This window comes from Schistocerca nitens, chromosome 5 (genome assembly GCF_023898315.1).
Source record: "Schistocerca nitens isolate TAMUIC-IGC-003100 chromosome 5, iqSchNite1.1, whole genome shotgun sequence".
NCBI lineage: Eukaryota > Metazoa > Arthropoda > Insecta > Orthoptera > Acrididae > Schistocerca > Schistocerca nitens.
This window is the reverse complement of record NC_064618.1, coordinates 32,367,540-32,425,498: the sequence shown is the minus strand read 5'-3', so window position 1 is coordinate 32,425,498 and position 57,959 is coordinate 32,367,540. Positions and strand designations below refer to the sequence as shown.

Genomic DNA, 57,959 nt, shown 5'->3' with positions numbered 1-57,959 from the left:
AATGTTCATGTTTATATCATATGCTTTCTCCATTTTACATACTCTTTTGTCTACCGCAAATATTTCTGAAGCCATTGCCTTGAATCTTTCCTCCCAAATATTTAAATTTATAAACCCTCTTTATCTGTTCATTATCTGTTACTAGGATTTCTGGGTCATTTTTTTATGTTTGTCCTAAAAAATTTTTCTACAGAAACTTTTAAAGCTGCTTTGTTAGGTATTCCTTCTAAGAGGTTGATTTGTATTTCTGAATTTGTTATATTTTTATAAAGAATGGCATAATCATTTGCAAATACTAGACACTGAATTTCAGTATCTCTTTTTCCTGAAGTCTCCAGTCTCATTGTGACAGCTTATGTTCTTTGCCTTTTGTTTCAATTATCTTACTATTTCCTCTAAGATGCAGTTGAGGTGGTGTGGAAACATGTTGTCACCCTGCATTTCACCTGTTATTTTGAGTGGCTTAGGTGTTTCACACCAAAACTTTACTTATGCTTCAGTGTGTGGGTGTTTCACGAATAAGGTTTGCTAGTTTAGTGTAATGCCAAGTTCTCGAGTCACTTTACCCACTGTTTACCTGTCAATCAAATGATTTTCTAAAACCTGTAAATGTTAAAACTATGTCTTAAAATTCGTATGGACATAAAGTTGAAATTCTGTTCTGAGCCAGATTTGATCTTTCTAAATCCACTCTGATATTCTCCCAAATGGCTGTCAAGTGTTACTTCTACCTTGTTTAGTAATATTGTTAAAAATATAATACAGCCCACTGGCAACAGATATATACCTTTGCAATTATTTAGATAATGCCTATGACTTTTTTGTGCACAGGATGGATAGGAGCCATTTTCCAGTCTTCTGGAATCTTTTCAGTTTCCCATATTTCTTCAGACATAATCTGAAGGTTAGTTGTCATTTCTGCTTGACACCAGTTATGGTTGAGATGATTTTATTTCTTCTCCACTGACTTTGTAGTTTTTCAGGGGTTTTTTTTGTTTGTTTGCTGTAGGTGGTAGATCTGCTTCCATGTTTTCATCAAATATCTGGAAATACTAGCTAACAATTCAGTTATCTACAGTTCAAGAGTTGATCAAAGTACTTTCTTAGTAAATATATCTAAAAACAAAGATGATGTGACTTACCAAATGAAAGTGCTGGCAGGTTGACAGACACACAAACGAACACAAACATACACACAAAATTCAAGCTTTCGCAACAAACTGTTGCCTCATCAGGAAAGAGGGAAGGAGAGGGAAAGACGAAAGGATGTGGGTTTTAAGGGAGGAAGAGGCTGTATTAATTACGATTGCCCTCTCCTGTAATTAGCCGTGGCTCCACAAGATGCTACCGTCTTCAACAACAGCAGCAGTTCCAGCAACACCCTTTCGTCGTCGGCTCAGAGTTTCGTCGTATGCACAGCACTGAAGTGAGACTGTTCGTTGGTAGAAAGTATTAACATCTGCTTGTGTCTGTATATGTGTGGATGGATGTGTGTGTGTGTGTGTGTGTGTGTGTGTGTGTGTGTGTGTGTGTGTGTGTGTGTGCGCGCGCGAGTGTATACCTGTCCTTTTTTCCCCCCTAAGGTAAGTCTTTCCGCTCCCGGGATTGGAATGACTCCTTACCCTCTCCCTTAAAACCCACATCCTTTCGTCTTTCCCTCTCCTTCCCTCTTTCCTGATGAGGCAACAGTTTGTTGCGAAAGCTTGAATTTTGTGTGTATGTTTGTGTTTGTTTGTGTGTCTGTCGACCTGCCAGCACTTTCATTTGGTAAGTCACATCATCTTTGTTTTTAGATATATTTTTCCCACGTGGAATGTTTCCCTCTATTATAACCATATCATTACTTTCTTAGTAATTTACATGTGTGGTTATTGCTTAGACCTATTTTACCATTTTCGCCTCTGATGTAAATGCATTGGAGCATGATAGCCCTTTTTGAATAAAACCATGACTGTATGTATGAGAGCATTTTTTCTGCTGTAGTACACAGTGATTCTTTTTTATCACTAATTATGATACTCGTGTCATCTGCAAATAGTAGAATTTTGGCTGAGCTGTCTGGAGCCTGTATGTCATTGATATAAACTAGAAATAACAATGGGCCCAGAATGCTGCCCTGAGAAACAACTATTTAAATTTGTTTTGGTTCAGATATGGGTTTAAAATTGTGAAGATTCTTGGATGACCTTAGCTCAACAACTTGTGACCTGTTTTGCAGATAGGATTCAAACCAATTTTTAACGGTACCCCTGATGCATATTGCTTCAAGTTTCCCTAGTAATATTACATTGTTCACAGTATTGAAGGCTTTAGCTAAATCTAGATTAATTCCAACAACCTGTTTATTTGACTCAAAATTTCCTACTATTTCTGTTCAATATGGCTGTTTCTGTACTGTGCCATGTTGACTGTTATTTATTAGTTTATGTTTTTCTAGATATTTTGTAACCCTGATTTTCATTAATTCCTCAAGTATTTTGGAGAAGAATGGGAGGAGAGATATAGGTTGGTAATTTTATATTTTATGTCTGTCACAATTTTTGTATAGAGGTATCACTTTAGAGATTTTAAGTTTATCCGGAAATATCTCTTCACTAAGGGACAAGTTTGCTATGTGCACTATAGGTTTGACAACACATGGAGCAATTTTCTTAATTATTGATACAGGTACATCATCCAAACCAGAGGACAATTTGAATTTAAAGCATTTAATGACTTTTAGAACTTAATGCTCGTCTGATGGGATTGCCATCATGCTGGTATTTACCATTGGAGACATCACTGTTAATTGTTGCTTAAATCTATTGCTTAAAGTAAGGGGAATATTAACAAAATAATTGTTTACATTGTTTGCCATGGCATTTTTTCTGTGGGGATATTTTCATTATTTTTAAGATGGATTTCCTGTTCTTTAGTTTGACCCAATTTTTTTTCTTTTTTTTTTTTTTACCACATCATTCTGGACTTGTTACTAGCCTGCCTTATTAATCTATCATTACTTAATAATTTTGCTTTTGATATTACTTTGCAGTAAGTCTGTTTGTATGTTCTCACATACTCAACAAACTGCTGATCATGACATGTTTTTAACTTTAAACTTAGTAATTTCATGGTTTCACTTGACGTTTTAATTCCGGGTGTACTCCAGGTCCCTTTGGATCCAGATGATCTGTAACTCAAAAGCTTTTTTGGGAAGTACATTTCAAAGTATGCCATAAAAGTGGAAGCAAATGTATTGTAAGCATCATTTTTGTTTGTTTGTGCCAAGACCTCTGGCCAAACTGCATTTTTAACATTATTTTTGAACTGATTACAATTTTCAGTAGAGAAAAATCGTTTGTACACCTTTTTATTTTCCCTTCCTTGGGAGTTGCAGTGAGATTAAAGGTTAGTGCATTATGAGCTGATAATCCTATATTCACATTTGTAACTGCAACTTCATGTGTGACCACATTTGAGAAGATGTTATTTATTAGGATTTCACTGGAATCTGTTGTTCTAGTGGGAGCTGATACGTGGGGAAACAAGTTGAAGCTTTTAGTATGTCTAAAAACTTGTATTTTACTGAACTCTGGACCAATAGGTTAATATTAAAGTCACCACAAAGAATTATGGTAGAGTTCTCATTTGAGAAAAATGTCGAGCATTTCTTCCAAATTCTTAAGAGAGACTTCAGTATCTCCAGATGGTGATCTGTAAATTGCTGCAACAATTACTTTCTTTTCTATGATTAATGGTTTAGCCTCGTATCTTAACTTAAATTTAAGCTTGGGATTTAGATAAATGCATACACCAACACCTTTGACATTTTGCCTATATTACTGACTGGCAAGTTTGTAATATGTGTGACCAAAAGGACTTAAACTATATCTGTACATTGCATAAGGCTCAGTCACAACTTCTGTGCATGGCTATGACAGGTGGTGTGGGCAGCCTATCAAGTTAGGCTGTGGTCTCCTGATCTCACATTTTGTGCTCACTTACTCAGTTGTGCAGGACTCTGACACTTGTCTCACTCCTCTGTCAACACAGCTTCCCTTTCATGTCGTTTGTCTCCTAACACTGCAGTCAGGTGTCATGTGGTGTAACTATTTAATACAATGATGTATTATATTCTGTACCATATCTTCTATACTTCTTCTCAAACTCTGTTATAATTACTTTAAAATTCAAAATTGATGCCTTTGACGCATCACATTTTTATAAATAACTTACTATGTCACTTTTGACTTAACAAATAAGTAAATTTACATGTAATTGCAGCCTTAACTAATGCAGTACATAAAGTACTTAAAAGACGTTTTACTCTCTGTGTGTACAATAGTAGGCAGTGCAGAACAACAGCGGCTATGGTCACCAGAGGCTGGACCCAGTACTGCAGGTGCAGCAAAGTCACCTGGTGAGTAAGAGTAAGATCCCACTGTGGGAGGCTTACATTCCTGCTCTGTACACTAGAGAATCAAATGTATCTGGACACCTATTAGTGGACATTAAGATTTTGTGTTCTCCTTTATGAGGACTTGAACTCTTCTGGGGACACTTTGACATTTTGAAATCTCTGTGGGTGGATGCCAGCCCATTCTTCCTTGATAGCTGATACCAGACAAGGTAGAAATATTGGACACAGGGTATGGAGTGAAAATGCCATTTATAACTAATCCCTAAGACGATCCATTGCTTTCAGGTTGGAACATCGGCAGGCAAGCCTTCTTCAGGAATGCCACTGGTTATAAGCCTTTGCCTAACAATGCTGATCCATGAGAGGTACAAGTGTTGAGCTGATCAAATCGGTCGTTGTCTGTGAACTGTTCCTCTGCCGTGTATAGTACACAATACTGTCAAATATGTACTTACCCTTCTGCATTTATCCTATCCTGAAGTACAATAAGGGGAGAACAAGTTAAAGAGGAGAAATTGCATATTGTTACACTGCCTGCTCTGCACTGCATTGTTGGCAGTAGCGGTAATGGCAGATAATGTTCACTTAGTAGTCACCACATCCAAATTCTTCCGTCAGATACCCACGGAGTATAGCACTGTTTGTCACTCCAAATCTCGTTTCCACTCATCCACTCACCAGCAGTCATAGGTATTTATGCTACAGTCAGTGTGACTTTATGTTGAACAGAAATATGTTGTTTCCAGAAGCTGCTCAGCCATTGTAACCAGTTTTTCTAACTCCCTGTACACAGCCATTTCCTTAGCGGGCTCCTAGCTGCACTTCAAAACTGAAGAGTGACTGCAGCAGCTAACTGCAAGCTGGTTTTTACTATTTCCTACCACAATGATAGAAGCACTTGTCCATCAGCATACTGTGTGTGCCTGGACTTCATGTAGCATTGGTTGTTCCTTCACATTTTCACTTAACTGTCATATCACTGACAGCTGACTTGGGAAAGTTTGGAAGGGCTGAAATGCATCCCTGTGTTAATTATTCAGGTGTAATGCAATGAAAAGTCAATGTTCAGTGTACTCAGATCCCTGACTGATGAATTCTGCTTACAAAACAGTATTACCTGCCACTTCCTATAATATATATGACGGCAGTATCTGTTCCCGAAAGAACAATTACCATGGATGACCATGCAGCTTTGCTAGAAATGAAATGATAATTAAATGGACACCCTAGCTGCAAACAGGCAGTGATGTACTTCATTGGGGACATGTTGAAAATGTGTGGCCCGACCGGGACTCGTTCCCGGGATCGTCTGTTTACATGGCAGACGCTCTATCCATCTGAGCCACCGCGGGCACAGAGGATAGTGCGTCTGCAGGGACTTAACCCTTGCACACTCCCCGTGAGATCCACATTCCCAACATGTCCACACCACTACATTCGTAGTGTGCCTAACAGATGTTTGCCGATCATACTCATTACTCGTGGCAGATTAATCTACCAAGTCCCGTACGAGTTTGGGCATAGCGTGTGCGTTCGCACAAGAAGGTCAATGGCCGGGAAGCCGTATTTTAACTATATATGACGGTAGTATCTGTTCCCGAAAAACAATTACCGTGGATGACCATGCAGCTTTGCTAGAAATGAAATGATAATTAAATGGATGGAGCGTATGCCATGTAAGCAGGAGATCCCAGGTTTGAGTCCCGGTCGGGGCACACATTTTCAACATTTCCCCAATGAAGTACATCACCGCCTGTTTGCAGCTAGGGTCTCCATTTAATTATCATTTCACTTCCTATAATAGTAGCTCCACCTCTCATTGAATTAAAGTGCTCAGTTGCCCGTTACATAAGGGTGCCCAGGTATTTTGATTGGATAGTGTGTTTATAGTTCTTATCTATGTGATTTCTGCAACCCCTTAGTCAGTCCACCATAGACAATTGAATTAGAATCCAGAAATCACAATATATTTTATTATATTTATGTTTTTGAATATTGAGGACTTTGATTTGCGGCGAGTATTTACTGACTTACAGAAATACAAAGTTTGCCTATATAGCTGTGGAAATATGTGTGCTGAGAATTACTGGGAGGGAAAAGGGAACAGAAAAATGGACAGGGAACAGGCAGGAGTTGGAGACGTAGTGGGGAGGTAGTGGAGATGAGTGATACATGTAGTGATGGAGTGAGTGACAGATAGGATAAGACAATTACATGCTCCTATCCTAGAGAGGTGAGTGGGGGGAACATTGAGGTGACAGTCTGGTGAGAGGCATTGAGTGGATATCAGGCTACATGGACTACAAGCTGCAATGCCTGTAGCTTGAGACCAGAATACCAGGAGAAGCCAGGGAAGAGGCTTAATCAAACAGTGGGACTCCAATGAATGAATGAATGAATGAATGAATGATGTGAGTAGAAGAAACTGAGGATGATTTGTATTTCAAAACTGAACGTTTTTGTACAACCTATTAGGGTAGTAACTTAAATGGAAATATTGGGGTGTGAATCTAGTTTATAAATGGTTATAGCTGATGCGTTCAGCACTACCATAAGTTATTTGATACTAACATTTTCAGGGGCTCCCTTAACCTTTCTGTGGTCAATCAGACATAAAGGTCCTGCCAAAATGTTTGTTTCAGAATCTGCACAACCATAGGAATGTCCCATTTCATTGTGTACTGTGATCTGTTGTTCAGTTTATGTACAATTAGAACCCAGAAGCTGACAGGTGATGCTAGAATGTGTTTGTTTCTTTGTTGGTACAGAAGTGAGTACAGTATGTTTTGTAGAAGGAGCTTCCTATCTTTGGCTTAATTGTGGATGGCAAAGACAGTGTAGATATTATTTATCTTTGTTACATTATTTGCTAGGTATATACTATTTGACATATATTTTCACTGATAACTCATTCTTGAAGAAAACTGATGTCTGTGTCTTGTAATTAAAATTAATGCATGTCTTTATTAATGAAAATCATATCAAAATCGTGACTGTAGTTGGAAATCTACCACCACAAATGTACAGATACTGTTCTTTTGAGGTACTGTTTTTCTTCTTTCTCGTGAGATAGTGTACTGGAGACATTTGTTTTCTTTTCCTTATTTTGTCTTGAATGTCTCAGTAGTTTCTTGGAATAATTGTTTACAATTATTTATGGAGCTGTCTTTTGAATTATGGGTAGGGTGGTTATGAAGAATACAGTCAGCAGAAATAAGGTTTCTATGATCTACTTTATAACATATGAAAGCTGATCACCTCTGAAATGAAGGTGCTGGGAGTGTATAGTAGAGTGGAAACAACTGAAGCATGTGGGATGAATGTGTCAATGCTTTTGGAGAGAATGGCTGATAATACAGTATCACTTCCTGTTCACTAGATTTGTCTCTGGTGCCAGTACCTTTGTTCATAAAATATTTCCCATCAAGACTTTCACTACAGTTTGATCCCAGACCAATCTGTTCGTCTTTCTGCCTCACCTCTCTACAGGGAGTCCAGCAGGGAGCTGCCTTGCCCCATCTGCCACCCACACTCGTGGTCATATGCCCCACCTAATGTGGATGATCCATGCACAAGGAGAGAGATGTGCTCAGGTAGCCATGAACATTAGAACTTCATTGCAACACCGAAGGCACATGATAATGTTGGGCAAGTGAAACAGCTTCCTAGTGCAAGCAACATAAAAATACTCCTGATATGCTGTAAGGTTGTCATTAATATGAGCTAAGCTGAGCACTGCAAGCTGCACTGATGATGTCCTAGATTCCAATGTTGCTGTGCTCAGAGGAAAAGTTTTGACTGTAACAGCAGCCAAAAGTATGAACTGTCATCCCCATGGAGGAGATGGCAGTGCCATCCATGAGGCACACACCTGGAAGAAAAATACAGAAATTGGGCCAAGACATCAGTAAGGAGGGATGATGATGTGGAATGGTGCAGGCAGAAAGATACCAGGATGAAAGAAAAGTGTGGCACAAGGCATTTGAACACGGAGCAAAACCATTCAAACACTATGCAGAAGCACTTGAACACAGAGATGAAGGCTACCTAATGGATCACAAGACACTGGTAAAAAGCTTACAGAGACAAAAAGGAATTATAAAAGCACAAGAAGAGAGATATTCCTGAGTGGACAAGAGGAAGAGTGTTTCATTGCGGCACAGATGGTACATGCCAACATGAAGCAAATGAAACAACTTTCAGATGAAGGCAAGGTAGAGAATGCCCTGAGGCATGAAAAGATTGCCACTAATATGAAAACTATTCTTGAAGCTTCCAGTTGAGCACTCTGTCTGTAACAACTGACAAACACTGCTGTAGGATGCACTGGCAATGCCAATATTGTGGGCTGCATTCTTATTAATATAGTCATGCATTCCAAAGTAGATAGTTGATGTCGAGTCTGGAACTTGGGTTGGCTGGTGAGCCACTGTACATTCCCCTACAAAGGCTATGTAGTGGAGAAATACTGTTAAGTTGACCAGTGTCGCATGGCTCCAGGGTGGAAACCATGCAGTGGCTGTCATTGGCAAGATCCGCTGCACTGAGGGTGAGTTTCAGTTTCAAGCCCGTAAAGATGCCAGCAACTGACATACCTCTGTTGTGTGGCATAAGGCAGGATTGTAAAGCACCAGCCAGATGCTACACCACCCACTTCCACCTCATTCCTATTATGTCTCCTAATCCATCCTGTTCCCATACGCATCAGATTTTCTTTCTGTCTCACCTCTACAAAAAATCCACCTGAGAAATAATCTGCCTCACCTGCCACTCATTCTCCTCACCCATCTGTAAGTAAAGAAAGGAGTGTTACATTGAATGTGATAAACATTTTTGCTATTACTTTCTGTGGGGTATCTGTGAGAGAAATTCATGATAATTTAAAATTATTGGTGAAGTTTTCTGCAAAACACTAAGTGCTCTCATTGCCAAATACTGGATGAATATAATGTCGGTAAATGAATGCAATTAGTGAAGGTGCATAAACAAGCTTACACACAGTTCCTAAATGTTAAACGTGACACAGTGTGTTAACTGTGTAACATAAGATTGTATGTTTTATTAAGCAGATAAGTACAGGATTTTAAATTTTAAAATTTGAGCAATAATTATGTGAAATGATGACAAAAAACATTTATTTGTCCCTGCCAGTCTTCAGATAGCAAGCGTGCAACTGGAATAAAGTTCAGGCTTTCTGGAACTCGGTAATATTGATGGTTATTTATAATTGAGTAGATTAGATGCTCAATTATACACTGATCCGTAGGTTTTCTAAAAGATAGAAACAATTGATTCTGTTCTTTATCAGGTCATGTTGAAACACACTTAGTTTATCACTAGTTTGTTTTACTTGTGCAGATAAAGTATTCTTTATATTAACACGCAAATTCTTTTTTTGTCAATCAGGCCCTGCTGAGGAGGAAGGCACGCGTCCCATCGTTCAGGTGAGTGAAAGTAGTGGATGCACGTATGAGACTGGCAGAGCAAGTGTGATTTTCACCAGTAGCATATAGTTTGGTTCTGTGGCATGTAATGAACCCCACACTGCTTCCTGTCCTCCTCCCTGGGTGAGGACATATTTCATCAGCTCACGGCATTGAACCGTTAAAATACTTCCTCCTATTCTGAGCTACTCTGCACACTACCCACTTGCTTAATCAAATAAACTCCTTTATTAATATCCTATTCATCTCCATTTCAGTCTCATTGCGTCTCCCGTGGCAGTCTGTTTCCTGACATCGCAAACTTTGCAACTTCTTTAGCACTGTTAACTGAAATGCTATCTCAAGTCTAAATTACCTGCTAAATGACCCAAAAATATCTCAAAGACCACTCATATACTGGCTCTTAATTTAAAACAAGTAACTCTCTTTAATTATTAATGTCAAGTCATGTGTCATTGGTTAGTGTACAGAATCTTACTGACAGCTCAACTTCATCTCCATTCTCCTGATGTAATGGCAGTTGTCATGATGCTGACTGTTCTAGGGGGAAGGCACATTGCTGAACAAGAATGAGACAGCAAGGAATAAACCCATGGACTGGTTGTTTGTGTTGCCATCATCATTTGTGAAAGTGGCATGGCTGGACCATGTAAAACTTGGGAATTCGTGTGGATGCTGATAACCACGCCATTGAGTGCCCCCTAACCAGGTATCATCATCATGATGATAGAATAAAACACTGAAATCATCATGAACTGTGAAGAACGATAAACTAATTATCGTTATCCCACCCTGCAGATATGCTGCATCAATCTCCACTAGATTTTGTGTGTTGTGGTTGGCAGGTGTTACTAGAGGAGGCCAAAATGCATGCGTTTTAACTCACGCAGGCTGCTGTGAGGTCTGGAACAGGACAAGGAAATTAGAATTTAGAAAAACGGACATAGCTGGTGGAATACTTAACTTTAATCCATTAATGATGAACATCTGTCTTGATGGAACATGATTCACAATATCAATAGTAACTGATATGGGCGCCTTGCTAGGTCATAGCAAATGAAGTAGCTGAAGGCTATGCTAAACTATCGTCTCGGCAAATGAGAGCGTATTTTGTCAGTGAATCATCACTACAAAGACGGTTGTACAGCTGGGGCGAGTGCTAGGAAGTCTCTCTAGACCTGCCGTGTGGTGGCGCTCGGTCTGCAATCACTGATAGTGGCGACACGCGGGTCCGATGTATACTACCGGACCACGGCCGATTTAAAGGCTACCACCTAGCAAGTGTGGTGTCTGGCGGTGACACCACATTATGCACAACAGAGAAGGGTATAAAAGTTTAATGCCACCATTTGAATTAAAAAAAAAAAAAAATAATCACTTTGTGGTGGTGACCATTGTTCATCGGTACTATAGACATTGTGAGATGTACACCTTTACCAAAGCGATGTGTTACACCATAGTTGATACTCATTAAACATGACAATAAATATTCCTTAAAATCAACACTTACCACTGACTGTTGTCTAAAATGCTTACTGATTGCAGTTGGGAACTGAGATTTCCCCATTTTTGAGCAAATATCACAAACACAAATGACAGGTACTCGCAATCGCAAACACGTTTCAAAGTACCTTTCTAGAATGATATCAGACTCATTCTCCTCCATACATTCATGGCCTGTCAAACTTCCTAAACTCTTCTGAAAATACTTTCCTGCTTGTGAAATAACTACCAAGTGAACTACTTTGAGAGGTATACTTGTCATAGTGTTTGTTATGTTTGACACGTGTTGATTAGTAATTCAATAAAACTACCTTAGTGTACTTAAGCACGTGCATCACAAATTGTGCAGTGTGATTTCAAACTAACTGTTTAGTTACTTTTGTCATTAGGGATTTGCTTTCAGTAATATTAATATAGGTCTCTGGTACATTAAACAGAATCGAATGATCATTCTTGTGATCTTTCAGATCTTGCATTGACTTACTTGCCAGCTCCCATGACCATGGCAAACAGTCCTTTATCCAGTCAGTGGTTTCTTTTTCATACATCTTGTTGTTTAGGACCAATATGTGGCACAAATCTTAAAGGTCATGGAATGTGTCAGATAAAATAAAATGTTTAAGAAACCAAAAAAGAGGAGCCATAAGTTTAAGTAAATGCAGTCAATAATATAAGACAGGAATGGCCGCTGAGGTGCCACCTCTCCATTTCTTCCCTCCTCCTCTTTCCTAATCATGACATTATTCCAATGGAATATTGGTGGCCTTCAATCCAAAAAGATGACTTGCGGCTGCTCTTGGAATCGCAGCCTCTGCTAGTTCTCTGCCTGCAGGAAACAAAATTGCATCCTCAAGACTGATTTGAGCATTTGTATTTCTTCCCAGTCTGCTTTGACTTCCTCTCTCCAAATATGGCATTCCATATCGTAGGAGGAGAGAGGGGAGTCATGCTGCTCATATGGAAGGACATTCAAAGTCAACCCTTCTCCCTGACTACCCAGCTTGAAGCTATTCCTGTCCGCATTTTACTTCCTCTCCTGAACTTTTCCATATGTACTGTTTACATCCCTCAGTCATTCGGTGTCATGGACACTCTTCATCCAGCTTACTGGCCAACTCCCTCACCCCCTTCTGCTGCTCGTTGACTGTAATGCACACCATTCCCTTTGGAAATCTCCCAGAACCTGACAGAGAGGTGCCCTCTAGGCTGAACTTCTCAGTCACCTTAACCTCATTTGCCTTATCGTGGGAGTACCCATCTTCCTTTTATACTACATCCACTCCTACCCATATCTGGAAATCTCCTGCACTGCCCAATTTGCCCATCATCTGATCACTGTCTCTAGTACGTACTCGAGCAACCATTTACCATTTACCATTTGCTATCCATTTTCTGACTCCTACCCCACATATATGCACACCCAAATGGCAACTTTCTAGGGATGACTGGAGATTTACTGTTCCCTGGCACCCTTTGAGTAACATAATTTCTCCAGTTGTGATGGCCAGGTAGAATATCTTACAAATGCTATCATTACCACCACACAATATTCCATTCTCGCACTTCATCTTTACTGTGCCATGTCCCAGTGCCTTGATTGACTGAGCTGTGTTGTGACTCAACTCACATGCAGAGATGTGTTCTTCATGTTTTTAACCGTCATTCTACGATGGCAAACTGCATTCATTATGAACAGTTGCATGCACAGTGTCGTTGCACCCTTCAGGATAGCAAAAATCTAGCTAGATTTCCTTAACTAGTTCTTCTAACAGTTCCACCACCTCATCTGTTGTATGGGCCCTGCAGGACCAAGATCCATTGGGCTGCTATTCTGCGGAGATTTCAAGCTCCACCCACTATCATTCTGCCTTCCTCCACCAGAAACAAGTGGAGGAGGCTTGGGTAGTACCCTTATTTTGGCAGATTAGTGAGTGCTGCAAGCTGCCTTTAGTATGAGGGGGTGAGAACTTGCTCTCACTTCATATCGATCCTCCAACACAGTGCTGGATGATGTTTGCATTCAGATGTTGCTAAACCTTTCTTTTGTGGGCAAGCACTTGCTCTTTCTTATGTACAACTGCATCTGGGCAGAGTTCGCCGTTTGCCAGATGCCAGCATAAAGACACTGTCATTCCCATACCCATACCCAAGCCCAGTAAGGAAAACTACCTTCCTTCTAGTTACTGCCCCATTTCTCCCACAAGCTGTGCTTGCAAACTGATGAAACATGTAATTCATGCCTGGCTGGTATAGTGACTAGAGTGTGGCAATTCACTGACCACTGTACCGTGCGGATTTTGAGCAGGCCGTCCTGCAGCTGACCATCTCATCACTTTGTCAGCGTGTGTCGCGAATGGTTTTCTGTGGATATATCAGACACTGGCAGTGTTTTTAAATTTGCAGAAAGCCTAAAACACCTTCTGAAGGATGGGTATTCTTGATCTCTCTACATGTGGCACTTCTGAGGCCACATGCCCCATGTCCTTCAGGTATTTTTAAAGTATTGATTTTTCAAGGAATGTTGGTACTGCCTTGTCAGACACCTTTATCAGGAAGTTGGTGTGCCTCAGGGTACTGTTTTGAGTGTGACCCTCTTTGCTATTGCCTTTAACCTTATTATGTCCTGTCTCCTGCAGGTCATCTCCAGCAGTCTACTGTTGCCCACCCCTACCCTGTTACCCTCCCACACCCTGTCCCAGCCTCCTCCTTACCCCCACATGATTGCCTGTCTCATCATGTGCAACTGCTCGCAGCCTGGCTTCAGCTGCCAGAGAGTGTGATCACGTGTGTGAGAGTTGCATTTGCGTGAGTATGTGAGTGTATGTTATCTATATATAATAGAGGCCTTGTTCACTGAGAGCTCACTTTCTTACAGTTTTTTTTTTTCTTTATTTTTTTTTTATTTTATTTTTTTTTTTTTTTTTGTCGTGCCTGTGTGCCTTCCATGGTATTGTTAAATTCATTTCTGAAGAATTGTGATGGCTCGAGGCATTGAGGTGCTGAGGTAGGGGTCAGTGTACACTCATCAGCAAACAAACAATTGTGCCTTATTAGACAAAAGCCAGGAAAGATCAGACCATTTGGCAATAGTGCCGTAAAAACCAGACCAGAGATTGATCTCGGGGAGATGAGTGTCATTGGTGTGGTAAATGTGAGGTGTCTGATACTAACTCAGTATTCATGTATGCCCCATATGCTAGTGATCGCTTACTTAACTGCATAGGTTATGGACCTGACTCTCAGAAGGTTCAAATCACTGACATAAGCACACTCTTAGCCTTAGTATATTTATTGGCATTAAGGTTCTAAGTGCTCACTGCCTACCATTCAAGCAACTAAGAATGGAAGACCAGTTTTACCAACAAGTTTTTTGTATTCCACTGCCACTCATATTCTTCATTTTGCAGCTTGAAAATATATCTCTGCATGTTTTGGAATGAAGGTTAAGGCCTCAAAATTACCTGCTCTTCCCAAATCCATTCTCCATGGTGAAATGATAGAAGCATTGCACGGTAACCTGAAGGTGCAGAGTACAAAGCTACACATTTCCATTTTTTAATTGTTTTTGCAAATTCACTAGAAAGAGAGACAGATTTTTTGGACATTTATGCAAATAATGGAATTGTGTGTCTGAGTAATGAAATAGCTGCTCTTGTTGCGTATGGGCTTCACTCTGTTTCAGATACATTTATTAAAGTACCTGTAGCTAAAGTCATGAAAGTTATAATGTTTTATGATAGAGAAAATAACCAACAACAAAAGCAACATTTGAAGAGCTCTTCTTAAAAGACAGAATGAAACATGAAACCTTTAACAGTTCATGATAAGAAATGTTACACACTACAACAACCACACTTAATACTTACCATCCTTAATTGTTTAAAGCAGTGGTTTAAATTTCCCAGAGTACTTTGACAATGTGTGAATAAATAATGATGTACTTGTGCACTTACATACAGCCATTAAAGCTGATGGGGAAGATAAGGAAGATGATGGCGAGGTGAGTTGCAGTCTTCTGTTAGACCATCATAGCAACAATAGTTGCGGGCACAGATCAGTGGAAGCTGTCATGGAAGGCCTTAGAACATCACTGAGACCCTAATTACAAGTAACAGACATAAGAAATAAATGAATACACCTTTGGTTGTCGTTACCCATGCCCTGGCTCCAACTCAAACCATTAATGTTTGCTTGACTGTGATATTCCTGTGGTGCTGCTTATGGGTGGATGGCTGTAACTGACGTATTGTCAGAGGTGTTAGTCATCATAAATGGCATATTAGTCCAATGCTGATTTCTCTCTTGTCATGCTGATAAATGGCAAAAATGTTTAAGGAAATTTTGTTCAAATATGTGGCCTGTCCTCAGTGTAAGCTGTGCAAGGTTAAGCAAACGTCTGCAGTATGCAGATGATTTGGCTTTCCATCCATGCTTGTCACATATCTGGCGGAGTCATGAATTTCTATGTATCCTGTATTGACATGACAAATATTAAGGAGTAGTAACGTGCATTTTTAAAGCTATACAAATTCACCCCAAGGGTGACTATGGGAATGGAAGTTGCCTGAGTATTGGGAACTTTGGATAAAATATCAACCTGTGTGATTGATGAATCTTTGGAATGTCAAAAGTCTACCCCTACTGTAAACAGAATTTTAAAGAATTTTGTTGAAGGAGGCACTATCAGCAGAATGCCTGGCTCAAGATACTGAGCACACAGCAGGATAACACATAGCTTGCCTGTAAGAGCCAACTAATCCCTCCCCTAGATACGAAGCAGTTGTAGTGAGTGACCAACTTCCCAGTTCCAATGATGCAGTTCACTGAGGGCCAAGGAAAGCTGTACTGCACGCACAATGATCCACTATAAAACAGGAACTCAGTGAGGAAATGTGTTACACTGGCTGGCAGCCAGAGAGCTCCATCTGAATGCAATGTGGAAAACTGTACTTTTCACAGATAAGTTGTCTTACCAAGACCAAACAGTAGTTCAGCAGCCGCGAGGGTCCAGACATAATGGGGAATAAGTGGTGACAACAGGTAGTACAAGCCGATTGTCAGTTTCCTGGGGGCGTCGGTTTCCCCGTTGGGGGCGTCGGTTTCCCCGTTGGGGGCGTCGGTTTCCCCGTTGGGGGCGTCGGTTTCCCCGTTGGGGGCGTCGGTTTCCCCGTTGGGGGCGTCGGTTTCCCCGTTGGGGGCGTCGGTTTCCCCGTTGGGGGCGTCGGTTTCCCCGTTGGGGGCGTCGGTTTCCCCGTTGGGGGCGTCGGTTTCCCCGTTGGGGGCGTCGGTTTCCCCGTTGGGGGCGTCGGTTTCCCCGTTGGGGGCGTCGGTTTCCCCGTTGGGGGCGTCGGTTTCCCCGTTGGGGGCGTCGGTTTCCCCGTTGGGGGCGTCGGTTTCCCCGTTGGGGGCGTCGGTTTCCCCGTTGGGGGCGTCGGTTTCCCCGTTGGGGGCGTCGGTTTACCCGTTGGGGGCGTCGGTTTACCCGTTGGGGGCGTCGGTTTACCCGTTGGGGGCGTCGGTTTACCCGTTGGGGGCGTCGGTTTACCCGTTGGGGGCGTCGGTTTACCCGTTGGGGGCGTCGGTTTACCCGTTGGGGGCGTCGGTTTACCCGTTGGGGGCCGTCGGTTTACCCGTTGGGGGCCGTCGGTTTACCCGTTGGGGGCCGTCGGTTTACCCGTTGGGGGCCGTCGGTTTAACCGTTGGGGGCCGTCGGTTTAACCGTTGGGGGCCGTCGGTTTAACCGTTGGGGGCCGTCGGTTTAACCGTTGGGGGCCGTCGGTTTAACCGTTGGGGGCCGTCGGTTTAACCGTTGGGGGCCGTCGGTTTAACCGTTGGGGGCCGTCGGTTTAACCGTTGGGGGCCGTCGGTTTAACCGTTGGGGGCCGTCGGTTTAACCGTTGGGGGCCGTCGGTTTAACCGTTGGGGGCCGTCGGTTTAACCGTTGGGGGCCGTCGGTTTAACCGTTGGGGGCCGTCGGTTTAACCGTTGGGGGCCGTCGGTTTAACCGTTGGGGGCCGTCGGTTTAACCGTTGGGGGCCGTCGGTTTAACCGTTGGGGGCCGTCGGTTTAACCGTTGGGGGCCGTCGGTTTAACCGTTGGGGGCCGTCGGTTTAACCGTTGGGGGCCGTCGGTTTAACCGTTGGGGGCGTCGGTTTAACCGTTGGGGGCGTCGGTTTAACCGTTGGGGGCGTCGGTTTAACCGTTGGGGGCGTCGGTTTACCCGTTGGGGGCGTCGGTTTACCCGTTGGGGGCGTCGGTTTACCCGTTGGGGGCGTCGGTTTACCCGTTGGGGGCGTCGGTTTACCCGTTGGGGGCGTCGGTTTACCCGTTGGGGGCGTCGGTTTACCCGTTGGGGGCGTCGGTTTACCCGTTGGGGGCGTCGGTTTACCCGTTGGGGGCGTCGGTTTACCCGTTGGGGGCGTCGGTTTACCCGTTGGGGGCGTCGGTTTACCCGTTGGGGGCGTCGGTTTACCCGTTGGGGGCGTCGGTTTACCCGTTGGGGGCGTCGGTTTACCCGTTGGGGGCGTCGGTTTACCCGTTGGGGGCGTCGGTTTCCCCGTTGGGGGCGTCGGTTTCCCCGTTGGGGGCGTCGGTTTCCCCGTTGGGGGCGTCGGTTTCCCCGTTGGGGGCGTCGGTTTCCCCGTTGGGGGCGTCGGTTTCCCCGTTGGGGGCGTCGGTTTCCCCGTTGGGGGCGTCGGTTTCCCCGTTGGGGGCGTCGGTTTCCCCGTTGGGGGCGTCGGTTTCCCCGTTGGGGGCCGTCGGTTTCCCCGTTGGGGGCCGTCGGTTTCCCCGTTGGGGGCCGTCGGTTTCCCCGTTGGGGGCCGTCGGTTTAACCGTTGGGGGCCGTCGGTTTAACCGTTGGGGGCCGTCGGTTTAACCGTTGGGGGCCGTCGGTTTAACCGTTGGGGGCCGTCGGTTTAACCGTTGGGGGCCGTCGGTTTAACCGTTGGGGGCCGTCGGTTTAACCGTTGGGGGCCGTCGGTTTAACCGTTGGGGGCCGTCGGTTTAACCGTTGGGGGCCGTCGGTTTAACCGTTGGGGGCCGTCGGTTTAACCGTTGGGGGCCGTCGGTTTAACCGTTGGGGGCCGTCGGTTTAACCGTTGGGGGCCGTCGGTTTAACCGTTGGGGGCCGTCGGTTTAACCGTTGGGGGCCGTCGGTTTAACCGTTGGGGGCCGTCGGTTTAACCGTTGGGGGCCGTCGGTTTAACCGTTGGGGGCCGTCGGTTTAACCGTTGGGGGCCGTCGGTTTAACCGTTGGGGGCCGTCGGTTTAACCGTTGGGGGCCGTCGGTTTAACCGTTGGGGGCCGTCGGTTTAACCGTTGGGGGCCGTCGGTTTAACCGTTGGGGGCCGTCGGTTTAACCGTTGGGGGCCGTCGGTTTAACCGTTGGGGGCCGTCGGTTTAACCGTTGGGGGCCGTCGGTTTAACCGTTGGGGGCCGTCGGTTTAACCGTTGGGGGCCGTCGGTTTAACCGTTGGGGGCCGTCGGTTTAACCGTTGGGGGCCGTCGGTTTAACCGTTGGGGGCGTCGGTTTAACCGTTGGGGGCGTCGGTTTAACCGTTGGGGGCGTCGGTTTAACCGTTGGGGGCGTCGGTTTAACCGTTGGGGGCGTCGGTTTACCCGTTGGGGGCGTCGGTTTACCCGTTGGGGGCGTCGGTTTACCCGTTGGGGGCGTCGGTTTACCCGTTGGGGGCGTCGGTTTACCCGTTGGGGGCGTCGGTTTACCCGTTGGGGGCGTCGGTTTACCCGTTGGGGGCGTCGGTTTACCCGTTGGGGGCGTCGGTTTACCCGTTGGGGGCGTCGGTTTACCCGTTGGGGGCGTCGGTTTACCCGTTGGGGGCGTCGGTTTACCCGTTGGGGGCGTCGGTTTACCCGTTGGGGGCGTCGGTTTACCCGTTGGGGGCCGTCGGTTTCCCCGTTGGGGGCCGTCGGTTTCCCCGTTGGGGGCCGTCGGTTTACCCGTTGGGGGCCGTCGGTTTACCCGTTGGGGGCCGTCGGTTTACCCGTTGGGGGCCGTCGGTTTAACCGTTGGGGGCCGTCGGTTTAACCTTTGGGGGCCGTCGGTTTAACCGTTGGGGGCCGTCGGTTTAACCGTTGGGGGCCGTCGGTTTAACCGTTGGGGGCGTCGGTTTAACCGTTGGGGGCGTCGGTTTACCCGTTGGGGGCGTCGGATTTCTGTGAGCGGAGCAGGAAGGCTTCCTCAGTAGCAGGCCGTATGCCCACATTTTGAAGAAAGTGGTGCTGCATTTAGTGTGAATGCTATATTGTGGAGGGGATCTCATGCTACAGGAAGAATATTCACTTGTGTATAGGTCTGCTCATTCAACTGCAGCTGTCCAACATAAACATTAATGTAATGGACTTGCTGTGAGAGACTGCTCACATGAACACAATATAAATTATGTGTGTGTAAGTAGCACGAACACACAGAGAACTGGCTGTGAAACACACCATTTATAGGTGATGCTCTTTTGGACTGCTTTTTTTGAAGCCTCGGTGGGGTTGCCTCTTCTGACAAATGGGTCCAATGCCTCACAGATTCAGTGTCAGGGTGCATGACATAAGTCAGAAATAATGGGGCATTCTGGATAAAATGTTATGGACTGAGAACATTTTACTTTCTTTCCTTGTTCTGCTGTGCAGTGTTCTGTCAGTGAGAGCCAGCACAAAATCTCTTGGTGACAGAAAAATATCAAAGATGAGAGAAGGAAATTTGAGCTAGTTCTAGTTGGCATTATCCTTGTACCTGAAATAAATTTATTTTAATTTAATATTTTGAGTATTACATTCTCTTTACTTGCTCTCTGCCTACATACATGAAATGAATAAATCAAGAGTGCCCCTTTTTAGGGCTATTTTTTGTTATGTCAAATTCATCTCTCTCCCACTCTATTGCCACCCATCAGACTCGGCCAAAAATGTGCAAAATATATCTTCTGTTTCTCTCTCTCTCTCTCTCACACGCACACGCACACGCACACACACGCATAGGCAAATTACAAATTGGAAAGTATCTCATGACCAAATAAGCAAACAGGGCAGTAGGATAATTTGTAGTTTCTAAATGGTGTTTATATATAGAAATTGGTCTGTATGCTGCATTTATTTGATGGAGTACATGTGTTTCCTCATGCTGTATGTAGAATAAGAAACAATATGACATTTAATTTCTGTTGGACAAAACGTGTTTATTTCTTGTCTGACTCCTGGGCTACAGCAATGAACTTTGTCCAGAGCTTGTTCTTCCTTTATGTAATGGAGGAAAAATGCAACTGTGGACACTGCATTATGTAATTTCCCCATGCATCCTCCACAGCCTGACTAAACACAGCTTTGTTAGAGGCCATCTGATCTCGACTGTCGGTCTTTTGTCCCAATCAGTGCTACCTAACTATAGCAAGACCGTGCACTCAATTTGCTTACTAAATCACAATGTGTCTTACATCACTGCACCCTTCAGTAAGAGTGATAGATTTGGTGAGTGGGAAGTAACTATACTGCCACTCATCTCAGACACTTCATACTTGCAGAACTGCAGTGCGAAAGGAGGGAGGTAGGGTGGGTGGGAGGGAGGTAGGAGGGAAGTCAGTATGGAACCGATGTAGCAGAAAATCTGTTTGTAATTTAAGCACCACTTGGTATTAGGCTCATACTCACCCAGTTTATGGACTGCAGTTGTTCTTGTTATTGTTATTGTCAGTCCGAATGGGGTTTGATGCAGTTCTCCACTCTGGTCTACCTTGTGCAAGCATCCTTGGCTCTCGGTAACCATTATTAAATTCATTATCATGTGTTGAAATCTGGTAGGAGGCATACAGTAATGATTGTAACACAGTACCACATGGAATGACTTCAGTGCAGTCACCGCCACCAACTTCTGTGCAAATGACTGGTCAGAGAATTCTGTACTGCCTTCACAGAGTGAGTAAAAGTACTTGTTTCTCATGAGGTACTGCAGTGCTGGAAGTTAAGCTGCATCCTGTTAGCAACTGACACAAGCTGAGTGGACCAAAATCCATTTAGTTCACTTTCAGAGGACTAATTCCAGACCACTGCTGTAGCCCCTCAATGAGCTATGGACATTTGTGGACGTGTTTAGTCAGATGTTTTTACCTATTTTTCCACTTTTTGTTTCCATTTTAATTTCTTGTATTTCCTTTGTTTTGACTGCCATTGGGACCCTAGTTGTTGGGCTGCCCCAGTCCAATTATGCTCCTGCTCAAGTCACTACTCGACAAAAAAATTCTTATTTGCAGTTTCCTCTCTATTGGATGTGTTCACATTAGTCACATTGTGTTGCTGCTGTCATAATATCAGCTTCCATCCCTGTTAGGCCTGACCACAGATATATGCATGGCCAAAATACAAAGTTGCTTCAAAATTGTCCACAGCAACTGCTCTAACAGCTTCCCAATTAAATGCTCTTATATACCAAAATGGGATAATGATGCATTGCCTGTAGTTCTGTCAAACTGTGCTCTTACAGATTACTTTAAAGACTTCAGTTTTGAAATTTCCTTTCCCCTCCAAGTGATGTAGGACTTGCCTTGTGCGTGGTCAAGTAATCTAAATTTACATTGCAGTTGGATTTTGTGTAAATGTTACATTAGTTTCTTGTAAAAGTTGTAACAGCAGTCCCTGAAAGGAATGCCTGATGTTAAGTCATCAGTACTGAGTACCACATTTGTTGATAGTTTTGTTGGTTAAGCTGTGTATCCAAATTGGCATATAGTTCCTTTAGTTGCTGGATATAAAATTTTCCAATTGTTTAAACTCCCACACCTTTATGCTGGTTCTTCATGCAGTCATTGTTGCTCTCTGCAGTGTTACTATGAATATGTGCTAGGCTGTTACAGTATTTGTGATTTATGATGCCATATATCATTGCTACCAATGTCACATAGTACACTTAAAGACACCTACACTATCTTCTTTGTAAATTAGATATACTTTTCTGCATATCACCTTAACACTGTCCACAGTATGAAGTGAAGTGGCTTCCGCCTAGTCATTCACTATGAAACACACAAGTCTCACTTGTTCTGTGTGTACAGGTACAAATCAGTGAGGCTGATACACTGATGCCAGTTGCCACTGATGCATTTTTACAGGAGAATGCCATCAATAGCGATTTGGATGCCTACAGTGCTATATTTCAATCACATTGCAGTCTGCTGTAGCAGTGTGAACAACAAGAGCTATTGAGTGTAGTTTGGGGGCTAACTGAGCATGTGCTAATCAACACGAAATACATAATTCACATATAAAATAACTATCCAAACCCTAACCAACAATGTACCTTGAACAAACTGCTTGCATCTGTAAGAAGTTCCCTAACAGGGTAGTGTGACTCAATTGAAATGAAAACTTATGTGCTGGCCACGCATGTTAAGTATCTGTGGGCATACCCTCAACACATTAAACTTCCTTACCTCTGGGGCAGCTATTAGCATGTTGGAATCCAAAATATGAACTTTGATGAAGAATTACTCTAACACAACAACACTCTGGAACAGGTTAGTACACCCCTAAATAGACAAAGCTCATAAAATCATAATGTATTGTTGAGGCCAGTGTCCTCCAGCTCTGTAGGTATGCAGTCATTACAGTACTTGCGGATAGTTTAAAGTGTTTCGATCAGGATTCTTGGTATTCGTGTGGCCTTTATGGCTTCCTATCAACATCACACTACTAATACAAAAGAAAGTGAGTCACATAGTTGTAAGCTGCCACAACTCTGCTACACTACACGGCACGGCATTTGCGACGTGTGCCACGTGAACTGCTGTGGCTCAACACTTTGGGGTCTGCTGGTTCTCAGTAACTTGAAATCCAATGGAGACACTATCAGAATTGTACATGACATAATTTCTCTATCTCCTAACTGTGACAGTCTGTAATTTTATAATGGTCTGTTATTCCTTTCCCCTTTCATGAGGGGTGTTCATTCCAGCAAACTATGCTGTACCTTTATTTCGGTCACTGGCAGTGTCCTTACACCAGCCTCCAAACACCAATGTCGACTTGCTTTTTGTGGGCACCTTTGTCCTTCTCTGTGACAGTGGCTGTATATGGCAGCTGTAATGAATTCAGACAATTAAAATAAAAATATTTTGTGGTTCTTCACTTGGATCATTATGCAGTTTTCATCAATCTCACTTTTATAAAATTTCACATGTATGTACTTGCCACAGCACCTGATTCCTAATCTCCATCACTATTTTAGTTTAGCAACTTCTTGACATTAAAATGAGCATGTGCAGTGAGAAGACAACCACTGCCACATATCAAGATGTTTGATTTACACTCAAATTCTGTTGATGTAAAGTTATTCAGCTTCTTAATATTTTTGCAGATGCCGCAGAAGTTAAGGATTGAGGAGCTGTTGGCAGGTGAGATATTTGCTTTCTTCAGTAGCTTAATTACACATTAAAGTTATGACTTTAATATTTTATTATGTGGTACTTTATTTTTCATCTTTTTCTTTGACATTAATATTCCATTGGTGGTGTGCTAAATAATTTTTGTGAAACAGTTTTTCAAAATTCTATACTATAACTTAACACTGGATGTTAATTATGTCGTACATAATTCATACTGAAAATTGGCGGTGTTATTGTAACTACGAAAGATTGGTTACAAATGTGCAGTTGCATTGAAAATGTGTACTGCGGTAGATTGTGAGGGAAATGTGGTCAAAGAGAAAAAAGACAAATTTTTAAGTACCAAATTGACATTTAGAAATTTGTCATTGTAATGTTAAGCAAACATTACAAATAAGCACACTACGATAAGTAGTAATGAATTTTGCCACCTGACTGATGTGTGAAATAGTCTGACCCATCTGGACGCCACAGTTACTCTCAATCCCTCACCTGCCGAGATTGTTATTGACTACCCGGTGACAACATGCTACTGAGTACAAGGTGGCTGACTTGTTGGTGGCTTCACAACTTGTGTACTGCATTCTCGAGACCCATCTCGTACTCCTCTCACCCCCTCTACTCCCATACCAGCTTCCCTAATTTGAAAATTTTGGAGTTCCCCTTAACTTAAGTTTCACAATCCTTCCCTCAGTACTAGCTACCACTACACTGCCCTTTCCCATGCCTAGCTCTGTACCTGTACCTGTCCCTGTACCTCCTATGTTACACCCTCTGCCACCCCATCCCCTCTATGAGATTTGCATTAAATCTGTCCACCACAACTCCTCACGCAGTTGGCCTGCAGGTTTATGACAATTTATCTGATTGGCAGAGGGACAGAACGCAACAAATGTTATTCTAGGCTTAGCCTTTTACTGCTTATTTCCAGATTAACCCTTTCATGGCCAATGGAACATCTTAGGCTGATGCATAACACTGTAGTGTTTCCTAGAAGTTAAAAAACTCAGACTATACATACTGGAGACTTAAATCATCATAAATAATATAATTTGTTTCGCTGTTCACTTCAATCTGTTGGGATAACTTTCTGAATCCACAACTGTAGAAATCACGTGATTTTGTAGCAAAGAGCCATGTTCAAAGTGTATTTTCACACCAAAGGAAGTATGTCAAGATCATTGAACAGAGAGCAGAGAAGATGAAATCTGAGGGTGCAAGATCAGATGAAAAAGGTGGGTGCAAAATGACTTCTCAACCCAGTTGTTCTATAGTGTTTGTTGCCAGTCTAGCAGAATGCTGGTGACTGTTACTGTGGAATAGCACCACTTCACACAGTCTTCCTGGATGTTTTTCTGGGACTATATCTGCAAGATGTCTGTTGTTGACAATAAATACCAACAGGAAAGTTACACCTCATGCAAGCAACTCGTAGTACACCACATGGTCACCTACATCTACATCTACATGATTACTCTGCAATTCACATTTAAGTGCTTGGCAGAGGGTTCATCCAACCACAATCACACTATCTCTCTACCATTCCACTCCCGAACAGCGCATGGGAAAAACGAACACCTAAACCTTTCTGTTGGAGCTCTGATTTCTCTTATTTTATTTTGATGATCATTCCTACCTATGTAGATTGGTCTCAACAAAATATTTTCGCATTCAGAAGAGAAAGTTGGTGATTGAAATTTCGTAAATAGATCTCGCCGCAATGAAAAAGTCTTTGTTTTAATGACTTCCATCCCAACTCGCATATCATATCTGCTACACTCTCTCCCCTATTACGTGATAATACAAAACGAGCTGCCCGTTTTTGCACCCTTTCGATGTCCTCCGTCAATCCCACCTGGTAAGGCTCCCACACCCCGCAGCAATATCCTAACACCGGACCTCTCCACAATATCCATAACATTATCTTGTGTGGATGCTCAAAAGTCTATGTGGCACTGCTGCTTTGTTTGGACTAAAGCATTCCTTTCCGTTCTTTCTCTTACATTAGCATAAAAACAAAATTTCTAGTCATCAGTAACAATACAGGTTAGAAATGGTCAGTGATATTCACCCACTAATCAAGAAAAAGCAAGAGGGTAATGTACATATGGCCAACCACTGATTTATATGGTTTGGCATGTGGTACCCATATGCTTTATTGTTGAACCTTCTCCTTTGTATTCAAATGCTGCACAGTGACGGAATGGTCATACTTCATCACATTTTCTGGTTCTTGAGTGCAATGATGTGCCTCATCGTGGATTAATGCATTCAGATGATCTTCATCAAATGCTGAAGGTCTTTCTGAAAATGGAGGGTCAATAATGTCAAAACAATCATCCTTTAAATTAGAAAATCTTTCCTTGCCATGCTCTGTCCCATGGCATTATCCCCATACATGGTGAAAACGTTACCATTGAAACCACATATTCATAAACACCACTGTTCTCATTTTGCCCACTTAGCCATATTAAATTAAAATGTAGCAGTGCTTTGTGTCAACATAATATTCATAGAATGACAATTTACCTAAAAGAATGTGTCCACATTAAGTGAGAACAAGGTAATGTACTTTGTAAAAATGGTGGAAAAGACGACTGTATCCTTTGATCCCTAGGCATATGAACTTGTCTTAGATCACATGTAATGCCCCCAACAACACAAAACACAATGATGGGAAAGGCTGACTTAAAGCATACATTGTGTGCTCACTGTTACATTATTGGTATCGGCTGCATAAGTAACAATAACACAGTGCACAGTGTTCACTTAAGACGTCTCTCTTTTTTTGCTCCCAACATTTAATGTTCTAATGATGTACCAACATCATAATGCATTGATGATGGGTTGTTTACATAAAAAATATGTACAAATGAAATGAGCTTCGTGACAAGGCTGAAGATATATCGGTACATAGGACACTGCATAGAACTATATGGAACATTGTAGATGTAACTGTAGATGTGCTCCAAGGAAGTGTGTGGGGCCCTTGATATTGATGTTTTATATTAATGACATCACAGACATTCTTCTTCTTTTTGTTTTTCCGTTTGGGGTATCTAATGACCACATACTAATTTCAATGCTTCCTCCTTTGTTCTTCTTCCAGGTTTCCTTCGTCTTCACTATCTATCCTTTTTTCTTCCTCAGACCATTCTGACCCTGTCTTCCTCTTCTTCTTCTTCTTCCTGCCTTGGAATGCTTCCATTTGCAACACTTTCTTCTTGAAATCCTGTCATTCTGCTGGGTCTTTTTCTTGTATTTCTTTCCAAATCTTTCCTAACTACTTGAATCTGTCCTGTTGTTGACATCTTGTCCCAAAGATGCTTAACAATCTGTTTGGTTAACCTGTTGCTGTTCACTCTGTATAAATGTCCAAAAAATAATAGTCAGCTCTTCTGCAGCATTTCAATTGTTTTTCCCATGCTGCAATATACTTCATTACTTCTTAATATTCATACTTATGGATTTCCTAGCAGTCTGAGTATTTTTCAAATGATTCTTAATTCTAGGACTTGAAGTTTGTATAATTCATAATTCAACATTAAACATTCACTTGCATAGAGACATTCTGGTTTTACTACTGTGCTGTAGTGCTGTATTTTCAAATTTTTGGACACACACATCTTGTTGTAAATGTTCATGTTTATATCATATGCTTTCTCCATTTTACATACTATTTTGTCTACCGCAAATATTTTTGAAGCCATTGCCTTGAATCTTTCCTCCCAAATATTTAAATTTATAAACCCTCTTTATCTGTTCATTATCTGTTACTAGGATTTCTGGGTCTTTTTTTATGTTTGTCCTAAAAAATTTTTTCTACAGAAACTTTTAAAGCTGCTTTGTTAGGTATTCCTTCTAAGAGGTTGATTTGTATTCCTGAATTTGTTATATTTTTATAAAGAATGGCATAATCATTTGCAAATACTAGACACTGAATTTCAGTATCTCTTCTTCTTGAAGTCTCCAGTCTCATTGTGACAGCTTATGTTCTTTGCCTTTTGTTTCAATTATCTTACTATTTCCTCTAAGATGCAGTTGAGGTGGTGTGGAAACATGTTGTCACCCTGCATTTCACCTGTTATTTTGAGTGGCTTAGGTGTTTCACATCAAAACTTTACTTATGCTTCAGTGTGTGGGTGTTTCACGAATAAGGTTTGCTAGTTTAGTGTAATGCCAAGTTCTCGAGTCACTTTACCCACTGTTTACCTGTCAATCAAATGATTTTCTAAAACCTGTAAATGTTAAAACTATGTCTTAAAATTCGTATGGACATAAAGTTGAAATTCTGTTCTGAGCCAGATTTGATCTTTCTAAATCCACTCTGATATTCTCCCAAATGGCTGTCAAGTGTTACTTCTACCTTGTTTAGTAATATTGTTAAAAATATAATACAGCCCACTGGCAACAGATATATACCTGTGCAATTATTTAGATAATGCCTATGACTTTTTTGTGCACAGGATGGATAGGAGCCATTTTCCAGTCTTCTGGAATCTTTTCAGTTTCCCATATTTCTTCAGACATAATCTGAAGGTTAGTTGTCATTTCTGCTTGACACCAGTTATGGTTGAGATGATTTTATTTCTTCTCCACTGACTTTGTTGTTTTTCAGGGTTTTTTTTTTGTTTGTTTGCTGTAGGTGGTAGATCTGCTTCCATGTTTTCATCAAATATCTGGAAATACTAGCTAACAATTCAGTTATCTACAGTTCAAGAGTTGATCAAAGTACTTTCTTAGTAAATATATCTAAAAACAAAGATGATGTGACTTACCAAATGGAAGTGCTGGCAGGTTGACAGACACACAAACGAACACAAACATACACACAAAATTCAAGCTTTCGCAACAAACTGTTGCCTCATCAGGAAAGAGGGAAGGAGAGGGAAAGATGAAAGGATGTGGGTTTTAAGGGAGGAAGAGGCTGTATTAATTACGATTGCCCTCTCCTGTAATTAGCCGTGGCTCCACAAGATGCTACCGTCTTCAACAACAGCAGCAGTTCCAGCAACACCCTTTCGTCGTCGGCTCAGAGTTTCGTCGTATGCACAGCACTGAAGTGAGACTGTTCGTTGGTAGAAAGTATTAACATCTGCTTGTGTCTGTATATGTGTGGATGGATGTGTGTGTGTGTGTGTGTGTGTGTGTGTGTGTGTGTGTGTGTGTGTGTGTGTGTGTGCGCGAGTGTATACCTGTCTTTTTTTCCCCTCTAAGGTAAGTCTTTCCGCTCCCGGGATTGGAATGACTCCTTACCCTCTCCCTTAAAACCCACATCCTTTCGTCTTTCCCTCTCCTTCCCTCTTTCCTGATGAGGCAACAGTTTGTTGCGAAAGCTTGAATTTTGTGTGTATGTTTGTGTTCGTTTGTGTGTCTGTCGACCTGCCAGCACTTTCATTTGGTAAGTCACATCATCTTTGTTTTTAGATATATTTTTCCCACGTGGAATGTTTCCCTCTATTATAACCATATCATTACTTTCTTAGTAATTTACATGTGTGGTTATTGCTTAGACCTATTTTACCATTTTCGCCTCTGATGTAAATGCATTGGAGCATGATAGCCCTTTTTGAATAAAACCATGACTGTATGTATGAGAGCATTTTTTCTGCTGTAGTACACAGTGATTCTTTTTTATCACTAATTATGATACTAGTGTCATCTGCAAATAGTAGAATTTTGGCTGAGCTGTCTGGAGCCTGTATGTCATTGATATAAACTAGAAATAACAATGGGCCCAGAATGCTGCCCTGAGAAACAACTATTTAAATTTGTTTTGGTTCAGATATGGGTTTAAAATTGTGAAGATTCTTGGATGACCTCAGCTCAACAACTTGTGACCTGTTTTGCAGATAGGATTCAAACCAATTTTTAACGGTACCTCTGATGCATATTGCTTCAAGTTTCCCTAGTAATATTACATTGTTCACAGTATTGAAGGCTTTAGCTAAATCTAGATTAATTCCAACAACCTGTTTATTTGACTCAAAATTTCCTACTATTTCTGTGCAATATGGCTGTTTCTGTACTGTGCCATGTTGACTGTTATTTATTAGTTTATGTTTTTCTAGATATTTTGTAACCCTGATTTTCATTAATTCCTCAAGTATTTTGGAGAAGGATGGGAGGAGAGATATAGGTTGGTAATTTTATATTTTATGTCTGTCACCATTTTTGTATAGAGGTATCACTTTAGAGATTTTAAGTTTATCCGGAAATATCTCTTCACTAAGGGACAAGTTTGCTATGTGCACTATAGGTTTGACAACACATGGAGCAATTTTCTTAATTATTGATACAGGTACATCATCCAAACCAGAGGACAATTTGAATTTAAAGCATTTAATGACTTTTAGAACTTAATGCTCGTCTGATGGGATTGCCATCATGCTGGTATTTACCATTGGAGACATCACTGTTAATTGTTGCTTAAATCTATTGCTTAAAGTAAGGGGAATATTAACAAAATAATTGTTTACATTGTTTGCCATGGCATTTTTTCTGTGGGGATATTTTCATTATTTTTAAGATGGATTTCCTGTTCTTTAGTTTGACCCAATTTTTTTTCTTTTTTTTTTTTTACCACATCATTCTGGACTTGTTACTAGCCTGCCTTATTAATCTATCATTACTTAATAATTTTGCTTTTGATATTACTTTGCAGTAAGTCTGTTTGTATGTTCTCACATACTCAACAAACTGCTGATCATGACATGTTTTTAACTTTAAACTTAGTAATTTCATGGTTTCACTTGACGTTTTAATTCCGGGTGTACTCCAGGTCCCTTTGGATCCAGATGATCTGTAACTCAAAAGCTTTTTTGGGAAGTACATTTCAAAGTATGCCATAAAAGTGGAAGCAAATGTATTGTAAGCATCATTTTTGTTTGTTTGTGCCAAGACCTCTGGCCAAACTGCATTTTTAACATTATTTTTGAACTGATTACAATTTTCAGTAGAGAAAAATCGTTTGTACACCTTTTTATTTTCCCTTCCTTGGGAGTTGCAGTGAGATTAAAGGTTAGTGCATTATGAGCTGATAATCCTATATTCACATTTGTAACTGCAACTTCATGTGTGACCACATTTGAGAAGATGTTATTTATTAGGATTTCACTGGAATCTGTTGTTCTAGTGGGAGCTGATACGTGGGGAAACAAGTTGAAGCTTTTAGTATGTCTAAAAACTTGTATTTTACTGAACTCTGGACCAATAGATTAATATTAAAGTCACCACAAAGAATTATGGTAGAGTTCTCATTTGAGAAAAATGTCGAGCATTTCTTCCAAATTCTTAAGAGAGACTTCAGTATCTCCAGATGGTGATCTGTAAATTGCTGCAACAATTACTTTCTTTTCTATGATTAATGGTTTAGCCTCATATCTTAACTTAAATTTAAGCTTGGGATTTAGATAAATGCATACACCAACACCTTTGACATTTTGCCTATATTACTGACTGGCAAGTTTGTAATATGTGTGACCAAAAGGACTTAAACTATATCTGTACATTGCCTAAGGCTCAGTCACAACTTCTGTGCATGGCTATGACAGGTGGTGTGGGCAGCCTATCAAGTTAGGCTGTGGTCTCCTGATCTCACATTTTGTGCTCACTTACTCAGTTGTGCAGGACTCTGACACTTGTCTCACTCCTCTGTCAACACAGCTTCCCTTTCATGTCGTTTGTCTCCTAACACTGCAGTCAGGTGTCATGTGGTGTAACTATTTAATACAATGATGTATTATATTCTGTACCATATCTTCTATACTTCTTCTCAAACTCTGTTATAATTACTTTAAAATTCAAAATTGATGCCTTTGACGCATCACATTTTTATAAATAACTTACTATGTCACTTTTGACTTAACAAATAAGTAAATTTACATGTAATTGCAGCCTTAACTAATGCAGTACATAAAGTACTTAAAAGACGTTTTACTCTCTGTGTGTACAATAGTAGGCAGTGCAGAACAACAGCGGCTATGGTCACCAGAGGCTGGACCCAGTACTGCAGGTGCAGCAAAGTCACCTGGTGAGTAAGAGTAAGATCCCACTGTGGGAGGCTTACATTCCTGCTCTGTACACTAGAGAATCAAATGTATCTGGACACCTATTAGTGGACATTAAGATTTTGTGTTCTCCTTTATGAGGACTTGAACTCTTCTGGGGACACTTTGACATTTTGAAATCTCTGTGGGTGGATGCCAGCCCATTCTTCCTTGATAGCTGATACCAGACAAGGTAGAAATATTGGACACAGGGTATGGAGTGAAAATGCCATTTATAACTAATCCCTAAGACGATCCATTGCTTTCAGGTTGGAACATCGGCAGGCAAGCCTTCTTCAGGAATGCCACTGTTTATAAGCCTTTGCCTAACAATGCTGATCCATGAGAGGTACAAGTGTTGAGCTGATCAAATCGGTCGTTGTCTGTGAACTGTTCCTCTGCCGTGTATAGTACACAATACTGTCAAATATGTACTTACCCTTCTGCATTTATCCTATCCTGAAGTACAATAAGGGGAGAACAAGTTAAAGAGGAGAAATTGCATATTGTTACACTGCCTGCTCTGCACTGCATTGTTGGCAGTAGCGGTAATGGCGGATAATGTTCACTTAGTAGTCACCACATCCAAATTCTTCCGTCAGATACCCACGGAGTATAGCACTGTTTGTCACTCCAAATCTCGTTTCCACTCATCCACTCACCAGCAGTCATAGGTATTTATGCTACAGTCAGTGTGACTTTATGTTGAACAGAAATATGTTGTTTCCAGAAGCTGCTCAGCCATTGTAACCAGTTTTTCTAACTCCCTGTACACAGCCATTTCCTTAGCGGGCTCCTAGCTGCACTTCAAAACTGAAGAGTGACTGCAGCAGCTAACTGCAAGCTGGTTTTTACTATTTCCTACCACAATGATAGAAGCACTTGTCCATCAGCATACTGTGTGTGCCTGGACTTCATGTAGCATTGGTTGTTCCTTCACATTTTCACTTAACTGTCATATCACTGACAGCTGACTTGGGCAAGTTTGGAAGGGCTGAAATGCATCCCTGTGTTAATTATTCAGGTGTAATGCAATGAAAAGTCAATGTTCAGTGTACTCAGATCCCTGACTGATGAATTCTGCTTACAAAACAGTATTACCTGCCACTTCCTATAATATATATGACGGCAGTATCTGTTCCCGAAAGAACAATTACCATGGATGACCATGCAGCTTTGCTAGAAATGAAATGATAATTAAATGGACACCCTAGCTGCAAACAGGCAGTGATGTACTTCATTGGGGACATGTTGAAAATGTGTGGCCCGACCGGGACTCGTTCCCGGGATCGTCTGTTTACATGGCAGACGCTCTATCCATCTGAGCCACCGCGGGCACAGAGGATAGTGCGTCTGCAGGGACTTAACCCTTGCACACTCCCCGTGAGATCCACATTCCCAACATGTCCACACCACTACATTCGTAGTGTGCCTAACAGATGTTTGCCGATCATACTCATTACTCGTGGCAGATTAATCTACCAAGTCCCGTACGAGTTTGGGCATAGCGTGTGCGTTCGCACAAGAAGGTCAATGGCCGGGAAGCCGTATTTTAACTATATATGACGGTAGTATCTGTTCCCGAAAAACAATTACCGTGGATGACCATGCAGCTTTGCTAGAAATGAAATGATAATTAAATGGATGGAGCGTATGCCATGTAAGCAGGAGATCCCAGGTTCGAGTCCCGGTCGGGGCACACATTTTCAACATTTCCCCAATGAAGTACATCACCGCCTGTTTGCAGCTAGGGTCTCCATTTAATTATCATTTCACTTCCTATAATAGTAGCTCCACCTCTCATTGAATTAAAGTGCTCAGTTGCCCGTTACATAAGGGTGCCCAGGTATTTTGATTGGATAGTGTGTTTATAGTTCTTATCTATGTGATTTCTGCAACCCCTTAGTCAGTCCACCATAGACAATTGAATTAGAATCCAGAAATCACAATATATTTTATTATATTTATGTTTTTGAATATTGAGGACTTTGATTTGCGGCGAGTATTTACTGACTTACAGAAATACAAAGTTTGCCTATATAGCTGTGGAAATATGTGTGCTGAGAATTACTGGGAGGGAAAAGGGAACAGAAAAATGGACAGGGAACAGGCAGGAGTTGGAGACGTAGTGGGGAGGTAGTGGAGATGAGTGATACATGTAGTGATGGAGTGAGTGACAGATAGGATAAGACAATTACATGCTCCTATCCTAGAGAGGTGAGTGGGGGGATCATTGAGGTGACAGTCTGGTGAGAGGCATTGAGTGGATATCAGGCTACATGGACTACAAGCTGCAATGCCTGTAGCTTGAGACCAGAATACCAGGAGAAGCCAGGGAAGAGGCTTAATCAAACAGTGGGACTCCAATGAATGAATGAATGAATGAATGAATGATGTGAGTAGAAGAAACTGAGGATGATTTGTATTTCAAAACTGAACGTTTTTGTACAACCTATTAGGGTAGTAACTTAAATGGAAATATTGGGGTGTGAATCTAGTTTATAAATGGTTATAGCTGATGCGTTCAGCACTACCATAAGTTATTTGATACTAACATTTTCAGGGGCTCCCTTAACCTTTCTGTGGTCAATCAGACATAAAGGTCCTGCCAAAATGTTTGTTTCAGAATCTGCACAACCATAGGAATGTCCCATTTCATTGTGTACTGTGATCTGTTGTTCAGTTTATGTACAATTAGAACCCAGAAGCTGACAGGTGATGCTAGAATGTGTTTGTTTCTTTGTTGGTACAGAAGTGAGTACAGTATGTTTTGTAGAAGGAGCTTCCTATCTTTGGCTTAATTGTGGATGGCAAAGACAGTGTAGATATTATTTATCTTTGTTACATTATTTGCTAGGTATATACTATTTGACATATATTTTCACTGATAACTCATTCTTGAAGAAAACTGATGTCTGTGTCTTGTAATTAAAATTAATGCATGTCTTTATTAATGAAAATCATATCAAAATCGTGACTGTAGTTGGAAATCTACCACCACAAATGTACAGATACTGTTCTTTTGAGGTACTGTTTTCCTTCTTTCTCGTGAGATAGTGTACTGGAGACATTTGTTTTCTTTTCCTTATTTTGTCTTGAATGTCTCAGTAGTTTCTTGGAATAATTGTTTACAATTATTTATGGAGCTGTCTTTTGAATTATGGGTAGGGTGGTTATGAAGAATACAGTCAGCAGAAATAAGGTTTCTATGATCTACTTTATAACATATGAAAGCTGATCACCTCTGAAATGAAGGTGCTGGGAGTGTATAGTAGAGTGGAAACAACTGAAGCATGTGGGATGAATGTGTCAATGCTTTTGGAGAGAATGGCTGATAATACAGTATCACTTCCTGTTCACTAGATTTGTCTCTGGTGCCAGTACCTTTGTTCATAAAATATTTCCCATCAAGACTTTCACTACAGTTTGATCCCAGACCAATCTGTTCGTCTTTCTGCCTCACCTCTCTACAGGGAGTCCAGCAGGGAGCTGCCTTGCCCCATCTGCCACCCACACTCGTGGTCATATGCCCCACCTAATGTGGATGATCCATGCACAAGGAGAGAGATGTGCTCAGGTAGCCATGAACATTAGAACTTCATTGCAACACCGAAGGCACATGATAATGTTGGGCAAGTGAAACAGCTTCCTAGTGCAAGCAACATAAAAATACTCCTGATATGCTGTAAGGTTGTCACTAATATGAGCTAAGCTGAGCACTGCAAGCTGCACTGATGATGTCCTAGATTCCAATGTTGCTGTGCTCAGAGGAAAAGTTTTGACTGTAACAGCAGCCAAAAGTATGAACTGTCATCCCCATGGAGGAGATGGCAGTGCCATCCATGAGGCACACACCTGGAAGAAAAATACAGAAATTGGGCCAAGACATCAGTAAGGAGGGATGATGATGTGGAATGGTGCAGGCAGAAAGATACCAGGATGAAAGAAAGGTGTGGCACAAGGCATTTGAACACGGAGCAAAACCATTCAAACACTATGCAGAAGCACTTGAACACAGAGATGAAGGCTACCTAATGGATCACAAGACACTGGTAAAAAGCTTACAGAGACAAAAAGGAATTATAAAAGCACAAGAAGAGAGATATTCCTGAGTGGACAAGAGGAAGAGTGTTTCATTGCGGCACAGATGGTACATGCCAACATGAAGCAAATGAAACAACTTTCAGATGAAGGCAAGGTAGAGAATGCCCTGAGGCATGAAAAGATTGCCACTAATATGAAAACTATTCTTGAAGCTTCCAGTTGAGCACTCTGTCTGTAACAACTGACAAACACTGCTGTAGGATGCACTGGCAATGCCAATATTGTGGGCTGCATTCTTATTAATATAGTCATGCATTCCAAAGTAGATAGTTGATGTCGAGTCTGGAACTTGGGTTGGCTGGTGAGCCACTGTACATTCCCCTACAAAGGCTATGTAGTGGAGAAATACTGTTAAGTTGACCAGTGTCGCATGGCTCCAGGGTGGAAACCATGCAGTGGCTGTCATTGGCAAGATCCGCTGCACTGAGGGTGAGTTTCAGTTTCAAGCCCGTAAAGATGCCAGCAACTGACATACCTCTGTTGTGTGGCATAAGGCAGGATTGTAAAGCACCAGCCAGATGCTACACCACCCACTTCCACCTCATTCCTATTATGTCTCCTAATCCATCCTGTTCCCATACGCATCAGATTTTCTTTCTGTCTCACCTCTACAAAAAATCCACCTGAGAAATAATCTGCCTCACCTGCCACTCATTCTCCTCACCCATCTGTAAGTAAAGAAAGGAGTGTTACATTGAATGTGATAAACATTTTTGCTATTACTTTCTGTGGGGTATCTGTGAGAGAAATTCATGATAATTTAAAATTATTGGTGAAGTTTTCTGCAAAACACTAAGTGCTCTCATTGCCAAATACTGGATGAATATAATGTCGGTAAATGAATGCAATTAGTGAAGGTGCATAAACAAGCTTACACACAGTTCCTAAATGTTAAACGTGACACAGTGTGTTAACTGTGTAACATAAGATTGTATGTTTTATTAAGCAGATAAGTACAGGATTTTAAATTTTAAAATTTGAGCAATAATTATGTGAAATGATGACAAAAACATTTATTTGTCCCTGCCAGTCTTCAGATAGCAAGCGTGCAACTGGAATAAAGTTCAGGCTTTCTGGAACTCGGTAATATTGATGGTTATTTATAATTGAGTAGATTAGATGCTCAATTATACACTGATCCGTAGGTTTTCTAAAAGATAGAAACAATTGATTCTGTTCTTTATCAGGTCATGTTGAAACACACTTAGTTTATCACTAGTTTGTTTTACTTGTGCAGATAAAGTATTCTTTATATTAACACGCAAATTCTTTTTTTGTCAATCAGGCCCTGCTGAGGAGGAAGGCACGCGTCCCATCGTTCAGGTGAGTGAAAGTAGTGGATGCACGTATGAGACTGGCAGAGCAAGTGTGATTTTCACCAGTAGCATATAGTTTGGTTCTGTGGCATGTAATGAACCCCACACTGCTTCCTGTCCTCCTCCCTGGGTGAGGACATATTTCATCAGCTCACGGCATTGAACCGTTAAAATACTTCCTCCTATTCTGAGCTACTCTGCACACTACCCACTTGCTTAATCAAATAAACTCCTTTATTAATATCCTATTCATCTCCATTTCAGTCTCATTGCGTCTCCCGTGGCAGTCTGTTTCCTGACATCGCAAACTTTGCAACTTCTTTAGCACTGTTAACTGAAATGCTATCTCAAGTCTAAATTACCTGCTAAATGACCCAAAAATATCTCAAAGACCACTCATATACTGGCTCTTAATTTAAAACAAGTAACTCTCTTTAATTATTAATGTCAAGTCATGTGTCATTGGTTAGTGTACAGAATCTTACTGACAGCTCAACTTCATCTCCATTCTCCTGATGTAATGGCAGTTGTCATGATGCTGACTGTTCTAGGGGGAAGGCACATTGCTGAACAAGAATGAGACAGCAAGGAATAAACCCATGGACTGGTTGTTTGTGTTGCCATCATCATTTGTGAAAGTGGCATGGCTGGACCATGTAAAACTTGGGAATTCGTGTGGATGCTGATAACCACGCCATTGAGTGCCCCCTAACCAGGTATCATCATCATGATGATAGAATAAAACACTGAAATCATCATGAACTGTGAAGAACGATAAACTAATTATCGTTATCCCACCCTGCAGATATGCTGCATCAATCTCCACTAGATTTTGTGTGTTGTGGTTGGCAGGTGTTACTAGAGGAGGCCAAAATGCATGCGTTTTAACTCACGCAGGCTGCTGTGAGGTCTGGAACAGGACAAGGAAATTAGAATTTAGAAAAACGGACATAGCTGGTGGAATACTTAACTTTAATCCATTAATGATGAACATCTGTCTTGATGGAACATGATTCACAATATCAATAGTAACTGATATGGGCGCCTTGCTAGGTCATAGCAAATGAAGTAGCTGAAGGCTATGCTAAACTATCGTCTCGGCAAATGAGAGCGTATTTTGTCAGTGAATCATCACTACAAAGACGGTTGTACAGCTGGGGCGAGTGCTAGGAAGTCTCTCTAGACCTGCCGTGTGGTGGCGCTCGGTCTGCAATCACTGATAGTGGCGACACGCGGGTCCGATGTATACTACCGGACCACGGCCGATTTAAAAGCTACCACCTAGCAAGTGTGGTGTCTGGCGGTGACACCACATTATGCACAACAGAGAAGGGTATAAAAGTTTAATGCCACCATTTGAATTAAAAAAAAAAAAAAAAATAATCACTTTGTGGTGGTGACCATTGTTCATCGGTACTATAGACATTGTGAGATGTACACCTTTACCAAAGCGATGTGTTACACCATAGTTGATACTCATTAAACATGACAATAAATATTCCTTAAAATCGACACTTACCACTGACTGTTGTCTAAAATGCTTACTGATTGCAGTTGGGAACTGAGATTTCCCCATTTTTGAGCAAATATCACAAACACAAATGACAGGTACTCGCAATCGCAAACACGTTTCAAAGTACCTTTCTAGAATGATATCAGACTCATTCTCCTCCATACATTCATGGCCTGTCAAACTTCCTAAACTCTTCTGAAAATACTTTCCTGCTTGTGAAATAACTACCAAGTGAACTACTTTGAGAGGTATACTTGTCATAGTGTTTGTTATGTTTGACACGTGTTGATTAGTAATTCAATAAAACTACCTTAGTGTACTTAAGCACGTGCATCACAAATTGTGCAGTGTGATTTCAAACTAACTGTTTAGTTACTTTTGTCATTAGGGATTTGCTTTCAGTAATATTAATATAGGTCTCTGGTACATTAAACAGAATCGAATGATCATTCTTGTGATCTTTCAGATCTTGCATTGACTTACTTGCCAGCTCCCATGACCATGGCAAACAGTCCTTTATCCAGTCAGTGGTTTCTTTTTCATACATCTTGTTGTTTAGGACCAATATGTGGCACAAATCTTAAAGGTCATGGAATGTGTCAGATAAAATAAAATGTTTAAGAAACCAAAAAAGAGGAGCCATAAGTTTAAGTAAATGCAGTCAATAATATAAGACAGGAATGGCCGCTGAGGTGCCACCTCTCCATTTCTTCCCTCCTCCTCTTTCCTAATCATGACATTATTCCAATGGAATATTGGTGGCCTTCAATCCAAAAAGATGACTTGCGGCTGCTCTTGGAATCGCAGCCTCTGCTAGTTCTCTGCCTGCAGGAAACAAAATTGCATCCTCAAGACTGATTTGAGCATTTGTATTTCTTCCCAGTCTGCTTTGACTTCCTCTCTCCAAATATGGCATTCCATATCGTAGGAGGAGAGAGGGGAGTCATGCTGCTCATATGGAAGGACATTCAAAGTCAACCCTTCTCCCTGACTACCCAGCTTGAAGCTATTCCTGTCCGCATTTTACTTCCTCTCCTGAACTTTTCCATATGTACTGTTTACATCCCTCAGTCATTCGGTGTCATGGACACTCTTCATCCAGCTTACTGGCCAACTCCCTCACCCCCTTCTGCTGCTCGTTGACTGTAATGCACACCATTCCCTTTGGAAATCTCCCAGAACCTGACAGAGAGGTGCCCTCTAGGCTGAACTTCTCAGTCACCTTAACCTCATTTGCCTTATCGTGGGAGTACCCATCTTCCTTTTATACTACATCCACTCCTACCCATATCTGGAAATCTCCTGCACTGCCCAATTTGCCCATCATCTGATCACTGTCTCTAGTACGTACTCGAGCAACCATTTACCATTTACCATTTGCTATCCATTTTCTGACTCCTACCCCACATATATGCACACCCAAATGGCAACTTTCTAGGGATGACTGGAGATTTACTGTTCCCTGGCACCCTTTGAGTAACATAATTTCTCCAGTTGTGATGGCCAGGTAGAATATCTTACAAATGCTATCATTACCACCACACAATATTCCATTCTCGCACTTCATCTTTACTGTGCCATGTCCCAGTGCCTTGATTGACTGAGCTGTGTTGTGACTCAACTCACATGCAGAGATGTGTTCTCCATGTTTTTAACCGTCATTCTACGATGGCAAACTGCATTCATTATGAACAGTTGCATGCACAGTGTCGTTGCACCCTTCAGGATAGCAAAAATCTAGCTAGATTTCCTTAACTAGTTCTTCTAACAGTTCCACCACCTCATCTGTTGTATGGGCCCTGCAGGACCAAGATCCATTGGGCTGCTATTCTGCGGAGATTTCAAGCTCCACCCACTATCATTCTGCCTTCCTCCACCAGAAACAAGTGGAGGAGGCTTGGGTAGTACCCTTATTTTGGCAGATTAGTGAGTGCTGCAAGCTGCCTTTAGTATGAGGGGGTGAGAACTTGCTCTCACTTCATATCGATCCTCCAACACAGTGCTGGATGATGTTTGCATTCAGATGTTGCTAAACCTTTCTTATGTGGGCAAGCACTTGCTCTTTCTTATGTACAACTGCATCTGGGCAGAGGGCGCCGTTTGCCAGATGCCAGCATAAAGACACTGTCATTCCCATACCCATACCCAAGCCCAGTAAGGAAAACTACCTTCCTTCTAGTTACTGCCCCATTTCTCCCACAAGCTGTGTTTGCAAACTGATGAAACATGTAATTCATGCCTGGCTGGTATAGTGACTAGAGTGTGGCAATTCACTGACCACTGTACCGTGCGGATTTTGAGCAGGCCGTCCTGCAGCTGACCATCTCATCACTTTGTCAGCGTGTGTCGCGAATGGTTTTCTGTGGATATATCAGACACTGGCAGTGTTTTTAAATTTGCAGAAAGCCTAAAACACCTTCTGAAGGATGGGTATTCTTGATCTCTCTACATGTGGCACTTCTGAGGCCACATGCCCCATGTCCTTCAGGTATTTTTAAAGTATTGATTTTTCAAGGAATGTTGGTACTGCCTTGTCAGACACCTTTATCAGGAAGTTGGTGTGCCTCAGGGTACTGTTTTGAGTGTGACCCTCTTTGCTATTGCCTTTAACCTTATTATGTCCTGTCTCCTGCAGGTCATCTCCAGCAGTCTACTGTTGCCCACCCCTACCCTGTTACCCTCCCACACCCTGTCCCAGCCTCCTCCTTACCCCCACATGATTGCCTGTCTCATCATGTGCAACTGCTCGCAGCCTGGCTTCAGCTGCCAGAGAGTGTGATCACGTGTGTGAGAGTTGCATTTGCGTGAGTATGTGAGTGTATGTTATCTATATATAATAGAGGCCTTGTTCACTGAGAGCTCACTTTCTTACAGTTTTTTTTTCTTTATTTTTTTTTTTTTGTCGTGCCTGTGTGCCTTCCATGGTATTGTTAAATTCATTTCTGAAGAATTGTGATGGCTCGAGGCATTGAGGTGCTGAGGTAGGGGTCAGTGTACACTCATCAGCAAACAAACAATTGTGCCTTATTAGACAAAAGCCAGGAAAGATCAGACCATTTGGCAATAGTGCCGTAAAAACCAGACCAGAGATTGATCTCGGGGAGATGAGTGTCATTGGTGTGGTAAATGTGAGGTGTCTGATACTAACTCAGTATTCATGTATGCCCCATATGCTAGTGATTGCTTACTTAACTGCATAGGTTATGGACCTGACTCTCAGAAGGTTCAAATCACTGACATAAGCACACTCTTAGCCTTAGTATATTTATTGGCATTAAGGTTCTAATTGCTCACTGCCTACCATTCAAGCAACTAAGAATGGAAGACCAGTTTTACCAACAAGTTTTTTGTATTCCACTGCCACTCATATTCTTCATTTTGCAGCTTGAAAATATATCTCTGCATGTTTTGGAATGAAGGTTAAGGCCTCAAAATTACCTGCTCTTCCCAAATCCATTCTCCATGGTGAAATGATAGAAGCATTGCACGGTAACCTGAAGGTGCAGAGTTCAAAGCTACACATTTCCATTTTTTAATTGTTTTTGCAAATTCACTAGAAAGAGAGACAGATTTTTTGGACATTTATGCAAATAATGGAATTGTGTGTCTGATTAATGAAATAGCTGCTCTTGTTGCGTATGGGCTTCACTCTGTTTCAGATACATTTATTAAAGTACCTGTAGCTAAAGTCATGAAAGTTATAATGTTTTATGATAGAGAAAATAACCAACAACAAAAGCAACATTTGAAGAGCTCATCTTAAAAGACAGAATGAAACATGAAACCTTTAACAGTTCATGATAAGAAATGTTACACACTACTACAACCAAACTTAATACTTACCATCCTTAAATGTTAAAAGCAGTGGTTAAAATTTCCCAGAGTACTTTGACAATGTGTGAACAAATAATGATGTACTTGTGCACCTACATACAGCCATTAAAGCTCCAATGAATGGGCAGGCAGCATTATCAAATTAGTTATCAACATTACTGGGTCAGCTACTTGTCAGAGAATATTAACTATAATCTATTAGATCTATTATGAACTACCAGAAAAAAGAATGCCAACAATTAAAAGCTTCCAGATGCATTTGAACTCGGATGCTGGCATCTTAAGTACTCACTTATGTGCCTTTACTGATGTAGATGTAGAATGGGTGCCAAGTTTGATATAGCTATTTGAACACAAACCAGACCTCATGGCAACGAATAGAAACAGTAAAAATAATGATTCACAGTATCAACCAGTTGCAGGCCTAGGTAAGCCAAGTGTTGCAACAAAACATTTGACCATATTCCATCAGATCTCATCTGTCACATGTGCCAAACTATAACTTCACTTTCCATTACAGTGCTTGTGTATAGTCCAGCACAATATCAACATTGTGAAGTGCACTTCCACAAACATTTCTACAGCAAAAAGAGATCAAATTTCTTCACGGGGTTTACAATACTATTCAGGTTTTCATCACAGGATGTTTGTCTTGTATGGGAGTCCTAGTGTACTGCATATCGTGCTCGAAAAAGGGAACAGGGAGATGGGGAAGATAAGGAAGATGATGGCGAGGTGAGTTGCAGTCTTGTGTTAGACCATCATAGCAACAATAGTTGCGGGCACAGATCAGTGGAAGATGTCATGGAAGGCCTTAGAACATCACTGAGACCCTAATTACAAGTAACAGACATAAGAAATAAATGAATACACCTTTGGTTGTCGTTACCCATCCCTTGCTCCAACTCAAACCATTAATGTTTGCTTGACTGTGATATTCCTGTGGTGCTGCTTATGGGTGGATGGCTGTAACTGACGTATTGTCAGAGGTGTTAGTCTACATAAATGGCATATTAGTCCAATGCTGATTTCTCTCTTGTCATGCTGATAAATGACAAAAATGTTTAAGGAAATTTTGTTCAAATATGTGGCCTGTCCTCAGTGTAAGCTGTGCAAGGTTAAGCAAACGTCTGCAGTATGCAGATGATTTGGCTTTCCATCCATGCTTGTCACATATCTGGCAGAGTCATGAATTTCTATGTATCCTGTGTTGACATGACAAATATTAAGGGGTAGTAACGTGCATTTTTAAAGCTATACAAATTCACCCCAAGGGTGACTATGGGAATGGAAGTTGCCTGAGTATTGGGAACTTTGGATAAAATATCAACCTGTGTGATTGATGAATCTTTGGAATGTCAGAAGTCTACCCCTACTGTAAACAGAATTTTAAAGAATTTTGTTGAAGGAGGCACTATCAGCAGAATGCCTGGCTCAAGATACTGAGCACACAGCAGGATAACACATAGCTTGCCTGTAAGAGCCAACTAATCCCTCCCCTAGATACGAAGCAGTTGTAGTGAGTGACCAACTTCCCAGTTCCAATGATGCAGTTCACTGAGGGCCAAGGAAAGCTGTACTGCACGCACAATGAACCACTATAAAACAGGAACTCAGTGAGGAAATGTGTTACACTGGCTGGCAGCCAGAGAGCTCCATCTGAATGCAATGTGGAAAACTGTACTTTCAACAGATAAGTTGTCTTACCAAGACCAAACAGTAGTTCAGCAGCCGCGAGGGTCCAGACATAATGGGGAATAAGTGGTGACAACAGGTAGTACTAGCCGATTGTCAGTTTCCTGGGGGCGTCGGTTTCCCCGTTGGGGGCGTTTGTTTCCCCGTTGGGGGCGTTGGTTTCCCCGTTGGGGGCGTTGGTTTCCCCGTTGGGGGCGTTGGTTTCCCCGTTGGGGGCGTTGGTTTCCCCGTTGGGGGCGTTGGTTTCCCCGTTGGGGGCGTTGGTTTCCCCGTTGGGGGCGTTGGTTTCCCCGTTGGGGGCGTTGGTTTCCCCGTTGGGGGCGTTGGTTTCCCCGTTGGGGGCGTTGGTTTCCCCGTTGGGGGCGTTGGTTTCCCCGTTGGGGGCGTTGGTTTCCCCGTTGGGGGCGTTGGTTTCCCCGTTGGGGGCGTTGGTTTCCCCGTTGGGGGCGTTGGTTTCCCCGTTGGGGGCGTTGGTTTCCCCGTTGGGGGCGTTGGTTTCCCCGTTGGGGGCGTTGGTTTCCCCGTTGGGGGCGTTGGTTTCCCCGTTGGGGGCGTTGGTTTCCCCGTTGGGGGCGTTGGTTTCCCCGTTGGGGGCGTTGGTTTCCCCGTTGGGGGCGTTGGTTTCCCCGTTGGGGGCGTTGGTTTCCCCGTTGGGGGCGTTGGTTTCCCCGTTGGGGGCGTTGGTTTCCCCGTTGGGGGCGTTGGTTTCCCCGTTGGGGGCGTTGGTTTCCCCGTTGGGGGCGTTGGTTTCCCCGTTGGGGGCGTTGGTTTCCCCGTTGGGGGCGTTGGTTTCCCCGTTGGGGGCGTTGGTTTCCCCGTTGGGGGCGTTGGTTTCCCCGTTGGGGGCGTTGGTTTCCCCGTTGGGGGCGTTGGTTTCCCCGTTGGGGGCGTTGGTTTCCCCGTTGGGGGCGTTGGTTTCCCCGTTGGGGGCGTTGGTTTCCCAGTTGGGGGCGTTGGTTTTCTGTGAGAGGAGCAGGAAGGCTTCCTCAGTAGCAGGCCGTATGCCCACATTTTGAAGAAAGTGGTGCTGCATTTAGTGTGAATGCTATATTGTGGAGGGGATCTCATGCTACAGGAAGAATATTCACTTGTGTATAGGTCTGCTCATTCAACTGCAGCTGTCCAACATAAACATTAATGTAATGGACTTGCTGTGAGAGACTGCTCACATGAACACAATATAAATTATGTGTGTGTAAGTAGCACGAACTCACAGAGAACTGGCTGTGAAACACACCATTTATAGGTGATGCTCTTTTGGACTGCTTTTTTTGAAGCCTCGGTGGGGTTGCCTCTTCTGACAAATGGGTCCAATGCCTCACAGATTCAGTGCCAGGGTGCATGACTGAAGTCAGAAATAATGGGGCATTCTGGATAAAATGTTATGGACTGAGAACATTTTACTTTCTTTCCTTGTTCTGCTGTGCAGTGTTCTGTCAGTGAGAGCCAGCACAAAATCTCTTGGTGACGGAAAAATATCAAAGATGAGAGAAGGAAATTTGAGCTAGTTCTAGTTGGCATTATCCTTGTACCTGAAATAAATTTATTTTAATTTAATATTTTGAGTATTACATTCTCTTTACTTGCTCTCTGCCTACATACATGAAATGAATAAATCAAGAGTGCCCCTTTTTAGGGCTATTTTTTGTTATGTCAAATTCATCTCCCTCCCACTCTATTGCCACCCATCAGACTCGGCCAAAAATGTGCAAAATATATCTTCTGTTTCTCTCTCTCTCTCTCTCACACGCACACGCACACGCACACACACGCATAGGCAAATTACAAATTGGAAAGTATCTCATGACCAAATAAGCAAACAGGGCAGTAGGATAATTTGTAGTTTCTAAATGGTGTTTATATATAGAAATTGGTCTGTATGCTGCATTTATTTGATGGAGTACATGTGTTTCCTCATGCTGTATGTAGAATAAGAAACAATATGACATTTAATTTCTGTTGGACAAAACGTGTTTATTTCTTGTCTGAATCCTGGGCTACAGCAATGAACTTTGTCCAGAGCTTGTTCTTCCTTTATGTAATGGAGGAAAAATGCAACTGTGGACACTGCATTATGTAATTTCCCCATGCATCCTCCACAGCCTGACTAAACACAGCTTTGTTAGAGGCCATCTGGTCTCGACTGTTGGTCTTTTGTCCCAATCAGTGCTACCTAACTATAGCAAGACCGTGCACTCAATTTGCTTACTAAATCACAATGTGTCTTACATCACTGCACCCTTCAGTAAGAGTGATAGATTTGGTGAGTGGGAAGTAACTATACTGCCACTCATCTCAGACACTTCATACTTGCAGACCTGCAGTGCGAAAGGAGGGAGGTAGGGTGGGTGGGAGGGAGGTAGGAGGGAAGTCAGTATGGAACCGATGTAGCAGAAAATCTGTTTGTAATTTAAGCACCACTTGGTATTAGGCTCATACTCACCCAGTTTATGGACTGCAGTTGTTCTTGTTATTGTCAGTCCGAATGGGGTTTGATGCAGTTCTCCACTCTGGTCTACCTTGTGCAAGCATCCTTGGCTCTCGGTAACCATTATTAAATTCATTATCATGTGTTGAAATCTGGTAGGAGGCATACAGTAATGATTGTAACACAGTACCACATGGAATAACTTCAGTGCAGTCACCGCCACCAACTTCTGTGCAAATGACTGGTCAGAGAATTCTGTACTGCCTTCACAGAGTGAGTAAAAGTACTTGTTTCTCATGAGGTACTGCAGTGCTGGAAGTTAAGCTGCATCCTGTTAGCAACTGACACAAGCTGAGTGGACCAAAACCCATTTAGTTCATTTTCAGAGGACTAATTCCAGACCACTGCTGTAGCCCCTCAATGAGCTATGGACATTTGTGGACGTGTTTAGTCAGATGTTTTTACCTATTTTTCCACTTTTTGTTTCCATTTTAATTTCTTGTATTTCCTTTGTTTTGACTGCCATTGGGACCCTAGTTGTTGGGCTGCCCCAGTCCAATTATGCTCCTGCTCAAGTCACTACTCGACAAAAAATTCTTATTTGCAGTTTCCTCTCTATTGGATGTGTTCACATTAGTCACATTGTGTTGCTGCTGTCATAATATCAGCTTCCATCCCTGTTAGGCCTGACCACAGATATATGCATGGCCAAAATACAAAGTTGCTTCAAAATTGTCCACAGCAACTGCTCTAACAGCTTCCCAATTAAATGCTCTTATATACCAAAATGGGATAATGATGCATTGCCTGTAGTTCTGTCAAACTGTGCTCTTACAGATTACTTTAAAGACTTCAGTTTTGAAATTTCCTTTCCACTCCAAGTGATGTAGGACTTGCCTTGTGCGTGGTCAAGGAATCCAAATTTACATTGCAGTTGGATTTTGTGTAAATGTTACATTAGTTTCTTGTAAAAGTTGTAACAGCAGTCCCTGAAAGGAATGCCTGATGTTAAGTCATCAGTACTGAGTACCACACTTGTTGATAGTTTTGTTGGTTAAGCTGTGTATCCAAATTGGCATATAGTTCCTTTAGTTGCTGGATATAAAATTTTCCAATTGTTTAAACTCCCACACCTTTATGCTGGTTCTTCATGCAGTCATTGTTGCTCTCTGCAGTGTTACTATGAATATGTGCTAGGCTGTTACAGTATTTGTGATTTATGATGCCATATATCATTGCTACCAATGTCACATAGTACACTTAAAGACACCTACACTATCTTCTTTGTAAATTAGATATACTTTTCTGCATATCACCTTAACACTGTCCACAGTATGAAGTGAAGTGGCTTCCGCCTAGTCATTCACTATGAAACACACAAGTCTCACTTGTTCTGTGTGTACAGGTACAAATCAGTGAGGCTGATACACTGATGCCAGTTGCCACTGATGCATTTTTACAGGAGAATGCCATCAATAGCGATTTGGATGCCTACAGTGCTATATTTCAATCACATTGCAGTCTGCTGTAGCAGTGTGAACAACAAGAGCTATTGAGTGTAGTTTGGGGGCTAACTGAGCATGTGCTAATCAACACGAAATACATAATTCACATATAAAATAACTATCCAAACCCTAACCAACAATGTACCTTGAACAAACTGCTTGCATCTGTAAGAAGTTCCCTAACAGGGTAGTGTGACTCAATTGAAATGAAAACTTATGTGCTGGCCACGCATGTTAAGTATCTGTGGGCATACCCTCAACACATTAAACTTCCTTACCTCTGGGGCAGCTATTAGCATGTTGGAATCCAAAATATGAACTTTGATGAAGAATTACTCTAACACAACAACACTCTGGAACAGGTTAGTACACCCCTAAATAGACAAAGCTCATAAAATCATAATGTATTGTTGAGGCCAGTGTCCTCCAGCTCTGTAGGTATGCAGTCATTACAGTACTTGCAGATAGTTTAAAGTGTTTCGATCAGGATTCTTGGTATTCGTGTGGCCTTTATGGCTTCCTATCAACATCACACTACTAATACAAAAGAAAGTGAGTCACATAGTTGTAAGCTGCCACAACTCTGCTACACTACACGGCACGGCATTTGCGACGTGTGCCACGTGAACTGCTGTGGCTCAACACTTTGGGGTCTGCTGGTTCTCAGTAACTTGAAATCCAATGGAGACACTATCAGAATTGTACATGACATAATTTCTCTATCTCCTAACTGTGACAGTCTGTAATTTGATAATGGTCTGTTATTCCTTTCCCCTTTCATGAGGGGTGTTCATTCCAGCAAACTATGCTGTACCTTTATTTCGGTCACTGGCAGTGTCCTTACACCAGCCTCCAAACACCAATGTCGACTTGCTTTTTGTGGGCACCTTTGTCCTTCTCTGTGACAGTGGCTGTATATGGCAGCTGTAATGAATTCAGACAATTAAAATAAAAATATTTTGTGGTTCTTCACTTGGATCATTATGCAGTTTTCATCAATCTCACTTTTATAAAATTTCACATGTATGTACTTGCCACAGCACCTGATTCCTAATCTCCATCACTATTTTAGTTTAGCAACTTCTTGACATTAAAATGAGCATGTGCAGTGAGAAGACAACCACTGCCACATATCAAGATGTTTGATTTACACTCAAATTCTGTTGATGTAAAGTTATTCAGCTTCTTAATATTTTTGCAGATGCCGCAGAAGTTAAGGATGGAGGAGCTGTTGGCAGGTGAGATATTTGCTTTCTTCAGTAGCTTAATTACACATTAAAGTTATGACTTTAATATTTTATTATGTGGTACTTTATTTTTCATCTTTTTCTTTGGCATTAATATTCCATTGGTGGTGTGCTAAATAATTTTTGTGAAACAGTTTTTCAAAATTCTATACTATAACTTAACACTGGATGTTAATTATGTCATACATAATTCATACTGAAAATTGGCGGTGTTATTTTAACTACGAAAGATTGGTTACAAATGTGCAGTTGCATTGAAAATGTGTACTGTGGTAGATTGTGAAGGAAATGTGGTCAAAGAGAAAAAAGACAAATTTTTAAGTACCAAATTGACATTTAGAAATTTGTCATTGTAATGTTAAGCAAACATTACAAATAAGCACACTACGATAAGTAGTAATGAATTTTGCCACCTGACTGATGTGTGAAATAGCCTGACCCATCTGGGTGCCACAGTTACTCTCAATCCCTCACCTGCCGAGATTGTTATCGACTACCCGGTGACAACATGCTACTGAGTACCAGGTGGCTGACTTATTTGTGGCTTCACAACTTGTGTACTGCACTCTCGAGTCCCATCTCATACTCCTCTCACCCCCTCTACTCCCATACCAGCTTCCCTAATTTGAAAATTTTGGAGTTCCCCTTAACTTAAGTTTCACAATCCTTCCCTCAGTACTAGCTACCACTACACTGCCCTTTCCCATGCCTAGCTCTGTACCTGTACCTGTCCCTGTACCTCCTATGTTACACCCTCTGCCACCCCATCCCCTCTATGAGATTTGCATTAAATCTGTCCACCACAACTCCTCACGCAGTTGGCCTGCAGGTTTATGACAATTTATCTGATTGGCAGAGGGACAGAACGAAACAAATGTTATTCTAGGCTTAGCCTTTTACTGCTTATTTCCAGATTAACCCTTTCGTGGCCAATCGAACATCTTAGGCTGATGCATAACACTGTAGTGTTTCCTAGAAGTTAAAAAACTCAGACTATACATACTGGAGACTTAAATCATCATAAATAATATAATTTGTTTCGCTGTTCACTTCAATCTGTTGGGATAACTTTCTGAATCCACAACTGTAGAAATCACGTGATTTTGTAGCAAAGAGCCATGTTCAAAGTGTATTTTCACACCAAAGGAAGTATGTCAAGATCATTGAACAGAGAGCAGAGAAGATGAAATCTGAGGGTGCAAGATCAGATGAAAAAGGTGGGTGCAAAAAGACTTCTCAACCCAGTTGTTCTATAGTGTTTGTTGCCAGTCTAGCAGAATGCTGGTGACTGTTACTGTGGAATAGCACCACTTCACACAGTCTTCCTGGATGTTTTTCTGGGACTATATCTGCAAGATGTCTGTTGTTGACAATAAATACCAACAGGAAAGTTACACCTCATGCAAGCAACTCGTAGTACACCACATGGTCACCTACATCTACATCTACATGATTACTCTGCAATTCACATTTAAGTGCTTGGCAGAGGGTTCATCCAACCACAATCACACTATCTCTCTACCATTCCACTCCCGAACAGCGCATGGGAAAAACGAACACCTAAACCTTTCTGTTGGAGCTCTGATTTCTCTTATTTTATTTTGATGATCATTCCTACCTATGTAGATTGGTCTCAACAAAATATTTTCGCATTCAGAAGAGAAAGTTGGTGATTGAAATTTCGTAAATAGATCTCGCCGCAATGAAAAAGTCTTTGTTTTAATGACTTCCATCCCAACTCGCATATCATATCTGCTACACTCTCTCCCCTATTACGTGATAATACAAAACGAGCTGCCCGTTTTTGCACCCTTTCAATGTCCTCCGTCAATCCCACCTGGTAAGGCTCCCACACCCCGCAGCAATATCCTAACACCGGACCTCTCCACAATTTCCATAACATTATCTTGTGTGGATGCTCAAGTGTCTATGTGGCACTGCTGCTTTGTTTGGACTAAAGCATTCCTTTCCGTTCTTTCTCTTACATTAGCATAAAAACAAAATTTCTAGTCATCAGTAACAATACAGGTTAGAAATGGTCAGTGATACTCACCCACTAATCAAGAAAAAGCAAGAGGGTAATGTACATACGGACAACCACTGATTTATATGGTTTGGCATGTGGTACCCATATGCTTTATTGTTGAACCTTCTCCTTTGTATTCAAATGCTGCACAGTGACGGAATGGTCATACTTCATCACATTTTCTGGTTCTTGAGTGCAATGATGTGCCTCATCGTGGATTAATGCATTCAGATGATCTTCATCAAATGCTGAAGGTCTTTCTGAAAATGGAGGGTCAATAATGTCAAAACAATCATCCTTTAAATTAGAAAATCTTTCCTTGCCATGCTCTGTCCCATGGCATTATCCCCATACATGGTGAAAACGTTACCATTGAAACCACATATTCGTAAACACCACTGTTCTCATTTTGCCCACTTAGCCATTTTAAATTAAAATGTAGCAGTGCTTTGTGTCAACATAATATTCATAGAATGACAATTTACCTAAAAGAATGTGTCCACATTAAGTGAGAACAAGGTAATGTACTTCGTAAAAATGGTGGAAAAGACAACTGTATCCTTTGATCCCTAGGCATATGAACTTGTCTTAGATCACATGTAATGCCCCCAACAACACAAAACACAATGATGGGAAAGGCTGACTTAAAGCATACATTGTGTGCTCACTGTTACATTATTGGTATCGGCTGCATAAGTAACAATAACACAGTGCACAGTGTTCACTTAAGACGTCTCTCTTTTTTTGCTCCCAACATTTAATGTTCTAATGATGTACCAACATCATAATGCATTGATTGTTTAAATAAAAAATATGTACAAATGAAATGAGCTTCGTGACAAGGCTGAAGATATATCGGTACATAGGACACTGCATAGAACTATATGGAACATTGTAGATGTAACTGTAGATGTGCTCCAAGGAAGTGTGTGGGGCCCTTGATATTGATGTTTTATATTAATGACATCACAGACATTCTTCTTCTTTTTGTTTTTCCGTTTGGGGTATCTAATGACCACATACTAATTTCAATGCTTCCTCCTTTGTTCTTCTTCCAGGTTTCCTTCGTCTTCACTATCTATCCTTTTTTCTTCCTCAGACCATTCTGACCCTGTCTTCCTCTTCTTCTTCTTCTTCCTGCCTTGGAATGCTTCCATTTGCAACACTTTCTTCTTGAAATCCTGTCATTCTGCTGGGTCTTTTTCTTGTATTTCTTTCCAAATCTTTCCTAACTACTTGAATCTGTCCTGTTGTTGACATCTTGTCCCAAAGATGCTTAACAATCGGTTTGGTTAACCTGTTGCTGTTCACTCTGTATAAATGTCCAAAAAATAATAGTCAGCTCTTCTGCAGCATTTCAATTGTTTTTCCCATGCTGCAATATACTTCATTACTTCTTAATATTCATACTTATGGATTTCCTAGCAGTCTGAGTATTTTTCAAATGATTCTTAATTCTAGGACTTGAAGTTTATATAATTCATAATTCAACATTAAACATTCACTTGCATAGAGACATTCTGGTTGTACTACTGTGCTGTAGTGCTGTATTTTCAAATTTTTGGACACACACATCTTGTTGTAAATGTTCATGTTTATGTCATATGCTTTCTCCATTTTACATACTCTTTTGTCTACAGCAAATATTTTTGAAGCCATTGCCTTGAATCTTTCCTCCCAAATATTTAAATTTATAAACCCTCTTTATCTGTTCATTATCTGTTACTAGGATTTCTGGGTCATTTTTTTATGTTTGTCCTAAAAAATTTTTTCTACAGAAACTTTTAAAGCTGCTTTGTTAGGTATTCCTTCTAAGAGGTTGATTTGTATTTCTGAATTTGTTATATTTTTATAAAGAATGGCATAATCATTTGCAAATACTAGACACTGAATTTCAGTATCTCTTTTTCCTGAAGTCTCCAGTCTCATTGTGACAGCTTATGTTCTTTGCCTTTTGTTTCAATTATCTTACTATTTCCTCTAAGATGCAGTTGAGGTGGTGTGGAAACATGTTGTCACCCTGCATTTCACCTGTTATTTTGAGTGGCTTAGGTGTTTCACACCAAAACTTTACTTATGCTTCAGTGTGTGGGTGTTTCACGAATAAGGTTTGCTAGTTTAGTGTAATGCCAAGTTCTCGAGTCACTTTACCCACTGTTTACCTGTCAATCAAATGATTTTCTAAAACCTGTAAATGTTAAAACTATGTCTTAAAATTCATATGGACATAAAGTTGAAATTCTGTTCTGAGCCAGATTTGATCTTTCTAAATCCACTCTGATATTCTCCCAAATGGCTGTCAAGTGTTACTTCTACCTTGTTTAGTAATATTGTTAAAAATATAATACAGCCCACTGGCAACAGATATATACCTGTGCAATTATTTAGATAATGCCTATGACTTTTTTGTGCACAGGATGGATAGGAGCCATTTTCCAGTCTTCTGGAATCTTTTCAGTTTCCCATATTTCTTCAGACATAATCTGAAGGTTAGTTGTCATTTCTGCTTGACACCAGTTATGGTTGAGATGATTTTATTTCTTCTCCACTGACTTTGTTGTTTTTCAGGGCTTTTTTTTTGTTTGTTTGCTGTAGGTGGTAGATCTGCTTCCATGTTTTCATCAAATATCTGGAAATTCTAGCTAACAATTCAGTTATCTACAGTTCAAGAGTTGATCAAAGTACTTTCTTAGTAATTTACATGTGTGGTTATTGCTTAGACCTATTTTACCATTTTCGTCTCTGATGTAAATGCTTTGGAGCATGATAGCCCTTTTTGAATAAAACCATGACTGTATGTATGAGAGCATTTTTTCTGCAGTAGTACACAGTGATTCTTTTTTATCACTAATTATGATACTCGTGTCATCTGCAAATAGTAGAATTTTGGCTGAGCTGTCTGGAGCCTGTATGTCATTGATATAAACTAGAAATAACAATGGGCCCAGAATGCTGCCCTGAGAAACAACTATTTAAATTTGTTTTGGTTCAGATATGGGTTTAAAATTGTGAAGATTCTTGGATGACCTCAGCTCAACAACTTGTGACCTGTTTTGCAGATAGGATTCAAACCAATTTTTAACGGTACCCCTGATGCATATTGCTTCAAGTTTCCCTAGTAATATTACATTGTTCACAGTATTGAAGGCTTTAGCTAAATCTAGATTAATTCCAACAACCTGTTTATTTGACTCAAACTTTCCTACTATTTCTGTGCAATATGGCTGTTTCTGTACTGTGCCATGTTGACTGTTATTTATTAGTTTGTTTTTCTAGATATTTTGTAACCCTGATTTTCATTAATTCCTCAAGTATTTTGGAGAAGGATGGGAGGAGAGATATAGGTTGGTAATTTTATATTTTATGTCTGTCACCATTTTTGTATAGAGGTATCACTTTAGAGATTTTAAGTTTATCCGGAAATATCTCTTCACTAAGGGACAAGTTTGCTATGTGCACTATAGGTTTGACAACACATGGAGCAATTGTTTACATTGTTTGCCATGGCATTTTTTCTATGGGGGTATTTTCATTATTTTTAAGATGGATTTCCAGTTCTTTAGTTTGACCCAATTTTTTTTTTTTTTTTTTTTTTTTTTTTTTTTTTTTTTTTTTTTTTTTTTTTTTTTTTTTTACCACATCATTCTGGACTTGTTACTAGCCTGCCTTATTAATCTATCATTACTTAATAATTTTTCTTTTGATATTACTTTGCAGTAAGTCTGTTTGTATGTTCTCACATACTCAACAAACTGCTGATCATGACATGTTTTTAACTTTAAACTTAGTAATTTCATGGTTTCACTTGACGTTTTAGTTCCGGGTGTACTCCAGGTCCCTTTGGATCCAGATGATCTGTAACTCAAAAGCTTTTTTGGGAAGCACATTTCAAAGTATGCCATAAAAGTGGAAGCAAATGTATTGTAAGCATCATTTTTGTTTGTTGGTGCCAAGACCTCTGGCCAAACAGCATTTTTAACATTATTTTTGAACTGATTACAATTTTCAGTAGAGAAAAATCGTTTGTACTCCTTTTTATTTTCCCCTCCTTGGGAGTTGCAGTGAGATTAAAGGTTAGTGCATTATGATCTGATAATCCTATATTCACATTTGTAACTGCAACTTCATGTGTGACCATATTTGAGAAGATGTTATTTATTAGGATTTCACTGGAATCTGTTGTTCTAGTGGGAGCTGATACGTGGGGAAACAAGTTGAAGCTTTTAGTATGTCTAAAAACTTGTATTTTACTGAACTCTGGACCAATAGATTAATATTAAAGTCACCACAAAGAACTATGGTAGAGTTCTCATTTGAGAAAAATGTCGAGCATTTCTTCCAAATTCTTAAGAGAGACTTCATTATCTCCAGATGGTGATCTGTAAATTGCTGCAACAATTACTTTCTTTTCTATGATTAATGGTTTAGCCTCATATCTTAACTTAAATTTAAGCTTGGGATTTAGATAAATGCATACACCACCACCTTTGACATTTTGCCTATATTACTGACTGGCAAGTTTGTAATATGTGTGACCAAAAGGACTTAAACTATATCTGTACATTGCATAAGGCTCAGTCACAACTTCTGTGCATGGCTATGACAGGTGGTGTGGGCAGCCTATCAAGTTAGACTGTGGTCTCCTGATCTCACATTTTGTGCTCACTTACTCAGTTGTGCAGGACTCTGACACTTGTCTCACTCCTCTGTCAACACAGCTTCCCTTTCATGTCGTTTGTCTCCTAACACTGCAGTCAGGTGTCATGTGGTGTAACTATTTAATACAATGATGTATTATATTCTGTACCATATCTTCTATACTTCTTCTCAAACTCTGTTATAATTACTTTAAAATTCAAAATTGATGCCTTTGACGCATCACATTTTTATAAATAACTTACTATGTCACTTTTGACTTAACAAATAAGTAAATTTACATGTAATTGCAGCCTTAACTAATGCAGTACATAAAGTACTTAAAAGACGTTTTACTCTCTGTGTGTACAATAGTAGGCAGTGCACAACAACAGCGGCTACGGTCACCAGAGGCTGGACCCAGTACTGCAGGTGCAGCAAAGTCACCTGGTGAGTAAGAGTAAGAGCCCACTGTGGGAGGCTTACATTCCTGCTCTGTACACTAGAGAATCAAATGTATCTGGACACCTATTAGTGGACATTAAGATTTTGTGTTCTCCTTTATGAGGACTTGAACTCTTCTGGGGACACTTTGACATTTTGAAATCTCTGTGGGTGGATGCCAGCCCATTCTTCCTTGATAGCTGATACCAGACAAGGTATAAATATTGGACACAGGGTATGGAGTGAAAATGCCATTTATAACTAATCCCTAAGACGATCCATTGCTTTCAGGTTGGAACATCGGCAGGCAAGCCTTCTTCAGGAATGCCACTGGTTATAAGCCTTTGCCTAACAATGCTGCTCCATGAGAGGTACAAGTGTTGAGCTGATCAAATCGGTCGTTGTCTGTGAACTGTTCCTCTGCCGTGTATAGTACACAATACTGTCAAATATGTACTTACCCTTCTGCATTTATCCTATCCTGAAGTACAATAAGGGGAGAACAAGTTAAAGAGGAGAAATTGCATATTGTTACACTGCCTGCTCTGCACTGTATTGTTGGCAGTAGAGGTAATGGCGGATAATGTTCACTTAGTAGTCACCACATCCAAATTCTTCAGTCAGATACCCACGGAGTATAGCACTGTTTGTCACTCCAAATCTCGTTTCCACTCATCGACTCACCAGCAGTCATAGGTATTTATGCTACAGTCAGTGTGACATTATGTTGAACAGAAATATGTTGTTTCCAGAAGCTGCTCAGCCATTGTAACCAGTTTTTCTAACTCCCTGTACACAGCCATTTCCTTAGCGGGCTCCTAGCTGCACTTCAAAACTGAAGAGTGACTGCAGCAGCTAACTGCAAGCTGGTTTTTACTATTTCCTACCACAATGATAGAAGCACTTGTCCATCAGCATACTGTGTGTGCCTGGACTTCATGTAGCATTGGTTGTTCCTTCACATTTTCACTTAACTGTCATATCACTGACAGCTGACTTGGGCAAGTTTGGAAGGGCTGAAATGCATCCCTGTGTTAATTATTCAGGTGTAATGCAATGAAAAGTCAATGTTAAGTGTACTCAGATCCCTGACTGATGAATTCTGCTTACAAAACAGTATTACCTGCCACTTCCTATAATATGTATGACGGCAGTATCTGTTCCCGAAAGAACAATTACCATGGATGACCATGCAGCTTTGCTAGAAATGAAATGATAATTAAATGGACACCCTAGCTGCAAACAGGCAGTGATGTACTTCATTGGGGACATGTTGAAAATGTGTGGCCCGACCGGGACTCGTTCCCGGGATCGTCTATTTACATGGCAGACGCTCTATCCATCTGAGCCACCGTGGGCACAGAGGATAGTGCGTCTGCAGGGACTTATCCCTTGCACACTCCCCGTGAGATCCACATTCCCAACATGTCCACAC

At 41.3% G+C, this 57,959-nt stretch overlaps 1 protein-coding gene across 1 annotated transcript; it reads left to right on the top strand.

Moving 5' to 3' along the window:
* The first annotated feature begins 8,329 nt into the window (after nucleotides 1-8,329).
* LOC126259625 (elastin-like) lies at nucleotides 8,330-49,451 on the top strand. The gene is made up of 6 exons (XM_049956544.1): nucleotides 8,330-8,467; nucleotides 16,408-16,809; nucleotides 23,702-23,738; nucleotides 37,167-37,204; nucleotides 44,340-45,191; nucleotides 49,374-49,451. Exons 1-6 carry the CDS (start codon nucleotides 8,330-8,332, stop codon nucleotides 49,449-49,451), a joined length of 1,545 nt encoding a protein of 514 aa, XP_049812501.1.
* Nucleotides 49,452-57,959: the final 8,508 nt, after the last annotated feature.

What these genes read in the sequence shown, in the direction of transcription:
- LOC126259625 (XM_049956544.1), top strand. Translation starts at nt 8,330, where the DNA reads ATGGTGCAGGCAGAAAGATACCAGGATGAAAGAAAAGTGTGGCACAAG. An exon ending in TAATGGATCACAAGACACTG is followed by an intron (nt 8,468 to 16,407) that starts GTAAAAAGCTTA and finishes GCCGATTGTCAG; the next exon opens with TTTCCTGGGGGCGTCGGTTT. An exon ending in TTGGTTTCCCAGTTGGGGGC is followed by an intron (nt 45,192 to 49,373) that starts GTTGGTTTTCTG and finishes ATATTTTTGCAG; the next exon opens with ATGCCGCAGAAGTTAAGGAT.